This window comes from Hemiscyllium ocellatum, chromosome 25 (assembly GCF_020745735.1).
Source record: "Hemiscyllium ocellatum isolate sHemOce1 chromosome 25, sHemOce1.pat.X.cur, whole genome shotgun sequence".
In the NCBI taxonomy this organism is placed as follows: Eukaryota; Metazoa; Chordata; class Chondrichthyes; order Orectolobiformes; family Hemiscylliidae; genus Hemiscyllium; species Hemiscyllium ocellatum.
In genome coordinates, this window is record NC_083425.1 from 53,203,059 (window position 1) to 53,275,147 (window position 72,089).

Here is a 72,089-nt window from a genome sequence, read left to right on the forward strand (position 1 = left end):
TGCTCACCCAACCTTCTAGCCCCTCCTCCCATTTATAAAAATGACAAACAGCAATAGTCCCAAAACAGATTCTTGTGGAACACCGCTAGAACTGCACTCCAAGATGAACCTTTACCATCAACTACTACCCTCTGTCTTCTTCCAGCCAGCCAATTCCTAATCCAAACCTGGATTAGGAATATGCAGACTAGGTGGGTTGTGCAGGGTTACAGGGATAGATAAGGGTGTGGATCTGGGTGGGATCTCTTTGGAAGGTTGATGAAGACTTGATGGGCTAAATAGCCTCTTTCTGCAATTTAGGGAGTCTATGAATTGCTCGTCCATTGTGGCTGCTGCACCTCAGTGAAGTTGTGAATGTAGATCTTGGTCGTTAGATGTGAACTTCAGCTCTGAGCTCAGACAGATGACGGAAGATTTTTAAGAACTTTTCAAAACTGCTACATTCACTGTCACCTTTTCAACTTAAGCTATCAATTTGCTGTCATCAGCTTCTGCTGCCAATTGTCACCACCCATGATGTGATGTGGTATCCTATATGTTTGCCTATGTACTGCAGAGATTTAGGTTCTTATTGAAATAGATTTCTGAACATTTATTGACAACTATGTACTTTAATATGGCATCCAACACATTCGCATTCAGTCTGGATTATCTACATGTTTATGTCACTAATACATTGTTGACTGGCTCACCACCTAACTCAGGCTGTCCACCTGATTGGCTGCTAATGAGCTAGCTGTCTGTTTGACTAACTGTATAGACAGTAAGGTCATTTCCTAAATATTGTAATGTCAGATAGCTATCTTAAAAGCTTTGTGCTGCTGTGAGACCTGCACAAAGTAGAACTGAAGCAAGAACTTGAATCAGTATCCATTTTGTTCTTAAATTTCAGTGAAAGAGCCTAAGGAGATTTTTCTACTCCAAAGTCACTATATAAATGCAATGTGTTGTTGTTGCTACTTTGAGACTTCTCATCCGCATCAATCAACAAACTATTGGAGGCTAAGTTGTGAGGAGGTAAGAGACTGCAAAGAAATTTGGATAATTAAGAGATCACACAATCAAATGGAGCATATTCTGGAGAAGTGAGAGATCATGCACTCTGGCTGAAAGCAGAACATTTTCTAAAGGGCGAAATGATGGTACCAAAAGAAATTTGGGTGTGCCTATAAATGAATCATAGAAACGAATGAGCAGGTATAGCAAGGAATTAAAGCAAATGTTTTGTTAGCCTGTATTGCTAAAGTGTTGGACTATATGAGTAAGGAAAGCTTCCTTTGTTTAACAGAGAGAGAGAGAGAGGGAGAGCACTGCTTACAGTTTTGGTCTACTTGTCTTAGATTGGATATTCTTGCATTAGGGGGCTGTATCAAAGATTCTTGGGATCACAGAGCTGTTCTAGGATGTGTGATTGGTCTGTATTCTCTGGTGCTTAGAAAAATGAGAAGTGGTCTCTTCGAACACAGAAAAATCATGGAGGGCTTAACAGATTAGAGGCTTTGCCACTGACTGGAGAGTTTAGAACCACAACTGAGTTCACTATTTAGAACTGAGATGAGGAGATTTTGTTTTCATGCAGAAATTCAGGGGAAAGTTAGTGGCCTCATGGTAGGGCTAATATTGTGGGGATCTGGTTTCAAATCCCATCATAGCAGATGGTAGAATTTGAATCCAATAAAGAATCTGGATTAAGGATCTCATGATGTCTATTGTCAGAAAAACCCATCTGGTTCACTAATACCCTTTAGGGAAAGAAATCTGCCATCCTTACCTGGTCTGGCCTACAGACGATTCCAGACCCACAACAACGTAGTTGATTCTCAGCTGCCCTCAGGGCAATGAGGAATGAGCAATAAATACTGGCCCAGTCAGAGACATCCATGTTCCATGAATGAATCAAAAACAATGCCTTCAGTCACCATCCACAAGTATATATTCCAACAATGTGGTGATTCCTATTGGACCATTGACCATCCAACATTAATGTGGAGGGAAACTCCATAGAATAGCCCCTATGGCAGATCTTACTATCCAAACAAATGCCAAGGTAGTCTGACTCTGTCAATCAACTTGGAGTCCCTTCCTGTACAAGACAGATGTAAGAAGGAATATTATATAACATCTTATAACAGCACTGCTGCCTCACAGTGCCAGGGACCTGGGTTTAATTCCAGTCTCCGGTGACTCAATGTGCAGTTTGCACATTCTCCCCATGCCTGTGTGAGTTTCCTCTGGGGTGCTCCGTTTTCCACCCACAGTCCAAAGATGGGCAGGTTGGGTGGATTGGCCATGGGAAATTATCCGTAGTGTCCAGGGATGTGCAGGCAGGTGGGTTAATCATTGGAAATGCAGGGTTACAGGGGTGGGTCTGGGGGGATGTTCTTCAACGGGTTGGAGTGGACTCGATGGGATGAATAGCCTGCTTCCACACTGCAGGGATTCTACAATGTATGTATTACTTGCACCATTAAAGTGTTTTCTTTGTTTTACCACCTTTTAAGATTTGAGGATTTTGAAAAGTGTTTCACAACCAATGCAGCACTTTTGCAGTGCAGGTCTGGAAACGTAGGAGTGAATGTGTACACAACAAGCTCCCAACATTAGCAGTGACAGATAATCTAATTTATTGTTGATTGTCGATGAAATAGTAGAAAGTGAGGACTGCAGATGCTGGAGATCAGAGTTCAGAGTGTGGCGCTGGCAAAGCACAGCAGGTCCGGCAGCATCTGGGGAGCAGGAAAATCGACGTTTTGAGCATAACGATTCCTGATGAAGGGCTTATGCCTTTGATGAAATAGTGGCTGGGATAAAGGGAGAATTCAAATAAAAAATGGAAAATGCTGGAGACACCCACCATCAGAGAAGTTAACATTAAAAGCTACTGTTTTGAGGAGAAAGTGAGGACTGCAGATGCTGGAGATCAGAGCTGAAAATGTGTTGCTGGAAAAGCGCAGCAGGTCAGACAGCATCTAAGGAGCAGGAGAATCGACGTTTCGGGCATGAGCCCTTCTTCAGGAATTCCTGAAGAAGGGCTCATGCCCGAAACGTTGATTCTCCTGCTCCTTGGATGCTGCCTGACCTGCTGCGCTTTTCCAGCAACACATTTTCAGCTAATGTTTTGAGTCTGATATGGCTCTTCTTCAGAACTCAGGGAGAACTGTTCTGGTTTTTGAGAATAGTGTTATTGGATCTTTTAGAACTGGCAGAGAGAACCAATGGGACCTCATTTTAATGTCCCAGCTGAAAAATAGATTATTAATGCTTCAAGTGATGAAAATCCATGTTTACTTTGACAAAAGTGTGTTTTACTGAAGAGGAGTAACTTGACCTATAGTGTTAATTTTGATTTCACTCCACAGATACTGCCAGACTTGCTGAAGTTTTGCAACAATTTCTGCTTCTCTTTCTGTTTTCCAGCACTCACAACTCTTCAGATTCTTTTGTTTACTGAAAAACATGTAGGATTGATTATGTTCCTAGCAGCTACATAACAATCCTTTAATGCCTCAGTTGCGACGTTAGATGTTGGTGCTTTGACTGTGATACAACAAGCTGAGTGAGAGTCATACATCCTCAATTCAATCTTGGGCTCTTGCTTATCTCAGATGATCAGGTTCCAAAGCAAAGGTTGTGTTTGTACAGGGGATGCTGTGCAGTGACGTGAGGATAAAGGTTGACAGCATGAGACAGGAAGGCTCTCGATGTCTCATTGTCAGGATCAGAGCAGTGTTACCTCACCAGTTTAATCAACTCCAAAGACTGGATAATTCTGTCTAGACACTCATTCAACAGAAAAGCTAACATGACAATAAGCTTGATTATCTGCATGTCTGTATTCAACTCCATCAAAACTGCATCAGTGAAAAACATTTCCATCTCTTAATGTGTTCTTTAAATCTCAATACATTCAGCTTCATTCCTATATTTTATATATATCAGATTGTTGATGCCAATGACCTGAGTGCCTCTATAAGTGAATAGAAACAAGGGAAGGCCAAGGCTTCTTCTGGCATTCTGGAAAAGGAAAATTCTTTACCCAAACAATGTTTTTTTTGTTGATATTCATCTCATTTGCTGTTTGAGAAACCTTGCTGCGCATTCCCCACATTACAATAGCGAGGATAGATCAGAAGTAATTTATAGTTTATGATTCACAGAATCCCTTTGGCCCGTCGAGTCTGCACCGACCCACCAAAGCACATCCCACACAGACCCATCCCCCTACCCTATTGCTGCAACCTTGCCACTTCCCGATGGCTAACCCACCTAACCTGCACATCCCTAAACCCTATGGGCAATTTAGCGTGGCCAATCCACCTAACCTGCATATCTTCGGATTGTGGGAGGAAAATGGAGCACCGGGAGGAAACCCATGCAGATGCAGGGAGAATACATAAACTCCATACAGATGTTTTGAGTTTTGAATACCCAAAGAATGTGAAAAGTGTGATGCGAGTGCCATTTCTTTCTCTTTTTTTAAGTGGTTGCTGACAACTTGTTGGTGTCTAGTAGCTATTTCAACCCATGAGTTCTAAATTAACATCGCTCAAAAGTGATCATAGACCTTTAGCTAAATAGAAACTTTCTTTAATGCTTCAACTATTGATAATTTTTTAAAAATCTGCTCATTATTCTTATTGGGCAAAATATAACAAGGACATACCCAAGCCTGGCTATGCTCTCTTTCAGTGCGACCATACAGAATTCCCTACTGTATAGAAGGAGGCTATTTGGCCCATTGATGGGTCTGGGTGGGTCACTCTTCGGAGGGTCAGTGTGGACTTGTTGAGCCAAAGGGCCTGTTTCCACACTGTAAGTAATCTAATCTAATTGAGCTCATCCCCATAATCCTGTATTTCCCAAGGTTAATCCAGTTAACCTGCAAATCTTTAGACTGAGGGAGGAAACATGAGGAACTGGCTGAAAACCACACAGACATGGGGAGAATGTGTAAACTCCACACAGTCACCCAAGACTGGAATCAAACCCAGATCCCTGATACAGTGAGGCAGCAGTGCTAACCACTGAGCCACCGTGCCACCCCACTATAGCACACATAGGAGCAATGTGACCCTTCATCTCGATAGTCTGCTTATCTGTTGACATATAACATAAAAGGAGGAAGGTTCTCTATTCCAATTGTTCATGAATAGTTTTAGCTGTGGCTGTGTTTTCACCGTAGCAGTGTAGTCAAGTCCAAATCTAAGAATTTGAGCATAGTATATAGGCTGACATTCCAGCACAGGAATGAGGGGATTCTGCATTGTTGGAGGTATTCTGGTGAAAAAACTCATCTTCTCTATGTTTGTGGGACACATTTTTGGGCAAACTTATTTCTACTCCACATTAGCACAGTGACTACTACATTTCAAGGAAAAGCACTTCATTGCCTGTAAATACTTTGAGGATGTAAAGGTATGAATAATCAATGACCAGTGAGCTTTGAGAAGATTTGTAGCTCAAGTTGAAGTTCTGGATGTAGGTTTGCTCACTGAGCTGGAAGGTTCGTTTACAGATGTTTCATCACCATATTAGGTAACATCATCAGTGAGCCTCAGAATGAAGCACTGGTGGTATGGTCCGCTTTCTATTTATATCTTTAGGTTTCCTTGGGTTGTTGATATCATTTCCTGTAGTGATGTCATTTTCTGTGGTGACATCATTTCCTGTTATTTTTCTCAAGGGATGGTAAATGGGATCCAAGTCAACGTGTTTGTTGGTAGAGTTCCGGTTGGAATGTCATGCTTCTAGGAATTCTTGAGCATGTCTCTGTTTGGCTTGCCCTTGGATGGATGTGTTGTCCCAATCGAAGTGGTGTCCTTCCTCATCTGTATGTAAGAATACAAGTGAGAGTGGGTCATGTCTTTTTGTGGCTAGTTGGTGTTCATGTATCCTGGTGGCTAGTTTTCTACCTGCTTGCCCAATGTAGTGTTTGTTACAGTCATTGCAAGGTATTTGGTAAATGACATTATTTTTGCTTGTTGTCTATATAGGGTACTTCATGTTCATTAGCAGCTGTTTTAGTGTGTAGTTGGCTTTGTGGTCTACCATGATGCCAAGAGGTCTGGAGTAGTCTGGCAGTCATTTCTGGGATGTCTTTGATGTAGGGAGAGTGGCTAGGGTTTCTGGACGTGCTTTGCATGCTTGTTTGGGTTTATGCTGTGAAATTGGTGGACTGCGTTCATTGGATTCCATTCTTTTTGAATACACAGTGTAAGTGATTTTCCTCAGCTCTGCATAGTTCCTCTGTGCTGCAATGTGTGATGGCTCATTGAAATAATGTTCTCATGCAGCTTCGATTGTGGGATGATTGCTTCTGTAGCTCAGTATTTGGTCCATATGTGTTGTTTTCCTGTAGACTTCCTAGAAGCATGGCATTCTAACCGGAACTCTATCAACATATTGATTTCAATCCCATTTACCACCCCCCGAGAAAAAGAACAGGAAATGATGTCATCACAGGAAATGACATCACCAATCCAAGAAAACCTAAACACATAAAAAAAAGTGGGCCATACCACCAGTGCTTCATCTGGAGGCTCACTGAAGATGTTACTTATTATGGTGACGAAACATCTGAAAACAAACCTTCCAGCTCAGTGAGCAAACCAACATCCATTCAATGACCAGTGAATTGTCAGAAAACTCTTTTAATATTGACACAACTCTTTCCTGAGCATTTGAAATGCCAGCTGATGGATCGGCTAAAGATCATAGAGTCAGAGTCATGAAGATGTACAGCACGGAAACATAACCTTTGGTCCAACTTGTCCATGCTGACCAGATATCCTAGCCTAATCTACTCCTATTTGCCAGCACTTGGCCCATATCCCTCTAAACCCTTCCTATTCAAATACCCATCCAGATGCCTTTTAAATATTGTAATTGTACCAGCCTCTACCACTTCCTCTGGCTGCTCATTCCATACAGGCACCGATCTCTGTGTGCAAAAGTTGTCCCTTTATCTTTCCCCTCTCGCCCTAAACCTATGCCCTCTAGTTCTGGACTCTCCCACACTGGGGAAAAGATCTTGTCTATTTACCCTATCCATGCCCTGGTGATTTTATAAACCTCTGTAAGGTCACCCCTCAGCCTCCGACGGTCCAGGGAAAACAGCCCCAGCCTGTTCAGCCTCCCCCAATGGGTCAAACCCTCCAACCATGGAAACATCCTTGTAAATCTTCTCTGAACCTTTGAAGTTTCACAACATCTTTTGTTTAGGAGGGAGACAAAAATTGCACACAATATTCTCAGAATATCTTTCTCTGGATTGAGAGGATCATTGTCCCTTGTTCCTGGCTAGTTTAGTCAGCTCCAAAGCTAACATGCCTGGATGGCTACCCAACTGGAAAGCCTGAGGTAACACTACAGTAGGTTTGCTTGTCTGTTCGCCTCTGTCTAACTGCATGGAGACTGTACATCAGTACAAAACAATTCCATTTCTTTTAATAGACTCATGACTCACAATATAATTGTTCCCATCTTATTTTACATGTAAAATAACGAGGACTAGTTTCCAGTCAAAAATCAAATGATTAGGTGCAAGTAAAATGAATAGCAAGTGGATGCAGTGGGAGTCAATTCTAATGTGTTTTGGAGGTGATTGTGTGATTTCAATACAGCTATCAACAAATAGTTATAGGCTGAGTGGTAAATGGGCCTGCTTCTCAACTCATCAACAAATTCATGAATGGCATCCTATGTGGTATTAACAAAGATCCTTCTTTGTCAGTCTTTGACAAGAGTGACCACTCCATCCTCCATTTCACTGCCATCCAGTTGGTTAGCAGGACTATCATCTGGCTTATTCTTATTGATCTAATCATAACCAGGGAATCACCTCCAACAGTTTATTTCTCATACTGTTCCTGCATGGTTATCTCTGGTGATCCTTAATGATCATCTTAAAGGTGTTAGTGATATGGGAGCAGAGCAGGAGTATTACACAAACTAGAGTATTGGCCATAATTGTGTCAAATAGCAGAGCAGTTTCGATGGACTCAATGGCCTGCTGTTGTGCCTGTTTTTGTTTCTATGAATGTTGGTTACACCTCCCTACCCTTCGTTTTACATCCTCATGTTGCTGTTCAGCAACAACACCTGAAGGCCCATCGTTGGTTTGTGGAGTACATGATGTGGAGGTGCTGGTGTTGGACTGATGGGGACGAAATCAGAAGTTACACAACAACAGGTTCTAGCCCACCTGGTTTATCCAAAGTCACAACTTCATCAGGTGAAGGTGACCAAATATCTCCTTTCGTCTCTTGATTTCATATTTTGATTTTAAAGCTGTTGACAAGCACCTTGAGGTATTTAATTACATTGTACGTACATATATAAATGTAAATTCTTGTTGTTTGTCACACAACTGAGGATCATCTTGCATTTTGCAAGAAATCCTTTTAGTAGTCTCTGTCTGCCATAGCTCAGTTGGTAGCACTGATTCCCCAGAGGCAGTGAGTTCCAGTCCCACTCCAGTGGAGTCTGGCAGGTAGGCTGCAATGTCAGAGTTGCTCTCTTCTAGATAAGACATCAAACCAATGCCCTGTCTCCCTTATCGGGTGGATATAAAAAGTTGCATGACAATACTTTGAAGAAGAATGTTGCCATGTTTTTTCATGCCCCGAGACCAAGACGTATCTCTCAAACATCATGGTGGGCGGCACAGTGGCACAGTGGTTAGCACTGTAGCCTCACAGCGCCAGTGACCTGGGTTCAATTCCCGCCTCAGGCGACTGACTGTGTGGAGTTTGCACATTCTCCCCGTGTCCGCGTGGGTTTCCTCCGGGTGCTCCGGTTTCCTCCCACAGTCCAAAGATGTGCGGGTCAGGTGAATTGGCCAGGCTAAATTGCCCGTAGTGTTAGGTGAAGGGGTAAATGTAGGGGAATGGGTTTGGGTGGGTTACGCTTTGGCGGGTCGGTATGGACTTGTTGGGCCGAAGGGCCTGTTTCCACACTGTAAGTAATCTAATCTAACCTAATCATCACACATATAGAGGGTGTGATCTTTTATCACATCGCTGATTGTGGGAGCTTATCATGTCCAAATTTGCAGCTGCCTTTCTACATGACAACAGGGACTGCTCTTCAAATGCCCTTCATTGTAAAGCACTTTGGAAGGTCTTGTGAATGTGAAACTGTACTTAAGTAAGAAGCTTTACTTCAGTTCCTCACTAGGGCTTGGGGTGTAGTCAGGTGGACATATTCAGGAAGCACTGGCTTTGATCAGGGGTCACAGACTGCTGCTGCTGTGGTAAATGGATTGTTATCACTACATTAATGAAGTTTGTACTTTACTCCAAAGACTTAGCAGCATGATGCCAGGAATGGTAGGTTTGAACTACAAGGGTAGGCTGGATAAGCTGAGACCTTTTTTTTCTGGAGTGTAGGAGATTGAGAGATGACCTTATAGAGGTTTATAAAATTCTGTGGGGCATAGATAAGGTGAATAACAAAGGTCTTTTTCCTTATGGTTATGGAGGAGTTAAATTATGCCGAGAACATATTTTTAAGGTGAGAGGAGAAAGTTTTAAATAGGACATGAGGGGTAATGTTTTTACACAGGGAGTGGTTCCTGTGTGGAATGAACTGCCAGATGAAGTGGTTTCTGTATTAATAGTCCAGCGACAATACCACTAGGTCTTTGCCTACCCTTGAATTCATCACCTTGCGTTCGTAAAGTGGATTTCATACAAAATTATCATCTCTCTTGGGATATTTTCCAATGAGAAAGTCAGCATGGCTCATCATAGATGGACAATGAGTGTGAGAGGGTTGGAAACATGGTTGAAATAGTCTCCTCTTCAAATCAATTGTGAACAGCAACAATTCATATATCCCTGATTTTAATTCCAAGTGTTTGGAAGATGGGTAGCCAAATAAGTTGCAGGAACATAGGAACATTGGAGCAGGAGTAGGCCATTCAGTCCCTCAAGCTTGCTCTGTCATTCTAGATCATGGCTAATCATCTATCACAGCACCATATTCCCACACAATCCCTGTATCCCTTGATGTTGTTGGTAACTAGAAATCAATTAAACTCTGTGTGGAACTGACAAAAATGACTAAGCTTCCACAGCTGTCTGGGTAGAGAATTCCAAACATTTATCACTCTCTGAGTGATGAAATTCAATCGTAAATGATTTTTGTTCTGAAGTGGTGTCCCATCTTTCTTGACACCGTAGATAGGGGAAGCATTTCCCTGCATCTATCCCTTTAAGCATCTTCTTCCTGCTGATGTATCCAAATTGGCCTTAATGTGGCAGGAAAGCATCAATGATTTCCCTGCCCATGCCTGAATTAAAATTGTTCTTAAGCCTAAATAGGGTATCGGTGTCACTGGCTGGGCACCATTTATTGTCATATCCCTAGCTATCCTTACAGGATGGTAATCTTGAACTGCTGCAGTCTATTTGGAGTAGATGCACCCACAGTGCCCCTTGGCAGGACGTTCAAGGATGTTGACCCAGCGACATTGAAAAAGTGGCAATCCAACTCCAAGTCAAAATGGTGAGTGTCTTGGATGGGAACCTGCAGGTGGAGGTGTTCCCATGTATCTGCTGACCTGTCCTTCTCGCTAGCAGAGGTTATGGGTTTGGAAGGCACTGTCTAAGGAGATTAAGTGAACAGGAGCCTTTCTAGTGTTGGTTTTGGCATCCTCATGAGGAAGCTGCAGCACCACTACATTCTCTACATTATGATGGCATGATGGCTCAGTGCTCAGCACTGCTACCTCACAGTACCATGGACCAGGGCTCGATTTCACCCTCAGTTGGGTGGAATTTGCACATTCTTCTGTGTGGGTCTCCTCGGGTGCTCTGGTTTCGTCCCACAGTCCAAAGATGTGCAGGTTAGACTGAATTGGCCGTGCTAAATTGCCCAGAGTCCAGGGATGTGTATGATAGGTGGGCTAGCCATGGGAAATGTGGGGTTACAGGGATAGGGTGGCTGAGATGTGGGGTGAATGGCCTGCTTCCACATGGTAGGGATTCTGAAGTTGGGTTTACATAAGAATTTTCAACGAGGGATGTAATAATTTGGACAAGAATGGAAGAAGTCAACAGGAGGTGTAGTGAACATTGGATATTTTAACAGGTAAATATGAGCACTGCAGATGCTGGAGATCAAGAAGGCCTTTTGCCCAAAACGTCAATTCTTCTGCTCCTCAGATACTGCCTGACCTGCTGTGCTTTTCCAGCACCACACTCTCGACTGGGATATTTTAATGCAATGCTCCCAATGTTTTGCACAGGGGACGTCAAAGCAGAGTTGCATGTAAGGGGGTTAATTCCTCAGGGCTAGCAGTCCAGGGTTGTTTACTCTGGATGGACGTTCTGCAGGAGGTTTCATTTCATGGCCTCTCACCCTCAAACACCCTGTCCCAAACTCTTTCCCTTTGTGCATCAGTGTCTTGTGACACATAAAGTGTAAAGTTACCAGACAGTTTATCACCTGATTGAATGATTCTGAATCTCAGTTTGAGAAAGGCAGTGATGTAGTGTTAATTCAGAAAGTCTGAAATAGTTAGCTAACATAGCGCTGACCATGTAACTACTTTCAAGTGTTGTAAAAACCCATCTGGTCACTAATGTCTTTTAAAATGGAAATCTGCCATCCTAACCGGGTCTAGCCTACAGCAATGCCTACATTCCATGAACATTTTTTTGTCAAAAATCAAAGTTAAGTTCCCATTCAATCGTTAACTTTCCAACTAATTAGCGGAAGTGGTCAAACAATGAAACAACTGTATTTCTTAATGTTCCCTGTGATTCTTGCCCGTCCCCCCCAAATTTGGTTCTTACAGATTAATAGTTCATTTCTGCTGATCTGGTCAATCCTGGAGAGTTTGTAATCCTCAGTTCCCACTTTAAAGATATATATTTGGCATTTCCTTTGATAAAGCTTACAGAAATTTTGCAAGCGGAATCAAAAAGTTGGCTTCTATGCAGTTGGAGTTGAAAAATTAGAGAAACATTAAGGCGTACCACTGGTAGGAGGGTATAGTTACAACATGAGATGCGTACGTGACTAATTATCATTATAAAAATGGGCACAAGAATTTATCATGGAAAATTACTGACCAAAAGATCAGGCAGATATTGGATTTTTAATCTATTAGCAGTTGTCACGCAATCATTTCTTATGAAACAAACTAGACAGTAGCTCAAGAAACTAGGTCTGACAGAGCAACAGAGTTAACATTGCAAGTTCAGTCTTGGTGCTGAGGAAGAGTCACACCAGACTTGAAATGTTAACTCTGTGTCTCTTTCTCTCTCTCTCCCCACAGATGCTGGAAGACCTAGTTTCTCCAAATTTTCTCTGGTTTATTTAAGATTTCCAGCATCTGCAGCATTTTGCTTTTATTCGAGTCATATCCTGTGAGATTGACATTTATTTCTTGTAACACTTACCCTGTCACAGACATCCCTATTATAAAACAACAAACCGTCCAACTCATTGTGAGCAATCCCATCTGCCAATAGATTATAATTAGTGTGGAAATTATTTGCTGCTGCAGTCCAAATATTCAGCATATTTCAATCAAGTTTGATATCCTTCATTTCATCACATTCTATTTGGTTTCAATTTTTAAAAAAATGTTGAAATACTCAGCATCCCTGGCAGCCAAGTGGAGAGAGAAACCAGACTAACTTCTCAAGTTGATGATCTTCTGAAATATTGCCTCTGCCTTTCCTCAGGAACTACCTACTGGTTACCTCCACCATTTTCTGCTCTTTCAAATTCCCAGTGTTCTGCTTATGTGTTTGTTTATTTTAACTGGGTTAACACACTGTGAAAATAAACAATTCCCAGTGATGGCAGGATAATATGGCGCTGTGTAATATTTGGGATCTTGAACTTTTATGGTTTCCTTCACATGGTTCTTGAGAGTTTCACGTTTTTGTGAATTCATGGCTCCTTCTTTTGCAGCGCTTGTATGATTAACAAGCTTTTCAAAACATTTTATGATTACACACAGTTGGGGCAAAACTGGTTGAAAACATGGCTGACAAGGGTGTGCATGTGCCTCGTGAGACTGAAAAGATGATAAGTTCAGGTGTTATTCAATACAAGCGAGGATATCAACTATACACGTGTGGTACAACGAATTAAAATAGTATTATGTTGTTTGCATTATAAACACAATAATAGATACCAGGGAGTGATTACAAGGCTGTAATTTCACCTCAGGGTTCATTCAAATTATAGGCTTTGCTCTCACAGTCTGCCATCTGCATGCCTTGCCAGTGTGTGATTGCCTCAAAGAATCTAATTGCTTCTGGGTCTGTTCGAAACAGGTAAACAGACCGGGTGGTTTGTTGAGAACACATTGCAATCCTAATTTTAAGTTGCATTGCGAAGGCTGGTGGATGCCACATATTGGGCTGTCCTGATGAAGGGCTTATGCCCGAAACGTCGAATTTCCTATTCCTTGGATGCTGCCTAACCTGCTGTGCTTTAACCAGCAACACATTTTCAGCTGTCCTGTCTACAGACGAGTAGCGTGAAATAATCGCTGTGTGTTTGTTGGGTGCTCTGCAGCTTACACTCTGCCTGCAGTTTGACAGATGAACTGATCTTCCAGTCCAGCCTGAGCGCGAGCAAAGGGCGCAGCTTTCATTGGTGCTTGTGCTGAATCCTGCATTTTCATTGGTCCACCAACTCTTCTCCCAATTGGTCCAACTCAACTGGGACTGTGATTGGTGAACATTATTTGCGTATCTATGTTTTCATTGGCAGCGACTGTAATATCTCCCGTACGATTGGTGGCTGGCACGACCCCTTGCCTTTGATTGGATGTTGAAGGTTGTGGGTGGGACCTGCTGTCAGCCGGCTGATCTCGGTCCCTTTAAATGTCCCTCAACTGAAAGCTGGAGAATGAGAGGGCGATTGCTGTAAGGACAATCTGAGGAGGAGGAGGGAGGGAGGGTGGGAGGGGGGGATGGTGGTCTGAATATATCTAATGAGCAGCAGTTTCATCTGTGGGAGAGGGAGGAAAAAATACACCATCACAAGGTACTGATAAAGACGAGAAGAACAAGCACTTCCAAACAAAGGAGCAAGTCAATGCTAGCATCAGAAGCTGCTGCAGGCACAACTAATTCCATCCTTGTCCTCTATCTGGGCTGCACTGTGGCCAGGTCTCCCAGCACTAAGGTGAGGCAACTGTACAGCAATAGAAATAAAATTGTTTTTGTTTTCTGCATCAAACAATAGAAACGCAAAAAGAGAACACGTGAGCTCTGGAACATATTTATTTGCTATGATTGTTTACCGAATAAGAAGGAATGACATATAATCTATAATAGGAATATTGTGCGTTCTCTTAACATTGTTTATTGTATTTCTGGAACAACGCTGCATGTGCCTATATTGTTATTTACATATGTATGCATACAGTATACACAGACAGTGAGGTGATTACAATGATCAATGAAAGGGTGCTAGCTGGAGGAATGGCAATAGCTTCATGCCCATGTATTGGACGCAGCGCAGAATGAGAGTGCCAGGCTAATGTTGGCATGAATGCAGCTGGCTAGTCAACAGGACAATCCAGCTGATGCCTGTCTGCCCTCACCCAGTGCATTGTGCCACTGCGGTTTGTGGAGAATTCAAAGGCGTATGTCTTTTCTCTAAACACTTGCACAGTAACTTTAAAGCAGTATTTCTTTTTTTGTTGTTTAACGTGTACAGAGTGCCACATTTCAGATTAACCTCCAGAGCTGAAAAAAAATGTATAATTTTCCCCTTTCTCTAAACGCAGCATTTCAAATACATCACAGGGACCAAGTGATGGGAGCGGGTTCAACGGGAAGGCTGTTTTTATTATCTGGAGAAAGAAACAAGGTTGTTGTTATGACTGTGACTCGGGGGAGTCCGAAAGACAGGTGTTGGATACTTGTTTTGCGATCAGAAATAATGCGATCTCGCACAAACAAACCTGCAGTGTTAGAATTTTCTTTGCGTTTGTGATGTTTGTATCAAGTAACCGTGTTTGTATGGATAGTTCAGTTGGTGTCTGCTGAAATAGTAATTAGGGTGGGTGAGAATTACAGGGAGCCTTTAGTCTCAGACACCCACTACAGTGCAGCAATGGTCACTCATTCACTGCTGTCTGCGAAAGTTTGAAAATATACACAAAGCTGGTTTCCACCACCACTAGCTTTTTTTTAAATTAAGGTTACCTGGCACTGGTATCCGACGTTATGTTTTGTGCAAAGCCTAAGAGAGAATCTCCCGAATAGTCCAGTTTAGTTGCTGCTACATGTTGTCTTTGATGTGTCTGTTTTTGTTTGTTTTATTATCGACCTGCTCCCAGTCTCTGTGACCATTTTCAGCTGATCCTGTCTATTCGCTCTCATTGCAATCTCGCTAGCTCTGGCAAGTTAATGAATATTAAACGGCCTCAGTTCTAATCAGTGATCAGCAAGGGACTTGAACCTTCCAGATCTGTTTTATTTGCATAATGAGCAAAAGAAAAAGCCAGAGAAACTAGATGGGCAAAATTCCCCCTTTCAGGGTGAATTGTTATGGCTGGAGGAACCGGTTTAAAAATAACTTTGAAGAGAATTAAGAAATATTTGACGGGGTAATTGTGACAGGGCAGTGAGAGGGAACTGATTGGTTAGCTCTCCCCAACAGCTAGCATACCACGATGGGTCGAACAATCTGCGTTGCATCATTCTCTGTACAGTTCCCAGCTTACCTGCACAACGTAGAGATGTCCCAAATTTCGTTAGCCGTTGTATCAATATTGTTTACTTAAACAATACGCCATACATTGTCTGCTTTCATAAATTCCTTCACCCTGTAGTGTCTCTAAAGCTGCCTCCGAATATGTTCTGCACACTGAATTTTGAACAGCAAAAGGCCATTTTGCCTCAACGCAATTTTAATGGGAATTTACAGTGTCGGTGCAATCAGTAGGATTAATATTCAGGGCTGCAAAGCAGGCTGGAGTTACCGCTTTATTTACAAGGAAACGTTTCAATATTCTCAAAAGGTGCTGGTTTAGGGCAATGTGGGGCGTGCCGCATCTCGCAGTCCGGTCACGCAATATTGGCGATGGACAGAAACCGGAGGTGATGGAGATGTCAACCGTCAGAGAAAGCAAGGGGAGTGACGGGGGCTACTGCTGGTAATGGAAAGGTAGAGAGAGAAAAAAAACAAGCAAGTGAGGACGGGTGGCATTAAAGGCAAGAAAAAAAAGTCGAGACAGTAAACAGTTTAAAAAAGCACGAATGGGAACAGATGAAAATAGATTGGGAGAATAGGAAGAGAAGATACTGAAGAGACAATAATGGACAGAGAAAGAGAACAGTCCTTTTTGTTTTCAGATTGGCAATTCCGCGTCTCTCTGTATCCATTTACAACCTTTCACCGTGATTTAAAGAACACAAAGTCCAGTTAAAATCCAGACGATGCTCAGTGAAGATCTCTCTGTAAACTGACAAAATGAGAGATCATTTTTCTCACAACATCATCAGCCAAGGACCATGTCATTTCAGCTCCATACAAGGCTTTCACCCTCTGTATTTGGTAAACAAACTTCACAGAATGGCCACCAAAACAACACAATGGCTTAAACTCAGGGCTCCACATTTTCCGCAATTGTAATTGTTATTACAGCAATGGTGAGTGGGCCTGGTCACTGTGAGGAAATAAAGATGCTTCCCCTTGCCATTGGCACTGCCCCTGGCAACTGGTTAATCTTCACACGGTTTGTTGGGGCATCCTAGCCGAACCGTTCTTTTCTCATTTGGATTGCAATCAGCTGCGGGCTAATTTCAATTTGCACCCTCAGCATGAACCATGTGGCCACTGTGTGTTATTGAGTCTCAGACAAAACAGTGATCTTGATAGCTGAGTTTCAATCACTCAGACCCTGGGTTGACTAGAGTCAAGAGTGAATGTACCCTTGCTACCTTGGAACTGCACTGTCTACTGATCCCGTAGATCATGCCAAGGGAACAACATAGCACTGTGGGAGATGCTCTCTGTTGGATTAACATTAAAATTTCCCATGGCTATATTCAAAGAGCAGGGATCTTTCCATGGTGTCATAGTCAATGTTAACAATAGCACTAAAAACATATCATTTTGTCTTTTGCTATTTGGTAGAATCATTCTGTGCACAGCTGAGTTTATACATTTATCCAGACATGACTACAATTCAAAAATTGCCAAATGTTTATAAATACATTTGGGAACCACCCCTCCCATTATGAAATAATGCATAATGTTATTGTAGTGATTAGAACCAGGTGGATCTTATTGACTATGAGATCCCTGATTAGGGTTAACCTGAGCTAATCAGGGAGCCCTGGCTAACAGGGGCCCAGCGATCCAGAGTCGTCTCACTTCAGGGGACTAACATGAGGGTGATGTGGACAGGCTGGCTGAGTGGGCAAATGTAATATAATGGGTGGCACGTTGGCTCAGTGATTAGCATTGCTTCCTCACAGCACCAGGGAGCCAGGTTCAATTCCAGCCTTGGACAACTGTCTATGTGGAGTTTGCACATTCTCCCCATGTCTGTGTGGGTTTCCTCCAGCTGCTCCGGTTTCCTCCCACAATCCAAAGATGTGCAGGTCAGATGAATTGGCCATGCTAAATTGCCCATTGTGTCAGGTGCATTAGTCGATGATAAATATAGGGTAGGGAATGGGTCTGGGTGGGTTACTCTTCAGATGGTCTGTGTGGACTTGTAGGGCTGAATGGCCTGTCTCCATACTGTAGGGAATCTAACCTAATCTAATCGACTCTGAGCTGGTTGGTCACTGCAAGTGTACTGTGCGTATATAAATAACTGGTGACTTGGTGATGGGATACCAGCCTCTGTGCAGTTATTTTAATTATTTAAATGAAAATTCTTTCCCTTTACACATTTGAAGCATTCCAGGTTGCATGCAAAAAGAGTATAATGGTAATCATGGCTAAACCATGTCTTAGAAAATAAATTAGGGATAGTATTAGATCCAAGTAGGAAATATATAAAATTGCTAATAAAATCAGCAAGTCTGAAATTTCCAAGCAACATGGAAACTGACTGTAAAAGCTTCTATAAATATGTGCAAAGGCACTTGGTACTCCATGTAGGAGTGAAACAAGAAAGAAAATTCACTCAAAGGGTAGTGAACCTGTGGAAGCTTCCACCACAGAGGATGTGCAGGTCAAGTCACTGAATCTATTCAAGAAAGAGGTAATGGAAATAGCAGTGTTAAAGAGAGAAAATCACCTCGTGCAGTCCAATGAATGACTGTCCTCACAGGGAGCCCAGTGATGAATAAGCAGCCCAGGTAGGATCATTGTTTAGGGTGTTTTAGATCGACAATTATGGCTTTGAATGGAGTGATGGGAGTGTTGGTTTTAGATGTGTTGACAATGCTTTTTGTTTCCCTGTAGAGGGTAAGATTGGAATTCAGAACTGGAGTTGACTTCGATCCAGTTTGGATCTGATAACAGCCATGAATTCTTCACTGATGACCCGAGGAGCCAATGATGTTCTGGAGGAACTCCAGCTGCTCACAGCTCAGAACCTAGAGAGGTTGGAGGTGAATAAATACTACGAGGTGATTAGAGAGCTGGGGAAAGGCACCTATGGCAAGGTTGACCTGGTTATCCATAAGGTCAGAGGTAAGTAGCAATTGCCACTACACACTTTCTTAATGAGTACTCAGACACTTGGGACTGCATTGAAACATTCTCTTCCTTTATGCTAATCCTGGCATCCAACATGGGCGAAGCAACCTATGCCACCTTTTGCCTGTTATTGATGATCTCCGATAGCTCCTCACTCTATCTAGCTACCTCTTTACATAAGGATTCTCATGCCCCCATGTTTAAAATCTTTCTTGATCTCAATTTTGTTCTGTTTCTGAACCGTCCCCAAGCTCCAAGGGCCTCTGAGGGCAAAGTAATCTGACCTTCCAGACACTTCCCCCCCCCCCAATATTAGCCAAATTGGTCATGCCACAGCTATCCCAGTACTGAGGTTTCCTCTCTACCTCCTTCGTGTCCTTAAAGAGAAAATACTTGGATTTGCACCACACCTTTCATAATATCCCAAAGCAACTAACAGCCAATGAAGCTTTTGGAAATAGCGTCATTGTTGTCCCTACAGGAAGCGCAGGAGTCAGTTTGCATACACAATAACAAAGCGACAATGACCATAAAACTCTGACTTTCTAACACTGGTTGAGGTTTGACCCATTTAATTCTGATTCCACTTCTTAGAAATAGTACTGAAATGTTTTACATCCACCTTGGGGGGCATGGTTTCATCGCTTAAGGAGAGGCCAACATCACTGACACTACAGCATCCCCTCAATGCTGCAACAGACTAACAAACTACCTTGTAGTTTGTTAATCTCTGGAGTGAGGCTTGAACCCACAGACTTCCAGGTAAGAGTGCTTCCAACTGAGCCACATTGACATTTATGACCCATTTCAGATCCCACCTCCTTGACCAAGCTTTGGTCACTTCTCCTACTCTCTCCTTCATTGGCTTGGTCTCCATTTCTGTCTGATTATGTTTTTGTGAATCGCCTTGGGAGCCATTTATTGCATTACAATGGAATATAAATATAAGATATTATTGTTATCAGTTGTAATACAAAGCTTCTTCCACAAAATCCTGACTAATGTTTGACTTTACTTCATATCCAATTAAATAATGGCATACTTCAAGCTAGGCATAGCAGTCTATTGCAAAACAGAAGCCTCTCTGTGTTGCCCTGGCAACATGCAATGTAAAAGCCTAAAGCTGAGAAACAAGCCCTACTACTGGAGCGACGTTCACATTATCCTTGTGGCTGCTTTGATTCAGATTGTTGAGTTCATGGAGAGCAGCACTCAGCACTGACTCATTTGTGTTGCTAACATTAGCTACATTTACTTCAGTGGCTACCAGAGAACTTTTTCGTAGTTTGTGGGGAGCACTGACAAGTTTATTACCCTAATAGCCATTGAAGTCCAACTTGAATGGCTTGTATTAGAGGACAGTCAAGCATAAATCACATGACAGTACATCTGAATTCAAGCATAGGCCAGACCGGATAAGGACAGCAAATTTCCTTCCCAAAAGAACATTAATGATCCAAATAGGTTTTTGCAACAATTTGCTAGTTTCATGATCACCACTGTCTCTTCCAGGTTAATTTAGTTAACTGAATTTAAATTGCACAATTGCAGTGGTGTCATTCAGACTCATATTTCCAGATCATTAATCTAGACATCTGGGTCACGATAATAGCAACGTGACCAATATGCGATCATATGCCCATAGAGAGGAGATCTTCATTGGTTACTGTTTCACTGGGAGCCAGTTCCTTGAGGTGACTAGACTGCATTTTAACTACACCATCCACACTCTCTCAATAAGTTACACCTGACTAGTTTGGATCAGGACTTCTGATTGAGAGGTGTTTATATATCGAAGGAAATTGCTGAACCTACAACGCTACTGTTTGAAAAAAAACGTTGTTTGCCTTCAGGAAGCCCTAAAATGCTTTACAGTCAATAAAGTACTTTTGAAGTGTAGTTATTATCGGGAAAATGACAATCAATTTGGGCACAAGTCACTGCCACTGGGGGAAAAAATCCTGAAATTCCCTTCCGAACAGTACTGCAGGTGTCCCTATTTTCCAAGGACTGTAGCAGTTCAAAACAACAGATCACTACCATCCTCTCAAGGACAATTATGAACAATAAATGCTGGCTTAGGCAGGAATTCCCACAGCTCATGAAATTCCAACTTGAATAAGTCAAAGGAATTGATAATGTATTAGTGATGTTGATTCAGAGATTATATTGGCCATAACTCACTGCTCTTAACTGCATATCCTTTATATCCACTCAAGAGGGTTGGCTGAGGAGGGACAGGGACAGTGTTGCTCTCTTCAGTACTGCCTTGGCATCTCAGTCCACAGCTTGAATTCAAGTCATTGGAATAGGACTTGAACCCAAAAACTCTTGACTCAGCAGTAAATGTGCTGTTAGCTGAGTCAAGGCCGTACCTACTGAGAGAGAATGCTGGTCCCCATGAGATGTTGAAACAGAGACATTACCTATTGAAGGAGCAAATTACTGCAGATGCTGGAGATGACAATGGGTCAGGTAGCATCCACAGAGAGAAAACAATCTAATGACTCTTCATTGGCCGTTGAAACTGTGGCATAGATTGTCATCCAGCACTGGTCAAGATTATGGGTTCCAGTTGGCTCGGATATTTGAAGGTTGAAATACCGCTACACCACAATTTCTGATGAAGCACCTTCTCTGCACACTGACAGTTCAAAGTAAATCTTAAAAACCTGTTAATACAAACTGAAGATCAGAGCATTCTTACATTCTGGACACCAACTATTCCTCTATCAATATAATGAAATCTCAGAACGATTGACTGATGTTTATGGAATCTTGCTTTGTGCAAGGTGGCTGCCATATTGGTTAATATATCACTGCACTTGAAAGTACGTTGTTGTTTGAAGCACCCTTGGTATGGCATGGGGTGCTATCTGTTTTATTTATTTAGAGCAGTGTACTTTCTCTTCTGATGTTGGGTGTGACCTTGTCTGGGTGTGGTGGCGTAATTTTCAGTCCTTTCCATAAGAACACAAACTAAACATCAATGTGACAGCTGACGTGCTCAAACATAGCTGGCAGTTTTGGAATTAGAAGCCACGCCTTGGGTGGAGAGAGATTCAGCTATTCTGGGCAATTTGTTGTTCAGTAGGAATTTAATTAATTAGCATTCTATAAGGACCTGACAATGGGGCTATTGATTGTTTGGATGTGCCTGCATGCATGGGTGTTTGTGCATGCCCAAGTTGTTGCCTTTTACTGACATTTATAGTTCGTGTGTATGCAAGCTTTTGTTTCAGCTCAGAGTTTTCTTGACACTTAAAGCCAGTGGGGAATGCACATGGAGTCCTCCCTGTCCAATTTGGAAACAAAATAGCTTGCATTTATGTTGCACCTTTTCTTGATCCCAAAACTAATGGAATGCTTTCTTGTACTGTAGTGGTGTTGGAAACTTGGCATTAATTGCACAGCAAGTCCCCACAAACAGGCCATGATAATAACCAAATTTGTTTGAAGTGACACCAGGGAGACTGCTACTGCTCTTGTTTGTAAAAGGAGCAGGGGATCTTTTACATCCTTCCGAGAGGATAGTTGGGGCTTCAATTTAACATCCCCAGCCAAAAAGCAGAGCAACCCCAACTCACTCAGCGCAACAGGGAAGTATCAACCTTGGCTTTATGCTCAAGTCTTTATCATTGCAACTTGAATTCACAACGTTATGCTTCAGAGGCAATGATGTGCTCCAGCGTATTCCCTCACTGTTGGCACATCCTCCATTTGCTCAAATTCTTTGATCCTTGGATGCAGGGAGCCAGTCATAAAAATGTGCAAAGTGCACACTGATACACATGTTCAAAACAAAGCATTTTATCATGTACAGGATAGATTAATGTATTTACAATATTTCTGGATTAGCTCTCTAGAGATCTCCAGTAATGATACCTACTCTGAAACATCGTTATATGTAACTAGCTTTGCTGAGCTGTCCAGCATATTGATATCTAATGATGCCCAGTGTTTTAAGATCAATCCTCACCACTGCTCGTCATATTGTATGAGGTCTCCAGTTGAGTTACTGTCCCTATCCCCTTCCCTGGTAGGGATGTGCAGCTCCTGCTCAATCTAGAGAATTAAAGAAATGATAGAGTTTATTATCTGATAGCAACTAGGTATAAGTTACTTTAATATCAAACACATTGTTACAGAGACTATGGGTCATCATCATCATCATTGGCAATCCCTTGGAGATGAGGATGACTCTCCTCCACTCTCAGGGTGATACAGCTACCACAGGCTGTATTATACATGGGTCAGGAAGGCACGGGTGGGGCGTTGGTATGGCAGCACACTCCTTCCACTGTTTTCACCTGGCATCTGCTTTTTCCCCTGATGACTAGTCTCAAGGTGCTCAACGCCTTCCCGGATGCAACTCCTCCATGTTGGACAGATTTGGGCCAGTGATTCCCAGCTGTTGGTCTTATTTATGCAAGATCCTGCGATGTTCTCCCCCGAGGTTTTATAACACCATCATAACAGATGGCGCCGATGGCTTCTGCAGTTTTAACTATTGCTGACCTTTACATCCTTTTACAAAACCCAGTCTGCTTTTTGTAGCAATCTCTGTCTTATGAGAGCTTAACTGGTCCAGTCAATGTGAAATCAAATCCTACCAAACCATTTTGAAAAGAAATTAAAAATGGCGTCAAAGTTAGCTTTTACGAAGAATCTAATTGGTTAGCTAATGCCGTTTTGGGAAGGAAGCCCACAATCCTTCTCCATGCATTTTCAATCAAAGCGATTGATTCAGAACTACTGTCTGAAAGACCCAGCAAACCATTCAGCCTTATTTTGGCTGATAATTCAGTTTGGAAAAAGTGAGGACTGCAGCTGCTGGAGATCAAAGTCGAAAAGTGTGTTGCTGGAAAAGCACAGCAGGTCAGGCAGCATCCAATAATTAAGTTTCGCGAGTCATGTCCATTTTCTGACAACAAGCATCCCTTTGTAAAAAATGAAATGGCCAGCACCTCAGCAATCCAGATTAGTCAAGAAAACTCCAGCAAGGCAATAGAGAGAAATCATTTTCATACAACAAAATCTGGAAAACAGTCTGAAAGCGTGATGGACGTAAACTCAACAGAAACTTTCAGGAGAGAATTGAAGGAAAAAAATGCAGTGTTGGAGGCAAGAGTGGGTGGAGTGGGACTGAATGGACAGCACTTTGAAAGAGTCTGCACATCCTTGATTGGTTTTTTATTGTGCAGTGTGATTCTAAATTCTAATGGACTAAAGCTCTGCAGCCTACAATAGGACCTAGATTATAGTACTCCGTTAGCATACAGTGCTGACAAAAGTTCATTTTCAGGCAAATCCCATTGTCAAACAAAGAGATTTTGATAGGGTGCCTTAATTTGAAAGTAAGATAACTAGAATGATTCAACAGTGAGAGTTCAATTTACATCAAAAACTGAAGGGAGGACTTAGCATCAGTGAGTCTATAAATGAATGAGGAGGCATGGAATGAATAAGTCAACACCAACCACTTCTCTCAGTGTAAATCCCGTGTTGTTCCTTTCAGTTCACGCCAAGACTATGTCATCTGTGGAGAGAGAAACGGTTGATGTCTCAAGTCTGAAATGACTGCTTCAGGATTTCCAACTCAGCCTGCATTTTCTGTTTCTATTCCTGAAGTATTTGGTTGCCAACTCTGGTTGTGATGCATTCCTGGAGATTACATCACTTGCCTTCTCACTAATCCACCCAGTGGCTTTTCTGTCATCTTTAATAGTGTTAGAATCAATTACAAAATAGGTGTTCAATCAAAATTGAGAAAGCCACATACTCTTCTGGAGTTTTATGATGATCTTTTTTCTTGAGGTTGTCATGGAGATTGATCATTGATTCCTGGAAGCTTGGACACCAAATACCAGCTTTAATAACAGTCCTGAAACTATTTAGCAATTTTGGTAACCTTCTTCAGATTCCTAGAATCCCTACAGTGTGGAAACAGGCCCTTCAGCCCAACAACTCCACACTGACCCTACAAAGAATAGCCCATACCAATATCCAATATTTACCCTGATTAATGCACCTAACACATCCCTGAACATTATGGGCAGTTTAGCATGGCCACTTCACCTAACCTGCACATCTTTGGATTGTGGGAGGAAACCCACACAGACATGTGCAAACTCTACACAGCCCGAGGTTAGAATTGAACCCAGGTCCCTGGTAATGGGAGGCAGCAGTGCTAACCACTGAGCCACTGTGCCACTCCAACAAGCTATCTGCACAAGTGGCAGTGGTGGGATTAAATACTTGAATCCATCCAGTAGTGGATGTCTTTGCATGTGATACTGTTCCAGGGTTACAGATTATATCCAACCCTTTCAATTCAACGCTGGATGGTTCAGACATTGCACTGGAACTGTGCAATCGCATCTTGTACCCAGCAAGGTCCTATTGGATAGTGAGCTCCCTCAAATGGCAGTAAGAGGTACCACAGCTTTTCAGTGCCTAGCACTCCTTGATCCAATGATGTGTACTCCACACATTGAGACCGACGCAAGTTGGGAGCACAGCTCAGGTCTCCCATCCAGTGAGACTTGGGCTTGAGAGAAAGCTCGCATTGTTAACCCAACCCATCCCATAATCAAATGTCTATGTGGTCTCTCCAGCCATGTTTGGAACTTCACCCAGCTCTACAACAGTCTAAGACCTTTGACTTCCTGTAAATCTGGCCTCTGGCAGATCTTCACTTGCATTACCCCATTAGCAGCTGTATCTTTCTTGTGTAGACTTTGAACTTTAGAATCCTGTCCTACCTCTACATAAGTCTCTCTTCCTTTAAGACACCATTAAAATTTCTCTCTCTGGCCAAGCTTCTGTTCATGTATCTCAATTTCTTTTTTGGTTTAATGTCAACATTTGTTTGATTATGTTTTTCTATACCCTTACGGGTAGTTTTGGGTACATGTTTCTTGTTATTTGTGGTGTGATTGCTAAGCCTATAAACAAATGATAGGCAGAGAAAATCAACTAGTCCATCAAGTCTATTGCACAGCCAATAAAGACTATTGGCACTGACAACATTAAGAGACATACTGCAGAACCAGCTGTATCACTTGCAAGCTGTTGAGGTATGCTACAGTACTGATATTAACCCCACAATATCAAAAAGAACCCAAGGATGCCCTTTCCACAAAGAGCAGGACAAATCCAACCCAGCCAATTACTCCGCAGCCCCTCGGTCTACTCCCCATGCCTGGAGCCATTGACAGTGCTATCAAGCAGCACTGACTCAGCAATAACCTGCTCAGTGATGCCTAGTTTGGGTTTGATATAGAACACGATGTTGTGCTGAGAATTAATCTTAAGATAAGATCAGTCTAACCTACATGCCCCCAAATTTACAGCTGTCCATGTGCTTGTTCAGCAGTTGCTTCAATGTCCCTAATATCTCTAACTCAACTACCACCATTGACAGTACACTCCAAGCACCCACCTCTCTCTGCATACAGAACCTACCTTTGACATCTCTCCAATACCTTCATCCAATCATGAAGTGTAAAATCATGACCCCTTTTGACAGCCATTTCTGCCCTGGGGAAAAGTCTCTGGCTATCTACTCTAGCTCTGCCTCTCATTACCTTGTACACCTCTGTCAAGTCACCTGTCTTCTTGGTCACCAGTGTGAAAAGCCCAAACTCACTCAACCCATCTTCATAAGACATGTCCTCCAATCCAGGCAGCATCCTGGTAAATCTCCTCTGCACCCACTCTAAAGCATCTACATACTGCCTATAATGAGGCGACCAGAACTGGATACAATATTCCAAGTGTGGTCTAACCAGGGTTTTATATAGCTGCAGTAAAACCTCAGGGCTCTTAAACTCAGACCCTCTGCTAATGAAAGCCAAAACACCATACACCTTCTTAACAATCCTATCCTATGGGGCGGCACGGTGACTCAGTGGTTAGCACTGCTATCTCACAGCACCAGGGTCTCAGGTATGATGCCAGCCTCGGGCGACTGTTTGTGTGGAGTTTGCACATTCTCTCCGTGTCTGCGTGGGTTTCCTCCGGGTGCTCTGGTTTCCTCCCACAGTCCAAAGATGTGCAGGTCAGGTAAATTGGCAATGCTAAATTGCCCATAGTGTTAGGTGCATTAGTCAGAGGGAAATGGGTCTGGCTGGGTTACTCTTTGGAGGGTCGGTGTGGACCGGTTGGGCCAACAGGCCTGCTTCCACAATGTAGGGTATCTAATCTAATCAACTTGGGTGGCATCTTTGAGGGATCCATGTAAGTAGACCCCAAGATCCACTGTTCCTCCACACTGCCAAGTATCCTGTCTTTAACCCTGTATTCAGCATTCAAATTTGTCCTTCCAAAATGAATCACTTCAGATTTATCCAGGTCTACAACAGTCTAAGACCTTTGACTTCCTGTAAATCTGGCCTCAGAAACGCCATCTGCATTTCTCAGCCCAGTTCTGCGTCCTGTCAATGTCTTGTGTACCCTGTAACAGCCCTCGAACCACCAGCCTTTATGCCATCGGCAAACTTATTAACTCACCCTTTCACTTCTTCATCTAAGCCATTTATGAAAACTACATTGAGTAGAGGCCCAAGAACAGATCCCTGTGGGACACCACTGGTCACCGACCTCCACTACCACTCACGGTCTTCTTGCGGACAGCCCATTCTGTATACAGACAACAAAATTTCCCTGTATCCCATACCTCCTAACTTTCTGAATGAGCCTACCATGGGGAACCTTATCAAATGCCTTGTTGTAATCCATACACACCGCATCCACTGCTTGACCTTCGTCAACCTATCTCATCACATCCTCAAAGAAGTCAATAAGGCTTGTGAGGCATGAACTGCCCCTCACAAAGCCGGGACCTCTCAATTTCTGACCTTGGTGCAAATGTGGACAAAAGAGTTGAATTCCAGAGGTGAGATGAGAGTGACTGCCTTTGACATCAATGGCTTCTGACTGAATAAGGCATCAAGGAGACCCAAGTAAAGCTGGAATTATTGGGAATCGGGGGGAAATTGTCTGCTGGTTGGGGTTACATCTTTCTCAAAGGAAGATGGTCTTGGTTGTTGGAGATTAACCAGATCAGCACCTGGACATCTCTGCTAGAATTTCTCAGAATAGTGTCCTGGGCCCAACTATTTTCAATCGGTTCATCAGCGATCTTCCCTCCATCATAAAAGTCAGAAGTGTGCATCTTTGCTGATGATTGAACAAGGTTAGATACTGTTTGTGACTTGTCAAATACTGAAGCAGTCTGTGCAGTAAAATTCAGAGAACATTCAGACTTGGCTGGTAGGTGTCAATGAACATCTCCCCACAGTCAATGGACCCTCTCTGACAAGAGAAAATCTAACTCTGGTCCCTTGTCATTCAACCTAAAAGCTCCACTCTCAACCTCCTGGGAGTTACAATTAACCAGAAACTGAATTGGGTCAGCCATGTAAGCACCATGTCTACAACAGCAGATCAGAGGCTGGGAACCTTTTTTGGAAACTAAATTTGCAAATCTCAAAGCCTGTTGACAAGGCCCAACTCAAGAGTGTGATGGAATGTTCTCCACTTTCCTTGATGAGCTCAGCTCCAATATCACAGTGAAAACTCAACAGCATCCAGGAGAGAGCAGCCCCACTTCACTTGCACTCAATTCACCATTCCAAATATTCACTCTCTGCATCACTATTGCACACTGCCTGCAGGTGTGATGTCTACAAGATCCACCAGAGTTCCTTTTTAACTAATTCTCAGCTAGCGTCTAGAAGGAGCAGATACACAAACACCGACAAGATTCCCTCTGAGCCACATACCATCTTGACTTGGAACCTTGTTCCATTCCTTCCCTTTTGTCAAAGTCAAGGAAGTCCCTTCTCAACAGCACGGTGGCTGTCCCAACACACACGCATTGTAACTGTTCAGGAAGGCAGTTCACCACCGTGTTTTCCTGGGCACTTAGGGGTGGGTAATAAATGCAGGCCCAGCCATTGATGTTCAGAGAAATGAGCACAAGAAATTGGCCCACTAATAGATACGCAGGAAGATAAATAGACTGGCTTCTCAACTGGCTCAGGCCTTAAGGTAGAGTATCTGAGCTGGTCAGTAATGTTCCAGAATTGATCCTTGATATGTACAAATTGACTTCAGTTAAGTTGTTCAATAGTTGGCTTTGGAGTGCTTGAATTGTAGAGGGGGAACTGGAGTAGCTCTTTGTTACTATCTCCTGAGGACAGCCCAGGACTGTGCCATTTACCTACTTTTGAATGCCCTTCTCAGGAATGTCACCTGAAGTCACCATAAGAGAATATACGACTGAGCTCCCAGAGGATGGATGACACCAGTGCTGTGGTGTGATTTGATTACCTCTTAATCAGAGTGCCAGCCCTCTGCTATAGGAGACAGTAAGCCGTACTGGGCATAGTGGGATGGAGCTAATGGGGGTCTAATGATGGTGCAACTCTAAAAGCACTGTTTTATCATGTTTACTTATTCCTCTCCCCCCACCCTTTAGGGGGTTTGTTGTTTCTTTAGCATGCCACTTTGAGCAGGGAAGGAGAATATAATAGTGGATGTGAGAGTAGATAAGTGGTGAACATTATGACCAGTATTCAGTATTATGTGCCCTGCCCTAGTTTCGTGAGAAAAGTTCTAAAATATAAATGGAATGATGCTTGACACTATCTCTGAGCACCTGTCTATCAGGTGGATCAAGCAGATATAATCTGACTGTCACATTGGTTATTTGAATTAAACAGGAGGTAACAACTTGGCAAACTGAAACAAGAAAAGAGACTTGCATTTATTCAATGCTCACATGCTGGACATCTTAGATTCCCATTTCCCACCCCTCCCTCCCATCTCCCCAGCAAATATTCATCAAAATATGTACAAAACCAACATAACTTGAAACGTGAGGCCAAGGTTCCTCAGATTGAATAGCCATCAGTCAGTCAGGGAATAAAATAATTCATTTTATTTCCTTCTCACTTCAGGTACCAAAATGGCCTTGAAATTCCTGAGGAAGAAGACCACCAAACTGAAGAGCTTCCTCAGAGAGTACAGCATCTCCCTGTACCTCTCAGCCTCACCTTTCATCATTGATATGTTTGGGATCGCTTTTGAAACAGATGAATATTATGTGTTTGCCCAGGAATACGCAACTGCGGGAGACCTGTTTGATATCATTCCACCACAGGTACACAATATCTTAAAGAGCAAAAAGGTGTCAAATACTATTGTCCTTGAGTCTATGCTCTCTAAGTTTCTCTTCTTCTGACCATTAGTTTGTTTTCCTTTGCTCAAGGTGCAATCCTTTATCAAATCAAAAACGAACTTTAGTGCCTGAGGGTTGTCTTGAGAAAGAGGTTTTCTTTAGAATAGGATAAAATGGATAGCCATTTCATGAAAGCAGTTATTTTGTTCACTTAAGTTTAAAGATATATTATGTTATCCTGAGGTCTTCAGTCATATATCCCTCTCATCCCGTCTTCTGAAGTCCTCTTACTCTTGAAATCAATCATTTATTGTCACGTGTATTCACGATAAAGACCAGGGCACAGCACCATTCGCACAAACAGAAAATAAAATCAAAACTAAAGAAAGGTAACTTAATGACAGTCCAACTTCTCCTACTCACCTTCTACAGTCGCACACTGGGCCACACCATGTCACTACTACAGTCCCACTCTGGGCCACACCAGCACACACCATGTCACTGCTACAGTCCCCCTCTGGGCCACACCAGCACATACCATCACTGCTACAGTCCCACTCTGGGTCACATCATGTCACTGCTACAGTCCCCCTCTGGGCCACACCAGGCCACACCCTGTCAGTGCTACAGTCCGACCCTGGGCCACACCAGGCCACACCATGTCACTGCTACAGTCCCACTCTGAGCCACACCAGGCCACACCATGTCACTGCTACAGTCCCCGTCTGGGCCACACCAGGCCACACCATGTCACTGCTACAGTCCACATCTGGGCCACACCAGGCCACACCATGTCACTGCTACAGTCCAACTCTAGACCACACCAGGCCACCCCATGTCACTGCTACAGTCCAACTCTAGACCACACCAGGCCACACCATGTCATTGCTACAGTCCCCCTCTGGATCATACCAGCACACAACATGTCACTGCTACAATCCCACACCAGGCCACACCATGTCACTGCTACAGTCTGACTCTGGGCCACACCAGGCCACACCATGTCACTGCTACAGTCCCACTCCGGGCCACACCAGGCCACACCATGTCACTGCTACAGTCCCCCTCTGGGCCACACCAGGCCACACCATGTCACTGCTACAGTCCCCCTCTGGGCCACACCAGGCCACACCATGTCACTGCTACAGTCCCCCTCTGGGCCACACCAGGCCACACCATGTCACTGCTACAGTCCCCCTCTGGGCCACACCAGGCCACACCATGTCACTGTTACAGTCCTACTCTGGGTCACACCAGCACACACCATGTCACTGCTACAGTCCCTCTCTGTGTCACACCAGCCACGCTATGTCACTGCTACAGTCCCACGCAGAGCTATACCATGCCACACCCTGTCAGTGCTACAGTCTGACTCTGGGCCACACCATGTCACTTGCACTGTCCCACTCTGGGCCACAGCACGTCAGTTCTACTGTCCATCTCTGGCCCACACCAGGCTACGCCATGTCACTGCTACAGTCCCGCTCTGGGCCACACCCGACCACACCCCATGTCACTGCTACAGTCCCACTCTGGGCCACACCAGGCTACACCATGTCACTGCTACAGTTCCACTCTGGGTCACACCATGTCACTGCGACAGTCCCAGTATGGGCCACAACAGCCCACATCATGACACTGTTGCTGTCCTACTCTGGTTCACACCAGGCCACACCATGTCACTGCTACAGTCCCCCTCTGGGCCACACCAGGCCACACCATGTCACTGCTACAGTCCGACCCTGGGCCACACCAGGCCACACCATGTCACTGCTACAGTCCCCCTCTGGGCCACACCAGGCCACACCCTGTCAGTGCTACAGTCCGACCCTGGGCCACACCAGGCCACACCATGTCACTGCTACAGTCCCACTCTGAGCCACACCAGGCCACACCATGTCACTGCTACAGTCCCCGTCTGGGCCACACCAGGCCACACCATGTCACTGCTACAGTCCACATCTGGGACACACCAGGACACACCATGTCATTGCTACAGTCCCACACCAGGCCACACCATGTCACTGCTACAGTCCAACTCTAGGCCCCACCAGGCCACACCATGTCACTGCTACAGGCCACCTCTGGGCCAAACCAGCCCACACCGTGTCACTGCTACAGGCCACATCTGGGCCACACCAGGCCACACCAAGCCACTGTGACAGTCCCACTCAAGGCCACACCAGGCCACACCCTGTCAGTGCTATAGTCCAACTCTGGGCCACACCAGGCAACACCATGTCCCTGCTACAGTCCCCCTCTGGGCCACACCAGGTCACTGCTACAGTCCACTCTGGGCCACACTAGCACACACCATGTCACAGCTACAGTCCTACTCTGCGCCACACCAGCATACACCATGTCATAGCTACAGTCCCTTTCTGGGCCACACAGGCACACACAATGTCACTGCTACAGTCCAACTCTGGGTCACATCATGTCACTGCTACAGTCCCCCTCTGGGCCACACCAGGCCACACCCTGTCAGTGCTACAGTCCGACCCTGGGCCACACCAGGCCACACCATGTCACTGCTACAGTCCCACTCTGAGCCACACCAGGCCACACCATGTCACTGCTACAGTCCGACCCTGGGCCACACCAGGCCACACCATGTCACTGCTACAGTCCCCCTCTGGGCCACACCAGGCCACACCCTGTCAGTGCTACAGTCCGACCCTGGGCCACACCAGGCCACACCATGTCACTGCTACAGTCCCACTCTGAGCCACACCAGGCCACACCATGTCACTGCTACAGTCCCCGTCTGGGCCACACCAGGCCACACCATGTCACTGCTACAGTCCACATCTGGGACACACCAGGACACACCATGTCATTGCTACAGTCCCACACCAGGCCACACCATGTCACTGCTACAGTCCAACTCTAGGCCCCACCAGGCCACACCATGTCACTGCTACAGGCCACCTCTGGGCCAAACCAGCCCACACCGTGTCACTGCTACAGGCCACATCTGGGCCACACCAGGCCACACCAAGCCACTGTGACAGTCCCACTCAAGGCCACACCAGGCCACACCCTGTCAGTGCTATAGTCCAACTCTGGGCCACACCAGGCAACACCATGTCCCTGCTACAGTCCCCCTCTGGGCCACACCAGGTCACTGCTACAGTCCACTCTGGGCCACACTAGCACACACCATGTCACAGCTACAGTCCTACTCTGCGCCACACCAGCATACACCATGTCATAGCTACAGTCCCTTTCTGGGCCACACAGGCACACACAATGTCACTGCTACAGTCCCACTCTGGGCCACACCATGTCACTGCTACAGTCCCACTCTGGGCCACACCTGGCTACACCATGTCACTGCTACAGTCCCACTCTGGGCCACACCAGGCAACACCATGTCACTGCTACAGTCCCACTCTGGGCCACACCATGTCACTGCTACAGTCCCACTCTGGGCCACACCATGTCACTGCTACAGTCCCACTCTGGGCCACACCAGCACACACCATGTCCCTGTTACAGTCCCACTCCGGGCCACACCAGGCCACACCATGTCACTGCTACAGTCCCCCTCTGGGCCACACCATGTCACTGCTACAGTCCCACTCTGGGCCACACCAGCCCACACCATGCCGCTGCCTGTTACCCCCCCAGGGTACACCAGCCCACGCCATCCTGCCACCAGGGGCCCACTCCATGTGCAAGGGAGGGCCCTGCTCCAGGCTTTCAAGGCCAGCTGTCTCTGTAGCCACGCAGCCTCTGAAGACATCCTGTGGTGTTGAAAAGTGCTGTATAGTTGCAAGATTTCTCATTCTGACAGATACATGTGCAACTCAGGTAATCCTTCTTCATCTTGAAGCCAAGAATCCACTTCCATCCTCCTATTCAGCTCGGAGTACCTGATGTTGTCGCCAAACTCAGTCACTAAGTCCCAGAGTCCATCCTGTCAGCCTCTCAGCAGGCACTATGTCTCTTGTAGCCTACCCAAAGGTTGGCAGATTCACTGGCCTGTCCCTATTACTGAACTTTACGTCATCTGTCTCATTTTCCTTTAGTTTGCAGGCCTCCATCCCATTATGATTGAGGCTTCAAGTTTCCAATCTATTACCCTGACTTTTGGAATGGATCATTTGAATTTTCTTAATTTGAGGTCTTCTTCCATTATCCCTTGTTTGAAAATCCTCTGTTCTACCAATATGAAGGTTCAAGTCTGTCCTTCCCAAAAATAACCCAGTTTTCAGAAATTCCCATTCCACCATCTCTGCATTCAAGGACCTCAATCTCAATATCTTTTGGGTCGGGGGATTGAAGTTAGGATTGAAGTATTTAATCTTATTGTGTCTGAAGTTATATGTGGTTACCAAAGAGCTTAATATTGGAAACTTGTGTTTCTGTTCTCTCTAAGGTTGGCCTTCCTGAACAGATTGCCAAGCGCTGTGTGCACCAAGTTGCCTTAGCACTGGACTATCTGCACAGCAGGAAGCTGGTACACCGCGATATCAAACCAGAGAACATCCTCATCTTTGATAAGGAGTGCCGCAAAGTTAAACTGTCTGACTTTGGGATGACTCGTCGGGCTGGCACTCCTGTCAAACGGGTGAGTGGCACCATCCCTTACACCGCCCCGGAGCTCTGTGATGCCTCCAAACATGAGGGCTTCTCAGTGGAATACAGCATTGATGTCTGGGCTTTTGGGGTCCTACTCTTCTGCATGCTGACAGGAAACTTCCCCTGGGAGAAAGCCCTCCTCTCAGACTCTTTCTATGACGAGTTTGTGAGATGGCAGAAGCGTCGAGGTGCCAATGTGCCATCCCAATGGAGGCGATTCACTGACGACGCTCTCCGCATGTTCCGGAAACTACTGCCTGTTGAACCGGAGAGGAGGTGCTCTGTCAAGGAGATCTTCAGATACCTGAGCTACCGATGGATGCTGGACACAGATTGTAGCAATAACATTGCTGATGTGAGCTCTTCCTCTGAAGAAGATCTGGTGGCCAGGATGAAGCAACAGAGCTTATCCCCTGTCTGCACCGTTGCCAAGAGCGGCGTTTCCATGGAAACACCATCCTCACGTTTCTCCTCCATGACAACATCAAGCTCCCTCTCATCCAACAGCAGCTATGAGCGAGCAACAAGGGAGAGCAGCAACACCAGAATTCTGGTTGCCACGCCAATTGAAATCTGCGTTTAGATTACACAGTCTGTGTCCCAGGATGTGGATGGCTTGAACCGTGATAGGAAAGCACATGTTAAAGAGTAACAATTAATATGGAGGGAATGCTACTTCAGAAGTCAACACGATCCTCCAGCTGGGCTCAAACTCAGGCTTCCAATGGGGCTTTGTGTCAAACACAGCTCTTCAGAGCTTTCACCCTAAGCTGATTCTTATCCAGTTGTGACTGAGTTGCTTTGTGTCTTTGGGTCAGTCAAGCTGAGAGATGTCAAGAGAAGCCCTTGGCCCAACCCTAACACTTTTCAAGCAATATGCTCAATTTGTGTTGATTCCGTGGGTGACAACAAGAGAGGTGGCAGACCAACTGCCCAAATCTCAAATGGACATGACTGCAGCAAGGATCTTTACCGCTTAGGCTCAGCTCCTACGCAATGATCCTTCTTTACATTCTGCAAGAGGCAAGGATGTTGCCCAGTGATCAAATCTGAGGCAGCTCCTACTGTTCAAGTGACTTTCTTCTTAAGGGCTGGTCAGTGTTCACCAGGAGGATGGCTCAGTCAGCACAAGTCTTCACTATTTACACTGACCTTTCACTAATGTGACTGTCACTTCCTGTAAGAGATCATGCTAATCCATTCTTGGTTTTTTTAAAATAAAAACGTTAACACGAGCAATTTTCTCACTTCACAGTCTTCACCCTCCACCCTCCTTGGCACAGCCAGCATGTTAAGCTGCTAAATTTCCTAATATCTCATTTAATAAGACTGAATTTACAAAACCATGAGGTTAACATGTATTAAGCAAAAAAAGAATAACATTTTGAGGTAATTGCTCGAACTTAAGGAGGCAAGAGATCAATTAATTCAGTCGAACAATCTCGAGCAAAGGCTCTTGTGGCAAGTTAAATATAATTATTATGCTAATTTAATTAAGTGATGAGACTTGAAGGCATCTAAGCCACTTAAACCTCCCTAAATGTCTGTCTGTTTCCTTTGTTGCAGTGTAGTCCAGATGAGCCAAAGGGTCTGTTTCTGTGTTGTAGATTCTATGTTTCTCTCCTGCACCACTGCAAACTTGAGAAGACTCATTACTGCATTTTCTGTCCTTCTGTGTTTCACTGTGATCCTGACAGTGATGCCTGAACAGGACTGGTACTGCAGTGTAGCTGCCTACCATACCATTTATTGATTTATCACTTACAGTACGGTGGGCTCATTTACAATTGGTCAGTCAGCTCACAGATCGCTGAGGAGCGAATGTTGGAGACAGGCAAAGCTTGAGGAGAATGAGAGAGAAAGAAAACTGGTGGGTTGTAAGTAAAAGGGTCAGAGATGGAGACTGCAATGAAACCCATTCACCTATCCCACACAATGTGCAAAAAGTATTGAGTTAGGCCTTTATGTGGTGAGGATCAGAGAGTGGGAGCCCCGTGCGGTGTGCCTTTTAAAATCCAGGCACTTGCAAATGTAATGTTATTCTCATGACATTTTCCTGATTGGGTTTCTCATTTTCCTTTTTCTCTCTGACTAAATCAGATTTTGGTGCATGGACTTTGGATGAGGATCATTGAGCTCAGACAGTTTTCAGTGATACCTGCAGTGGAGATATTTTCATTCATTTTGAATTGGGAGTCAGGAAGATCTGGCTTGATATATCACTGAAAGTATGTAAGAGCAGTCGGTGGCATTTAGGTAATTTTACAGTGCAAGAATAAAGATGAGTTGTCTCTGATGTTAAGAGATTAGATGTTTAAAACACACAGCAAGAAGAACCTTGACTATATCACATGACTGTGATTATGGACACTGGGGCAGTTTTTAACTTAACCTGTCTAGTGGGAAATTGTCAGGATTCCCTTAAGTCAAGTAAAATATATCAAGCAGGGAATATAAAGTAGATGGATGTGGCAATCCTATTAGCAGATTTGGTGAAAGTGACCGTGCACCGCTGTAATTAGGGTGACGTTCATTCTGTCATCCCATGGGCTGTTGACATCGTGCCCTTATGGATAGTCGGCATAGCCAGCCAGTATGTTCCTGTCACCCAGTTCTCTTGCCTCCTGCCAAGCGAGCTGACTGGCATCGAATGCTTTTGCAACAAAAGCCTTTCCGGTCAATTGGATCATTAAACGTTACCTTTGGCTTTTGGGAAGAAACCCAGTTAACAATGCAAAAAAATAACAGAACATGAAAAGGTAATTGGGGCTAATTGTATCTCAGGACACTAGAGCAAGAATTAGTGAGCAGTGGAGAAATAGACATGACCAAATCTGTAGCAACTGTTTGACAGGGCATTTGGTCAACTTAGGCCAATAAACCTTCAGGCATGGTAACACATCACCATCCTTACCATTGCTCAGCAGTTGTGTTTTTGAATCCTGTTGCCTGTCAAAATCTCTCACCTTTTACCCTAGTGAACCCCCATCCTTTAAATAATATATATTTGAGTTTGTGTATCAAATAGATCACAATCCTATGTATCTTCACTGTGCTTACTAGAAGTGTTTCTAATGTTAATATGTGTGCAATATGTATGATACGGTACCACATTTAATGTATAATTTTACACTGGATTGTCATATCTATTTTTTTTATTGATCTGAAAAATGAAAACATAGGGCTATGAAACAGATGTCATAAAGAGAGCTTTACACTACCTGATGTGCTCTGCATTTGTATTTATCCTACAAAGACACTCAAGAGTGTCACCCAGCTGTGAAGTGGAGCTGAAGATCAGACCAGTCCAGCAAGGTTTAGTCTATGTGACTGGAGAGAGTGGGACAACATTCCACTCTCTCTCTCTCTATCTCATTACTGCCAAATAACATTTGTGCTTACCCCATCGTCAAGACGGCAGCGGATTTGGTAACGTCAAGCACCAATGGACAGCTGCATAATCGTTAGCATGGAATTTGAAAGGAACAATTCTTGGGAAAAAAACATTCACTGAAGACCGGTGGATGAACATTGCGAGAACGTCTTGACAAAGACTATATTTGAACTGAGAATTGTAGTTGACCAATACCATGCTTTATGCTAATAATTGGCAATCAAACTAGATAGCTAATGTCCATCGGCATTTAGAAATGCACTCAATTGCTTCTTGTAGACAACGCAACATTCCCATAGAGCAGCAAGGACCTCCCCCACGTAGACCCAGTCTCCAAGCTGTAGGCAGGGCCATTGGGCCACCAAACCTGTGTTTGAATTTCAGTGCAGTGGGTGTGTTTCTGTTCAAAACTCCTTGAAGTTTCGTTCCTCAGTGAATAGTATGTGGTTTTAACTGTCTGTGGTTTTGTGACAGCAATGCGTTCTTTTAGTATCCGGAGTTTTAGCTCTTAGCTAAAATGTTTCCCGAGCTCTTTGAGCCATACGATCGATTCAATGGTTGCAATACAATTTGTCTTCCTGTAAGACTTTCTTTATAATTTGATTAAAATGACCTAAAAATAATTCCCCTAGTCGAGTCCCTTTGTTGAAGTGAGGGAACAGAGGTGCACACTCCACGACCAAGTCTGGAGAAAACACGGTACAGGTATGGAGAGAGCAAAGAACGTGATACATGATTGGGGAAGGTTTGGTATATGGCATAAACCTGGTGAGTTCACAGTGCACATTTCAGATCAGGAAAAGCTCGACACGCTTACAGGTAGAAAGCACAAGATAGAGATAAGGAGAGGGAAAAGCAGGTAGTCAGAATAGGGAGAGAGCACTTTATGTGACAGAAACAGGCACAGCATACAACCAAAAATGAACAGATTGTGTACAACATTTATATAATACAGAGACGGTGTGATACTGGTGGAAATGCAGGGAGAACAATACATTGTAGAAATTGGGGGAAAACCTAGTATAAGACATCAACAGAAAAGGAGAAGGGGATATGCTGCTTGAAGGATCAATCTCCACAGGGAATATTGAAGAATGACAATGGTATGATTCTGTGGTTAAAATATGGCATTGTAGGAGAATTACTCTGGTCTTTGTGTACCAACTTTGTAAGCTCAATCAAAAATAAAGTGCTTACAGTGGCTTAAAAATAACCATGTGCAACCCTTTAGTGTCTGTGGAGGCTGCATGCTGGGATAGATGCACACCCAGTCTATAATTCTTTAAAACGGGGTGAAGGGCATAATTATGATTTTCCACAATGTCTAAGAACAGAAGAAAGGCTTAGCAACGTAGCACCATTAGAACAGTAAGAAGAGGAGAAGGCAATTCAGGTCCTCAAGCCTATACTGCACCATTCAATTAGATCATGACTCTTCACAATTAGAAACATAGAAAAATAGGTGCAGGAAAAGGCCATTCGGCCCTTCAAGCTTGCACCACTGTTCAATATGATCATGAAATCTCAGTAGCCCATTCCCACACTCTCCCATTGATCCCTTTAGCTGCCTTTGAATCTATCTAATGAACTGGCTCCAACAGCTTCCTGTGAGAGAGAATTCCACAGGTTCATAACCCTCTCTCCCTCATCTCAGTCCTAAATGGCTCACCCCTTAGTTCTGAACTTCCCGAACCTCGCAAACATTCTTCCCGGATCTAGCCTGTGCAGTCCCATCAGGATTTTATATGTTTCTATGAGTTCCCACCTCATTCTTCCAGTGAGTACGAGCCCTAAACTTCCTTCACATGTCAGTCCTGCCATCCCAGGAATCAGTCTGGTGAACCCTTCGTTGGGCTCCCCCAAATGTAAGAATGTTCTCCCTCAGACTAGGAGACCAAAACTGCACACAATACTCAAGGTGTGGTCTCAGCAAGGCCCCATATAGCAAGACATCCCTAACTCCTCTGCTCAAATCCTCTTGCTGTAAAGGCCAGCATGCCATGAGCTTTCCTCACTGCCTGCTGTACCTGCACGCCAACCTTCACGATGACACCCAGGTCTTGTTGCACTGCACCTTTTCCTAAAATGCCACCATTCAGGTAGTAATCTGCCTCCCTGTTTTTGCCGACAAAGTGGATAACCTCACATCTATCCACATTATTACATAGAATCCCTGGAAACAGGCCATTTGGTCCACACTGACCATCCGAAGAGTATCCCACCCAGATCCATTCCCCTATCCTATTACTCTACAATTACCCCTAAATTATGCACCTAACCTACACATCCCTGAACACTACACACAATTTAGCATGGCCAATTCACCGAACCCGCACACCTTTGGACTGTGAGAGGAAATCGGAACATCTGGAGGAAACCCACGCAGAATGTGCAAACTCCGCACAGACAGTTGCCTGAGGCGGGAATTGAACCTGTGTCCCCAGCGCTGTGAGGCAGCAGTGCTAACCACTGAGCCACCATGCCGCCCATTATATTGCATTTGCCCACTCAGCCAGCCTGTCCACGTCACCCTTTATGTGACGTCTATTTCCCTCCCTTTCTTCCCTATCCCTTGATACACTAACCCAGAAAAAAAGCTGTAAATCCTGTCCTGAAAGCTCCCTTTCTCTACATCATCCGCATTCTAGGGAAGAGAGCTTCAGATTTTCATCACCGTTTGTGCTGACATGTCTCCTATTGGTCTAGCTCTAATTTATATCCCTCATCCTTGATTTCATTTCCAGAGCAAATAATTTCTCTGTATCAACCCTGTTAAATCCTGTTGACATTTTAAGAACATTGATCAGATCACTGAGCAGTCTCCTATACTCAAGGGAATACACACCAATTACATGCAGCCTATTCTCACAGCTCAGCCCTCAGTTCCTCTGGCTCATCTGACCCAATAGGTGATTAACCCAGGAAACTTGCAGCAAGCATCTCACAGTCATCAATAAAGACAAAGTCAAAAATCACACAACACCAGGTCATCGTCCAACCGGTTTATTTGAAACCACAACCTTTCATGTGTCCAATGTCTGACTCGCTAGTTGCCTGAGGAAGGAACAGGGGCTCTGAAAGCTTGTGCTTTCAAATAGACCTGTTGGACTATAACCCACTGTCATGGGATTTTTGACTTTGTCCACCCCAGTCCAACACCAGCACCTCCACATCATCAGTAAAGACATCAAGTAAAATAGACACAGTTTTGTTTCTGAAATGTCTCACTATAGCAACATTCGAACAGTAAGAATAAGAGAAGGCAATTGAGATCCTCAAGCCTACGCACCACCATTCAATTCGATGTTAGTGAAAATGTAGAAACTGCTGAGGTAAAGATAACATTAGTTTTATGTTGAAAAAAATCTTACTGTAACTTTATCTTGCTACAAGACTGCAAGAGAAAGCAAGATCATATGCCCTTGCATCTAAAATGAATGTATACTGTGCCTCATTAGCATATCACAGTCAGACTTAACAGTTGATACTACATCTTTTCCTAAGTCTCTGATTTGGCCCTTTTATTGCATCTCCCTGAGACTCTGAGCAGAATCACCCATTCCCTGATTGATGTGGACAATGGTGCGATCAACAGAAATGGGATTCTCATTATTAAAAAAGAATAGTCAGATTCTGTAATCAAGTATTGAGCAGTGAGATGGGAGTCTCACCAGCGAGTGGCGAGACACCTATTTGCATGCATTTACATGCCATTTGCATTTAATACCATCTCATTAATATGTATTTTTCTATTCCTCCACAAGGCAGATGGTAATGATCCCCAGTGTAATATTGACAGTGGATGTCTGGTGGAAGCCTTGCCACGCGTTCCTCTGAGTCTCCACCTCGGACAGCAGTCTCCAATATCTCCCTGGGCAGAAAGTGCCTACACCACACTGATGGAGGTGATCATTGGACATGTACCACCCTCATTGCATCGTCATGGCGTATCTCTTCGAATACAGTACTGTACTCCAATGCTGCATCTTTCATTATAATGCTGGTGCAAGGTCACTTTGTGCGCTGGGACTGGCATCCAAATCATGATTTTGAGCAAACTGTATCTCAGGACTCCATGCTGTCTTAAGACTCATTCACTTTGCGCCTCCATGGAAGCTTACGGCATCTCCACCTTACCCTGTCCTGCTTTTTTGCACTCTGTCCCTTCAGTCAGAGTTAAAAGGCTAACGGTGCTTCTGTCATATCTTGCTGTTAGCACAAGCCCAAAGACAGGCAGCTAGTCATGGTTGTCAGCAATGATCAGTCAGAGGGAGTTGACATGTTGCTCTCTGGCAGTGAACTACATCAATGCCACACCTGCAGCATGTGGTAAACACATTGTGCTTCAACTAAACGGTCAGGTCTCACATAGTTAGCGAAGCAATCCTGGGTCAAGATAAGGGAGAAAGCCTTCAGTCGGTTCTGACACAATAAGTCAAGGGCAGTGTCCTGTACCAGTCCAGTGGCTTGGTCAGTCTTGGTGTCAGTGGTCCATATCACTACAGTCAGGTTAATAGGACATGGTTTGTCCTGCAGGTCCAGTGCAAACACTTTGGGAATTTGTGATAAGACATCTGCACAGAAGTGGGTTAATGCCCAGTCTCCCTTTTGTTGGGGCTGTCCATCTTGGTTGGTCAGGGACTGGCGCACTGTCAGACCTGAGGGTCAGTTAAGTGAAGAGGGGCCATTACTCTTGAGGAAGTTGAGGAAGTCAATTCTGGGGATTGGAGACAATATGTTGGAATGCAGAGAATACAATCATTGTGCAGAAGGGAAATTCAACACATAAGGGTGAAAAGAGAGTTTTTATGAACCAGTAGTAATGTCCCCACCTCTAAGCCAGAAGGGCTGGGTTCAAGTCCCATCTGTTTCCCAGGTGTGTAATAACATCACGGAGCAAGTTGGTGAGAAAATATCGATATCTCAGACTGAATATATTGGGGGCTGTTGCGGCACAGTGGTAGTGTCCCTGCCTCTGGGCCAGAAGACCTGTGTTCAAGTCCCATTTGCTCCCGTGGTGTCTCATAACACGTCTGAACAGGTTGATTAAAAATACCTGTAGGGATGGGGAGGCAATAGTCATTCCAGGACATGGGTTACTGCAGAAGGGAGTGTCACCAATCCCCATAATCAGCTGGCTTTAACAGGGGAATAGTATTGCATGGTTGGTTGCATGGTGAAGGAGTAGGGCCAGGATTTATGTTGGGAGATGAAGTCGTATTCTGAGGAGATGTGTGGGAGCATGTGGAAGCTCAGTACTGATGAGCTTGACAGGGAGCACCAGAAAGAAACATATGCCAGTCTTTAAGGACCTTGATTGCCAAGCAGAACCAGCCAATCACATGCCAAGCCCAACCTCCTAACCTAATGGAAATAGATAATGACAATGACCACATCCACTGCATGCACTGTCTGACCGTTTGGGATACAAATCCTGGCCACAAATAATCTTCACCGTGTGATTGATTGATTGATCATAGATTGATCACAGTCATTTCTACAAAACAGAAGTAATCAGAGGCTACCATTGAACCAGCAGTGGGCCCTAAGGATCGATGCTGCGTCCACTGCTTTTTATCATTTATATAAATGATTTTGATGTGAACATAGATGATATGATTAGTAAGTTTGCAGATACACCAAAATTGGACAGCTAAGAAGGTTACCTCAGAGTACAACAGGATCTTGGTCAGATGGGCCAATGGGCCGAGGAGGGGCAGATGGAGTTTAATTTAGATAAATGTGAGGAGCTGAAGTTTGGAAAGGCAAATCAAGACAGGGCTTATACACTTAATGGTAAGGTCCTAGGGAGTGTTGCTGAACAAAGAGACCTTGAAGTGCAGGTTCATAGCTCCTTGAAGGTGGAGTCTCAGGTAGATAGGATAGTGAAGAAGGCATTTGGTATGCTTTCCTTTATTGGTTAGAGCATCGAGTCTAGGAGTTGGGAAATCAATTTGCAGCTGTACCAGACATTGGTTAGGCTACTTTTGGAATATTGCATGCAATTCTGGTCTCCCTGCTATAGGAAGGATATTGTGAAACTTGAAAGGGTTCAGAAAAGATTTATAAGGATATTGCTGGGATTGGAGGTTTGAGGTATTGGGAGAGGCTGAACAGGCTGGGGCTGTTTTCCCTGGAGCACTGGAAGCTGAGGGATGACTTTATAGAGGTTTATGAAACCATGAGGGGCATGGACAGGGTGAATAGCCAAGGTCTTTTCCCTGGAGTGGGGGAGTCCAGAACTAGAGGGCATAGATTTAGGATGAGAGGGAAAAGACTTAAAAGGGAACTAAGGGGCAACTTTTTCACACAGAGGGTGGTGCGTGCCTGAACTGAGCTGCCAGAGGAAGTGGTGGAGGCTAGTATAATTGCAACATTTAAAAGGCATCTGGGTGGGTACATGAATAAAAAGAGTTAAGAGGGATATGGGCCAAGTGCTGGCAAATGGGACTGGATTAATATAGAATATCTGGTCGGCATGGACAAGTTGGACCAAAAGGTCTGTTTGTGCTGTACAGCTCTCTGACTCTATGATCAAGTGGCATCAACAGGGCATAATATACAAAGAAATCCAAGAACCCAGAGGCTGGGCAAGGGCAAGGAACTAATTTCCTCTGAGCTTGAGTTGTAATTATTTGACAACATGCTGTTATATGTAATGCTGCCTTTCTTAGAAGATGTTGGTGTTTGGGAAGAAGAGATCAGTAATTCCTTCTGCACTCACAACCTTGATTCGATTTGTGCAGTATTTGTTCTCAGAAGAAGTCTCCTTGTCAAAGATCTACATAGAGGTATTCCATGGCCCTCCTTGTTGGAGTATGAACAACTGTGCTAAACCTGCGTCTGTGTATGATAGGAATGCTGACTGCTTACATTATTAAGGACCTGGTCTGTTTCTGATACTCCCCTCTAACTCATTGGATAGGTGACCAATTAATCCAGTTACATCAGGAGTTATTATTGCTCGAATGCGCCACACTTTTTGACTCTGAATTGTAATTGTATTCTTTCCAGCCAACTGAAAGAGCATTCCATATAAATACATCTAGACAATGATAGTAGGCAACTCTGGATCATAGTGAGTAAAAATATCAGGTGATATCAATACCTCTTTGGTTTTCTCAAAAAATCTCTTTGTGTTTCGTTCTGACATCATTTATAATCTTGTCACAAATAAAAATAAAATTTGCTGGAAAGGCTCAGCAGGAGAGACAGCACCTGTGAACAGAATTCAGAGTTAACCTTTCTGGTGACCCTTCATCGCAACTGGGACTCAAAACATTAACCCTGATTTCTCTTCACGATGCTGCCAGACCTGCTGAACTTTAGGGAAGCTAAGCTAATCTAAAACTTTTCCAGCAACTTCCGTTCTTGTTTCTGATTTCTAGCTTACGCAGTTCTTTTGGTTTTTGTGAGGTATAGTCTTGTACCCGCTGATGCGGCTATGTGTTGACAACTAAGTTGGACAGTAACTTTGTGACTTGATTTGCCCTATCCCTGAATCTCTGGACAACTCTGGCAATTGATCCAACTACAATATACCAAGGAACTTGGCAGTTGGCTGTGAAAATTGGAGGGAATGCTTTGCATCACGTGGTAGAGCTCACATTCCAGTGTCATATTCTGTTTGAGTGGATCCATGCATCAGGACATCAACATATAATTCCATCTATGCCATTATTTTCCGGATGATTTCTAGTGCTTTTGTGATGCCATAATAATAATCTCATGAGTCATGAAGATTGATGAGCAATGAGGTCTTTACATCGCTAGGTCATTTCTAAACCCCAATTTTTCCAGTAGATTCATTATTTTTGCTAAGTTCTTGTCCACCCACAACACAGGATGAAATACACATCCAGCTCCTTTATTCAGCTATGCAAGATCTATCCATATTCTGATCGATTGATTGGGTTTTGGCCCTAGGACCACATCAGAGCTCCAGCTTTTTGATTTATCATAGAACATAGAGCATAGAACAGTACAGCACATTACAGGCCCTTCAGCCCTCAACATTGTGCCAATCTTCTACCCTACTCTAAGATCAGACTAACCTACATACCGTTTGTTGTATTATCATCCATGTGCCTATCCAAAAGTCACTTAATAGTCCCTAATGTATCTGACTCTACTACCACCATTGGCAGTGCATTCCACACACCCACCACTCTCTATGTGAAGAGCCTATCTCTGACACTTCCCCATAACCTTCTTCCAATCACCTTAAAGTCATGACCCTTTCTGATAGCCATTTCTGCCCTGAAGAAAAGTCTCTGACTATCCACTTTATCTATGGTTCTCATTATTTTGTACACCACAATCAACTCACCTCTCATCCTTCTTCACTCCAATGAGAAAAGCCCTAGCTCCCTCAACATCTCTTCATAAGACATGCCTTCCATTTCAGGCAGCATCCTGGTAAATCTCCTCTGCACCCTCTCTAAAGCTTCCACATCCTTCCTATAATGAGGCGACCAGGGCTTAATACAATATTCTAAGTGTGGTCTAACCAGGGCTCTATAGAGCTGCAGCATAACTTTGCAGCTCTTAAACTCAATCCTCCGCTATTAAAAGCCAACACACCATAGGCCTTCTTAACAACCAGATCAACTTGGGTGTCAACTTTGAGGGATCTCTGGGTGTGAACCCCAAGATCCCTCTGTTCCTCCAAGAATCCTGCCTTTAAACCTGAAATCTACATTCAAATTCAACCGTCCAAAATGAATCATGAATGAGATAATCAATTACTTCAACATAGAGTTAATTCCCTTCTTTACCTTTGGCGCGACTGAATGAGGAATGTTTCTTGGGTTAAATACTGGCTTTGTTTCAGGACGTAGTCAGTTGTAGTATGCTGCATTCAGCTTTCCTAGAGCCAACATTGGTTGTGGAAATTCAGCTCTGAGGGCTTCAGGTAAATCCTGTTGCCTCTCCATTTCCTCTACTCTGTGAAACATATGCACATTGGTACAAACTTTCCTGCTTAAGAGTGAGCAGCTCTGGTTTAGGATCATATATAAAGATTTTTTTAATATATAGATACATTGAAAGGATGCATTCAATCCTCCAATGGCATTGAGTTCAATAACTGCTGGGCATGTAATCTTTTTTGTGTGATGTCTGAACAGAGTCCTTTTCCCATTGGTGCTGAAACAATGGAAACTCCTGCACCTGTGTCTAAGTTAATGTGTGTCTTGTTTCCCTCCAATGGGACAAAATTAAAAATCACACAACACCAAGTTAAAGTCCATCAGGCTTATTCAGAATCACAAGCTTTTGAGGTGGTGATGAAGGAGCAGCACTCTGAAAGCTAATGCTTTATCCTCCCACCTTGGTAATACGCTCTTCCAAACACTTCCACCAGAACAGCTCCCTCCCTGCTCTTATTAGATTGCTGAATGGACGTCTCTAATTCAAACCTATTGTTTATCTTGCTTTACACACCTCCTGTGTAGCTGTAACCCTGTACACCTCGCTCTGTCAAGGCACCCTATGATCTGTATGTCCTTGTTTGCTGTGGTCTGCCTGTACTGATGGCAAAACTAAAGTTTTCATTGTACCTAGGTACATGTGACAAAACAATAAGGCAATCTCTTTAAATATTACATCAGGAGCTTTGATCCCATAATGTAACAGCGAGGGGTCAGCTCCCTGCTTCCCTCACAGCAACATCAAGCATGCTCCTCGCACATGGATGTATAACTGGCTGACAGCAATAAAACTGTATGGGACGCATCAATACACCACCAAATGATGCCCAGTTCTAAGCCTCCATTGAACACATACTCCATAACAGAAGCTTCTGCCCACTGAATGAGGCTAAGAAATAGCAAAATGCAGGAAAAAAATAACAAAATGGTGAGATAGTTTATTGGCATGCTAACAGTAATGACAGTGTTGGACAGAGCATAGATTGGGAAATTAAAGGAGCATGCAATGAGGGTAATTCACTAATCATGGGCTATTTAATTCTCATATCAACTGGCACACCGATTGCGCAAATGTAGCTTTGTGGATGAATTGATGCAATGCATACAGTTTTGCAGGCAAATGGATCAAGAAATTAATGAGCAAATGTGCAATTAAAGATCACGTTTTGTGCAGTGATCCAGGGTAATCACCTGATGTAAAAGAGTGAAGGGTGATCAGAGCATGATAGAATTTAATAATGGATTTAAGAGTGATGTAGGTCAGGTTAAAAAGAGGACTTCTAAATTGAATAAAATTGCAAATGGTCAACTTCAATGGGATAGCATGGAATCTAACCAGAGTAAAGTGAAACCAAAGGCTGACATGAAATGGAATAATGGAGCGTTGGTATGGAGGGCAGCAGCAGATCCTCTTGCGGAAGTGGACCATGATGCCAGCAGAGTTCTTCCAAGGGCAGGGGGATGCCCAATTGGGGTCCACATTCCGAACAGCATACAGCTTACCTGGCAACCATCTCACATATTGCAGAAAGCCCTTGCCATTTAGAGGCTTCAATTGACTTCGAGTCAACCTTGGTCTCCCTAGTCCCTGACTTAATTCAGGAATGTGTAGGTTAAGTGCATTAGTCAGGGGTAAATGTAGATTCATAGGGTAGGGGAATGGGCCTAGGTGGATTACTCTTCGGAGGGTCAACGTGGACTTGTTGGGCCAAATGGCCTGTTTGGATACTGCAGGAATTCTAATTGAGACAGGAAGGAGACAGGCTGTCCATCACATGAACTTTCACCTGATTTGAACAGTATCTCCCATCTCTTAGCTCTGTCTGGGGCTAAATTCAATCCGTCCTATGACTCTATAAAGTATTTATGCTGGCATATGATGGCAAGTCAGTTCAGATTGGGAAATTCAAAGGTATGATGATAAATAATCAATAGCAAGCATCCTAATTTTTTTAAAAAATTCTCAACAAGCATCCTTGAGGAATCAAAACATCACAGGAAAAGTAGTGGGACTGTGGCTAATCAAGACAACTAAGGACTGTAATTGATTTAGATTAGATTAGATTAGATTACTTACAGTGTGGAAACAGGCCCTTCGGCCCAACAAGTCCACACCGACCCGCCGAAGTGCAACCCACCCATACCCCTACATATACCCCTTACCTAACACTACGGGCAATTTAGCATGGCCAATTCACCTGACCCACATATCTTTGGACTGTGGGAGGAAATTAAAGGATACTTCTGAGAAATAATAGCAAGCCTGATGATTGGAAATCAGTACAGAATAACATAAAAAGGGGACGAAGCAACACGGAAACAAACCCTTTTGTCCAACCAGTCCATGCCAACTATAATCCCTAACTAAACTAGTCCCGCATGCCTGTGTTTGGCCCACATCCCTCCAAACCTTTCTTATTCACGTACTTATCCAAATGTCTTTTAAACGTTATAACATCACTTCCTCTCAAAGTTCATTCCACTTGCAAGCCACTCCATTTTAAAAAAAATTCCCCCATGTCTTTGTTAAATTTTTCTCCTCTCAGCTTAAAACTATGCCTCCTCGTCTTGAAATGCCCCACTCTAGGGAAAAACACCTGCCATTCACGTTATGTATACTGCTCATGATTTTGTAAACCTGTATAAAGTCGCCCCTCAACCTCTGATGTTAGTCATCTGTTTCACCATTGACAGAGGCTGAGCTTCTATCTGACTTCAAAAGCTGTAATATATTCAGCCCTGGATGGTTTATTGACACACTCGTTTCCTAAAATCCGATTATGAATATCTGGCTGCATTCCAACCCCACTAAGGATTCAGCTCAGCAGGCATTATTGGAATAGCTGTCCAGGGTACCGTGAGTTTGGTTATACTAACAGAATTATGAACAATTAAGAGGATTTTTAAAAATAGATTTTGAAGTAGTTTGATTATTATCTCAAATTTATGAGCAGATAGCACTTTTAAAGGTGATTTTGATGTAGAATCCTATCCTTTTGATAGACGTGTAAGTTTCTCAAAGACTTCTTCATGTTGCCATAGAATCCCTACAGTGTAGGGACAGGCCCTTCGGTCCAGCAAGTCTACACAGACCCTCTGAAGGGTATCCCACCGAGACCTATTCCCCTATCATATAACCATGCGTTTCCCATGTCTAATGCACCTAACTTCCACATCCCCGAACACTATCTGCGTCTGCAGACCCACTTTCTCCCAAAGTTTCGAGTACAGGAGCAGGGATGTGTTGCTGCAGTGATAGAGGGCCTTGGTGAGGCCACACAAGAATATTGTGTGCAGTTTTGGTCTCCATCCTAAGGAAGGATACTCTTGCTCTCAAGGGAGTACAGCGAGGGTTTACCAAGCTGATTCCGGGGTTAGTGGGACTGACGTACGAGGAGAGATTGACTAGATTAGGATTATTTTCACTGGAGTACAGACAAGTGAAGGAGTAATCTCATAGAGACTTATAAAATTCTAACAGAACTATACAGAGTAGATGCAGGGAGGATGTTCCCAACGGTGGGTGTGTCCAGAACCAGGGGTCACAGTCTGAGGATTCGGGTGGACCAGTTAGGATGGAGATGAGGAGACATTTCTTCACCCAAAGAGTGGTGAGCCTGTGGAATTCATTATCACAGTGAGTAGTTGATGCCAAAACATTGGAAGTGCTCAAGAGACGGATAGATATAGCACTTGGGGCAAATGGGGTCAAAGGTTATGGGGAGAAAGCAGGACTAGGCTATTGAGTTGGATGATCAGCCATGATGGTGAAAATGGTGGAGCAGCTTAAAGGGCCGAACGGTGTCCTCCTTCCCTGATCTTCTAAGTTTATCATACAAGGGATATGCCGTGGAGGAGGGGAGAGTCATGAAAGCTCATGAGGTTGCATCCTGAGATGAGAAATCCTGTCCTATGAAGAGAGATTGAGTTGAATGAGCCAATACCTTCTGGGATTTATAAGAACGGGAAGTGATATCAATGAAACATGTAAAATTCTCAGAGAATTTGGCATAGTAGATGATGAGAGGATGTTTTGCCTGGCTGCAGAGTTTGCAGTCTTGGGAAAATACATTAATCATTTATGACTGAGATGTGAACAAATTTCTTCACTCAGAGTGTGCTAACATTTAGAATTCCCCACCCCTAATATTCATTCATTGAATACATTTGCGAATAAGCTCAACAGACTTTTGGTTATTTAAAGATCAGGAATACGAAGGTTGAGAGGAAAAGTGAAGTTGAGGTCAAAGGTCAGCCACAGTCACTTGTAAATTAGAGCAGACTCGAAGGCTGTATGACTCTTGCTCATTTCTCTTCTATCTCAGCTCCAACAATACAGCAGTCAATCAATATTATGCTGAAGCCAGTCTAGGTTATGTGTCTTATAAGTGGGACTTGTACTGATAAACGTCCAACTGTGTTATATCAGAAGTCTATGGTTTTAGACACTCAAAGAGCTTAGTGGAGTATCATAGAATCACTACAGTGTGGAAGTAGACAATTTGGGCCATTGTGTCCTCTCCAATGTTCCAAAGAGCATCCTATCCAGATCAAACCTCACCCTTTCCCAGTAACCATCCATTTCAGATAGCTAACCCATCCAGCCTGCAGATTCCTAAATACTATGGGCAATTTAGTACGGCCAATCCACTTAATCTGTACATCTTTGGATTGTGGGAAGAAGCTCATGCAGACACAGGGAGAATGTGCAAACTCCACACAGACAGTCACCTGAGGCTGGAATCGAACCCAGGTCCCTGGTGCTGTGAGGCAGCAGTGCTAATCACTGAGCCACCGTGCTGAGTTGCTTGCTTTCCTGGAGAGTGTTCCTTTTCATTGCTGTTTGTGATAACCTCAGTCATGGGTAAGATTTTGGAGTCCAATGTGAAGGATGAGATTTCTGATTACTTGGAAGTATATGGTAAAATAGAGCAAAGTCATCATGGTTTCATCAAGGGGAGATCAGATTTAACAAATTTTCCAGAATTCTTTAAGGAAGTAACGAGCAGGTTCGACCGAGAGGCAATGAATATTATCTACCTGGACTTCAAGAAAGCCTTTGACAAGGTGCCACACAGGAAGCTATTGAGTAAGATAAGGACCCATGGTGTTAGAGGCAAGATGCTAGCATGGATAGAAGCTTGGCTGTCTGGCAGAAAGCAGAGAGTGGGGATAAAAGGATCCGTCTCAGGATGGCTGCCAGTGACAAGTGTTGTTCCCCAAGGCTCAGTAATGGTACAACAACTTATTACTTTATACATTAATAATGTAGATGAGGGAATTGAGGGCATCCTGGCTAAGTTTGCAGATGATACAAAGATCAGTAGAGGGATAGGTAGCATTGAGGAGGTGGGAAGGCTGCAGAAAGATTTGGACAGGTTAGGGGAGTGGGCAATGAGGTGGCGGATGAAGTACAACTTGGGAAAATGTCAGGTCATGCACTTTGAGAGGAAGAATAGAAGCATGGATTATTTTCAAAATAGGAAGAAAATTCAGAAGTCTGAAGTGCAAAGAGACTTGGGAGTTCTAATCCAGGATTCTCTCACGGGAAACTTACAGGCTGAGTCTGTAGTTAGGAAGGCAAATGAAGTGTTAGCAGCTATCTTGAGAGATCTTGAAGAGAAAGCAGGAATATACTTCTGAGGGCCTATCAGGCTCTGGACAGGCCACATTTGGAGGATTGTGAGTAGTTTTGGGACCCATATCTCAGGAAGGATTACTGCTCCTGGAGCAGACTCAGAGGAGGTTCACGAGAATGATCCTAGGAATGAAAAGCTTCACATATGAGGAATGTTTGAGGACTCTGGGTTTATACTTGATGGAGTTTAGAAGGATGAGGGGGGGATCTAATTGAAACTTACAGAATATTGAATGGCCTGGACAGAGTGGATGTTGGGAAGATGTTTCCATTAGTAGGAGAGATTATGACCCGAGGACACAGCCTTAGAGTAAAGGGAAGACCTGTCAGAACAAAAATAAGGAGAAACTTCAACAACCAGAGAGTGGGGAAGGTACAGAATTCACTGCCACAGAAGGCTCTGGAGGCCAGGTCATTGAGATAGATAGATTCTTGATTGTCAAGGGGAATCAATGGTTATGGTGAGAAAGCAGGAGAATGGGGTTGAGAAAATTATCAACCATGATTGAATGGCAGAGCTAACTCAATGGGCTGACTGGCTGGATTTCTACTCCTATGTCTTATGATCTTATCATGTATGAAAATGACTACTGAAAACATCATGGCTTACATAAACTTCAATACACTTGCACTGCATTTGAAAAAGTTTGAGTCTTTTCTGGAAGGGGTAATGAGATATGGTGGCTCAGTGGTTAGCACTGCTGCCTCACAGCGCCAGGGTCCAGAATTTGATTCCAGCCTCGAGCGACTGTCTGTGTGGAGTTTTCACATTCTCCCCATGTCTGCATGGGTTTCCTTCGGGTGCTCCAGTTTCCTCCCACAGTCCATAGTGTCCAGGGATGTGTAGGCTAGGTGCATTAGTTAGGGGTAAACATAGGATATTAGGATAGGGGTATGGGTGTGGGTGGGTTACTCTTCAGTGGGTCAGTGTGGAATGGTTGGGTCGAAGGGCTTGTTACCACACTGTAAGGATTTGCTACAAAGTTGTCTTTCTTTTCAGAGGCTGTACCAAGTAGGCAGTATTGCCTGTTTTCCACATAAACGGAAGAACTGCAGATGTTGGAAATCTGAAGCAAAAACAGAAATTGCTGGAAACTCTCAGCAGGTCTGGCAGCACCTTTAGAGATGCTGCTGTCGTGATTATAATGTGGTCAGTCAGGTGGATCTCATAGAATATGAGAACTCTGACTGGGGCTCTTAATCCGGTCCAATCAGGGAGCCCTGACTGACAGATATAAACAGGAGTGTCAGAGGTTCTGTTCACTCCGAGAGCTGGCTCTGAGGGAGCTGGATCCATGACAAGGACTCTCCATATATATTTAACAAGTGACTTAGTGAGGGGATACTGGGCCTTCGAGGAGTTTTTTCATTGGTGACAAGAGATTAGCACGCTCCTGAAGAAATTCACCCAAAACTGCTGTCTTTGTGTTGGTGTAAGCACTTCTGGCATCATGCTGTTATTTGGGAAGCTTGATTCGTTCAAGCCAGTGTGTGGATAGAATGCGATATTTGTTCTGGGCAAATGACATTGGGGCAGGTGAAAAGCGGTGAGGAACTCTCCTGACAGCTTAGGAACCCACAGCTTTTTCAGTTAATAGCAGCCTAACATTCCCTGAGACATCAAATACTAAAACCTTTGCTGATGGCCTTAGTTTAGCAATATTATGGCCCTAAGCCTCCTCCAAATCTGAGATGCTATCGGTGTTACTCAGCAATCCGATAACCAGGCGAATCCACATCGGGATTTTTAACTAGGTTAAGACGAGGGACAGAGGCATATAATTTTGGTTTAACCCTTAATGAGACACTGAGCGACAGTTTGATATATGGGATTAATGATGGAACCATGTGAAAGCATCTACCAGCTGAAGGCCAATTGGACCAGGGGAAAGTGAAGACTGCAGATGCTGGAGATCAGAGTCAAAAACTGTGGTGCTGGAAAAGCACAGCCGGTCAGGCAGCATCCGAGGAGAAGGAGTGTTGACATTTCGGTGAAGCGCTTCCTGATGAAGGCCTAATGCACTAAATGTCGACTCTCCAGTGCTCCACTTTTTGAAGCCCAGTTGGACTTCAAAGAAGCACTACAAGTGACTTTATCATTGGAAAATGCAGCAAGTGGAGTGTATGAGTTGCAGAGTATTCCAAGGAAGTGGACAGGTTGATTGAGCATGGGGAAGACAATTTGAGTGAAAGCAATACCGCATTCAGTTCTGGTCTCCCTGCTACGGGAAGGCTGTTGTGAAACTTGAACGGGTTCAGAAAAGATTTAGAAGGATGTTGCCAGGGTTGGAGGATTTGAGCTATAGGGAGAAGCTGAACAGGCTGGGGCTGTTTTCCCTGGAGCGTCGGAGACTGAGGGGTGACCTTATAGAGGCTTATAAAATTATGAGGGGCATGGATAAGGAAAGAAGAGAATTAGTTTCTTTCGAGACACTCCAGGTGCAAAAGTCTTTTCCCCAGGGTAAGGGAATCCAAAACTAGAGGGCATAGGTTTTAGGTGAGAGTGGAAAGATGTAAAAGGGACCTTAGGGGCAAAATTTTCTCACAGAGGTGATGCATCTTTTGCAATACACAGATCCCAAAAGTGTTGGTCACAGATAACTGGCTATTGTTTACCAGCAGGAAATTTGAGTATTTCTTAAAGTTGAATGGTATTCAATATATATGGACAGCTCAATACCATCTGTCATCCAATGGTCTAGCGGAAAGAGCAGTCCAAACTCTGAGGGCAGGCTTAAAGAAACAGCCTACAGCTTCAGTAGATGCCAAACTGTCCCGGTTCCTATTTGATTAAAGGATCATCCTTCATGCAATTACAGGGACAGCTCCAGCAGAGTTTCTAACGGGGAGTAGAATCCACACCAGGTTAAACCTGATCAGTCTGGACCTGGGGGTGGGAGGGGATGGGGGGGTGTGGGGGTGGGGAGGGGGAGGAGGGAAACAGCATCAGGAACCCCACTGCTTGATACAAGACTCCGCTAATTGAGAGTGACAATTTACTTCAGGGGATAAAGTTTGGTGTAGGAACCATGGCAATGGCCCTGTGTTGGTAAGAGGTCGACATGAGGTCAGATCCAGTGACGTATAAGTTTCGGGTAGGAAGCGATGGCCCTGAAAAAGCACATGGACTGTATGAAAGCTGCAAATTCACAACTAGTGAGGAAGCAACATGTACCCAGCTCCTTGGGGCAGTTGGAAAGGTTATTGGAACTCATGGGTTCTCCATCTCTGTCAAGCATTGAAGATACCTCAGAATCTGAGATGGACACAGTGGCTGTTGTCACCTTGATGCCTTTGCCATCTGAAGAAGAGAATTCGTTTCTTTCGAGACACTCCAGGTGCAATAGTCAAGTCACTGTGCATTACACACCACCTGTATCAGAGGCAGAGTTTGGAAACCTGACCCAGTGCTAAAAGGCCCAGGAAGAGGCACAAAACAAAGAACTGGCCTCTGTCCTCAGACTTAGGGGAGGAGGGATGTGGTGATGATAATGAGGTCAACTAGATAGACCCTGTAGAATATAAGTTTTCTTATTGGGACTGTTAATCTGGTCCAATCAGGGAGCTCTGGCTGACAGATATAGACAGGAGTGTTAGAGGTTCTGTTACTCTGAGAGCTGGCTCTGAGGGAGCTGGGGCAGTGTCAAGGATTGTCTACTTGTGAATAAACAGTGACTTGGTGACTGGATATTGGGCTCTACAGGGTTACTTCACCACCAGATCTGCTGAGACTTTCCAGCAATTTCTTTTTTTTGTTGCTGTAAACATATATCCAGGTCTTCGTTGAACATGCACAAATTTATCGAGAGCTGGAAAAGCACTGTTCATGTTATCACATAAAGAACTAAATATCAAACAGAAGGCTTTAAAGCAGGTGTTATGCCTTTTGCATTTATAAGTCAGCAAAACCCATGCAAAACTGGTTCACTGTTTATTTTCAGATTCATCCAGGGTGATTGTGGCCAAGTTAATGTTTCGTCAAAGGAGCACTGTAAGTTTATAGAAATGTTTACCTGAATATCGATGCTGGGTATGAAGACCTGCTTCCCCCAGCTGCTCAGACCCATCACCATTGCTACATCCTGATCATCACCTCCTCATTCATTCTTTGAATCAGTGCCCTTTGTCCTTGAAGTGCTTGCCTAAATGCTGCTGCCATAGCCAATAGTCCAAACCTCTTCTGGCTAATTTTGATGATGCCCACACCCATGACCAGATGGGTTAGCAGCCTAACCAGTCAGGAGTGGGCACTGTTCCCTTTCACGCAGCAGCTGGTGCAATCGTGTTGATGGAAACATTGTCTTTGCTTCCCTGGTGTTAGTTGTATGAGTCCATAGCTTGCTCGTTTTTAACAATGAAATGGAAACAAATGATGAAAAGCATTATCATTTCAAGAAACCACCATTTTATTAATTTCTGAATGTTGTTACATAAATAAATCAGGCAGTCTTCATGTTAAAGCACAAAAGCATGGCTGTTGACTTTAGCCTGAAGACATCTGACTGGTGATGATGATTTAGGTTCATAGATTTTGCTATATTTAGTGAAAATATACCTTAATGGGCTACCACAGATTCCTGATGAAGGGCTTATGCCCAAAATGTCGAATTTCCTGTTCCTTGGATGCTGCCTGATCTGCTGCGCTTTTCCAGCAACAGATTTTCAGCTACCACATAGATGTGTTCATCACCATGAATGCCTTGACAAATTAAAGCATGAGAAACTATTTCCTGGGGCAGGTTTTGGTGGGTTGGGGGTGCTAGGACTAGACAGCAGGTTTTGCAGAAAAGCTTTGAACAGCAGGGGGCTAAATTGAAAAGCAGAACATCCGAAGTAATCATCTCTATGAGTCATGGGCAGCCTGGCACCGGGTAAATACAGTCAAGAAGTTTAATGTTTGGTTGAAAAGCTGGAAAGGGTTACTGTTCATGGGGCACTGGCATCAGCGCTGGGCTAGAAGGAAGTGGGCCTCGTGCGATGGGCTGCACTTGAGTTGTGCTGGGACCACTGTCCTGGTAGGTTCAATATCTCAGATTTGACAGTCAGCTTTAAATTAATTCCAGGGCAGGGGGAGAGTTTGGGAGATGGGAAATGTAGGCTTACAAGGCAAGAAGATATTAATTGATTGTGTGACATATTGTTGTCCCATGTCCTGAGGTACAGTGAAAGGTTTCTTTTGTATGTTCTACAGGCAGATTGTATCATACAAAGTGCACCAGGGTGGCAGAATAGAGTTTAGATTAGATTATGGAAACAGGCCCTTTGGCCCAACTTGTCCACATTGACCCTCAGAAGACCCATTTCCCTCTGTCTAATGCACCTAACATGATGGGCAATTTAGCATGGCCAATTCACCTGACCTGCACATCTTTGGACTGTGGGAGGAAACCGGAGCACCCGGAGGAAACCCACGCAGACACAGGGAGAATATACAAACTCCACCCAGACAGTCGCCCAAGGCTGGAATCGAACGCAGGTCCCTGGCATTGTGAGGCAGCAGTGCTAACCATTGAGCCACCGTGCTACCCATTTTATTGCCACAAAGAAGGTACACAGAGAGCGATCCAGATTAACATTTGAGAGGTCTGCTCAAAAGTCTGATTACAGCAGGGACGAAGCTGCTCTTGAACCTGTTTGTATGTTTATTCAAACTTTTATACCTTCTGCCCGATGGAAGAGGGTGGAAGAGCTTATAACCAGATGGGAGGTGTGAGTGATTATGTTAATTGTTTTCCTGGAGCTGGAGGAAATCTTGATGGAGTCAATGGATGGGAAGTTGGTTTGCTTAATGGACTGGGCTGTGTTCATGACTCTCTGCAGTTTCTTGCAGTCTTGGGAAGAGAAGTTGCCTTACCACATCCAGGTAGGATCCTTTCTCTGGTGCACTTATAAACATTGGTAAGAGTCCTTATGGACATGCTGAATTCCCTTAGCTTCCTGAGGATATAAAGATGTTGTTGTGTTTTCTTGACCACAGCATTGATTTGAGTGGACTGGGCAGATTGTTGCTGATCATCATTCCCTGGAACTTGACGTTCTCAAACATCTCCACCTCAGCACCATTGACGTAGGCAGGGCAACCCCACCTCCTGAAGTCAATGACCAGCTCCTTCATTTCGCTGACATTTACTGGAGAGATTGTTCTCTTCACACCATGCTACTAAGCACTCAATCTCTTTCGTCTATTCTGGGGCTGAGTATACAACCGTGTGAGGCACCAGTGTTGAGGATTATGGTCGAGGAGGTGTTGTCACCTATTCTTACTGATTGCACTCTATGGGTCAGGAACTCGAGGATTCAGTTACAGAGTGGGAAGGCAGAACCTAGTCTTGGAGTTTGGGGATGAGTATGTTTGGAATTAGGGTTGAAGGTGGAGCTGTAGTCAATAAGGTGTCCTTGATATCCAAATATTTCAGGGATGAGTGTAGGGACGTGGTACATGTGCCTGATGTGGACCTGTATATGAATTACGAAGAATCAAGGCAATCTAGGAGGCTGGGGTTGATGACTAAGCTCTCGAAGCACTTCATAATGATGGAGGTCAGAGGTGGTAGTCATTGAGGCAAGCTGCATACTTTCTCTTTAGCACCAGGATGATGATGATTTTCTTGAAATGGATGAGGACTTCAGATCATAGCAAGGAGGAGTTAAAGATGTCAGTGAGTACTCTCACCAGCTGGTCCTCCCAGGATTTGAGTGTATGGCCGGGTACTCCATCCTGGCCAGTGAGTTAAGGGGAGCATTTTCAGCATGACAACCTGTCACTAATTCCAGGCCACAGGAATCAGTGCTGAGGCCACAATTATTTACAATATACATTAATGACTTGGATGAGGAAAGTGAATATACTATAACCAAGTTTGAAGGTGATACAAAAGGAGGTGGGAAGGTAAGTGGTGAGGATGACACTGTCTGCAGAGGGATATAGTCAGGTTAAGCAAGTGAGGAAAAATCTGGCAGATAGAATACAGTATGTGGAAATGTGAGGTTATGCACTGTGACAGGAACGATGGAGGAGCAGAATATTACTTAAAGTGAGAAAGACAGCAGAAAGCGACAGAAGGGAGTGATTTAGGATCTGCATGCATAGATCACAAAAACAAACTAGCATCTAATTCCCGCAGGTAATAGGGAAAGCAAATGGAGACTTGGACTTCTTTCAAAAGAAATGGAGGATAAATTTAGGGAGGTTTTGCTAAAATTATACAAAGCACCATCAGACGCCAGCGGGAAAACTGTGACCAGTTTTGAGTTTTCTTACACTGATGTTGGAGGCAAAGAGCAGGTACAACAGGATGATACCAGACAAGGAGGGACTGTCTTAAGAGGAGGTTGTGCCTGCACGCATTGACATTTAGAAGAACAAGAGGAATCTATATTGAAATATACAAGACAAGGTTTTAATCAGCGAGAGAATCCAGGATGATGGAGAAATAGCAGCAGAGTGGAATTGGCAAGTGATTCTCGTTGAATAAGGTTTGAGTTATGAGCAGAGACTAGATAGGTTGGGATTGTTTTCACTGGAGTGCAGAAGCTTGAAGGGTGACCTTATAAAGGTTTATAAAATCATGAGAGGCATAGATAAGGTGTCTTTTTCCTAGTAGGGGGCTTCAAGAGTGGGGGGCATATTTTTAAAATGAGAGGAGAAAGATTTAAAAGACATGAGTGGCAATTGTTTTACGCAGAATGATTCGCGTGTGGAATGAACTTCAAGAGGAAGTGGTGGATGCAGGTACCGTTGCAAGGTTTAAAAGATATTCAGATAAGTACATGAATTAGAAATGTTTGGAGGGATATGGACCAAACATAGAAAGGTGGGGCTAGTTTAGTTTGGGATTATGATTGGCATGGACTGGTTGGACCAAAGGGTCTGTTTTGGTGCTACATGAGTCTACGACTCCTATATCTTATGGTTTTATGGGAGGTTAGTAACCATGAGACACAGACTAAATCTATTGGCAAAAGGGCACAGGTTTAAGGTGAGAGGGGAAAGATTTAAAATGGACCCGAGGGCAATTCTTTCATACAGAGGGAGAAATGAGCTGCCAGAGGAAGTGGTGGAGGCTGGTACAATTACAACATTTAAAAGGCATCTGGATGGGTGTATGAATAGGAAGGGTTTGGAGGGATATGGGCCAAATGCTGGCAAATAGCCCATCAGTGCTGGCAGATTAATTTAAGATATCTGGTTAGCATGGATGAGTTGGACCCAAAGGGTCTGTTTCTGTGCTGTACATCTCTACGACTCTATAAGCAGAGGGGTAGTAAGGATTTTTTAAAAATTCAGTGAGATTTTACTTTCTGGAATGCAATTCACAAAAAGGGTTTGTAAAGCAGATTTAGTGGTAGATGGATAGCCCGATAGTCCAAATGACATCCTTCTGTGTTATATCACCTTTAGATTCTCTGATTTTTTTTGCTCTGGTAACACACTACCCTTGTAATTCAATCCATTTTTAATTCATTTATTCTGAAGTCATATTATTAAGATTCAAATGAATTGACTCAGTCACTCCAAAGAGAGATTCATTTTTAAAAGCAAATGTTTCTGACTGTTCTCCTCTGGTCATTTGGTTTATGCTGCTTGTCAAAAATGATATCACCTGGAGCCATTGCTATGGCAACGGATCATTGCGACATGGATGTTTGGCCAAGCAGTAATTCATCAACTTGTCAACAAAACCCATTTCCCCCTGCCGTTAAGGCTGGAAGAGAACGCGGTGCCTTTCATGTCCCTCAGGAGCTCTGGTGAATTAACAAACAGAGCAAAGGGATTCTTGATTGACTATAGGCAGATAGAGAAGGCCAGAGGCACACATATTCAGCACCGAGGGGTTGTGCAAATCACTCTAATCATACAATATACATATCACACTCATTAGACAGACCAATATACAATTATTCAGATACCACATTTTTTTAAGGGAGAAATAAACAGACAATTCTGTAGGTGGAGTATTTTCTTGGAATCAGCTGTACCCTCTGGTTAGACTTTGGAGTTTATCGTTCTTTTCAGCTCTTATGTTTCATTGCCTACAAAAGCTGGGAGGGCAGACCACCTCTGGGCTACAATGAGCCCAGTCTTCACACTTAAATTCGGAAGTTCAGGTCAAAAGCCAGGCCTTCAAAGTTCTGGGGCTGGGTGTTTTGTTATGTTGTTCACCCTTACCACAGTAGACACACTGCAGCCTTCTAAGTGATGGAATTCTGAATGTTGTCTCAACGTAGGTGTTGATGAGATGAAGGGAAGGCGATGTGACCCAGGAAGGTGAGAGAACGCAGCAGCTGATGCGTGGGCACCATCTGGCAGTTTTATGTCCATCCGCTTAGTCTAACTACAGGGCACTTCAGAAAGGGTTTGAACACATTGGATAATGTGTAGATTAGGTTCACAAGATTGGTTCCAGAGGTATGGAATTTCAATTATGAAGATAGGTTGGAGAAGTTGGGACTGTTTTAGTGTTGATGTTATTTGCAAACTCTATGTGTGATAATGTGGAAAAACAAAATACTTGCAGTTTAATAATGTCTTTTACACACTCGGGACGTATGTGTTTTCAGAAGGGAGCATGGCAACAATTTGTGCATGGCAAGTTCCTCCAAAAAAAAATGATTACATCATCTATGTTTATGACGTTGGTTGAGGAATAGATATTGGCCAAGGCACGATGGTTGCCAAATTTTACAAACCACAGAATTGTTACAGTGTAGAAGGTGGCCATACAGCCCGTCATGTGTGTGCCAGCTCTCCGAATGAGTGCCATTCTGCTGCTTTCCTCAGTAACATTACACAGCCTTCCTATTCAATGAGATATCTAACTCACTTAATTGAGCATGCCTCTGACACACTGTGCTTTCAAAACCCCATTCAAAATACTTTTCCCACATCAATTTTCCTTCTTTAACAAATTATTTTAAATCTAAGCTCTGTCATTCCAATCCTTTGAGTGGGAGCATTTTCTCTGCATTTACTCTGTCCAGACATCTCATTATTCTGACCATTCTAATCAGATCTTCTTTTAGTCTTCTCTTCTTGAGGAAAGAAATACAATCCCAACTTCTCCAACCCATCTTCATCATTGAAATTCCGCACCTCTGGAACCAATCTTGCAAACCTAATCTACACGTTATCCAATGCCTTCACAGCCTTTCTGAAGTGCAGTGCAGATAGACTAAGTGAATGGGCAAAAAATTGGCAGATGGTGTATAACGTCAACTTGCCAGCTCTGACAATAAGAATAAAGAAAAAGATTTTAATTAAATAAAGGGGTATTGACAGAACTCTGAAGGAGGGAGGAATTTGGGAATCTTTGCATATAAATTACAAAATGTTAGCAAGTAGGTACTGCAAGTAATTAAGAAGGCAATTGAAATATTCCACTTGCAAAAAATGTAGGAATGGTTCACTACAGTTGTACAGGGTGTTGGTAACGACCACATTTTGCATACTGTGCACAGTTTTCACCTCCTTATTTGACATGGGACATAATTGCATTTTAAGCAGTTCTTCGACTGCTACCTGGGCTGAGGGAGGGGATTGGCTAATAAAGAAAGACTGGATAGGGTTGGGCTTGGATCCATTGAGAGGTTTAGAAGAATGAGAAGTGATCTTATTGAAAAATCAAGGATCTTGAGGAGAATGGACAGGGTGAGGGTGGCTGCTTCACGTTGTGGGACAGATTGGAATTATCTTCCATTGAATCCCTACAGTTTGGAAACAGGCCGTTAGGCCCAACTGGTCCACACTGACCCTCCGAAAAGTATTCTACCCAACCCGTTCCCCTACGTTTACCCCTGACTAATGCACCTAACACTATTGGCCAATTCACCTGACCTGCACATCTTTGGACTGTGGGAGGAAACCAGAGCAACCAGAGGAAACCCACACAGTCATGGGGAAAAAATGGGGAGAATGTGCAAACTCCACACAGACAGTCGCCCGAGGTTGGAATCAAACCCGGGTCCCTGGCGCTGTGAGGCAGCAGTGTTAACCACTGAGCTACCATGCCGCACCCACTTTCCCAGAGTACACTGGATATTGGCTTATTGAATATTTCTGCAGCAGAGGTAGATAAACGTTTGATATATTAGGGAGTCAAAGGATTATTTTACATATTCATCTGTGGGATGTGAGCATCACTAGCTGGCCAGCATTTATTGCTCATCCCTAGCTGCCGTTGAGATTGCCTTCTTGAACCGCTGCAGTCCACCTGCTGTGGGTAGACCCTCAATGCCATTTGGCAGGGACTTCCAGGATTTTGACCCAGTGACAGTGAAGGAACGGCAATATATTTCTAAGTCAGGATGGTGAGTGGCTTGGTGGGGATCTTGAAGGTGGTGGTGTTCCTACATATCTGCTGCCTTTGTACTTCTGGGTGGAAGTGGTCGTTGGTTTGGAAGGTGCTGTCTGAGGATCTTTGGTGAATTTGGTGATTTGGGGATACGCAGGCAAGTGAAGTACAGACTACCATCAGATCAGTTTCATCACATGAAGGAACAGAGTCAAAGAGCCAATCCTGATGAAGGGCTTTTGCCCGAAATGTCGATTTTTCCTGCTCCTCGGATGCTGCCTGACCTGCTGTGCTTTTCCAGCACCACTCTAATTTTGACTCTGATCTCCAACATCTGCAGGACCCACTGCTACTTCAAAGACCCAAATGGTCTACTCCTGCTGTTAACTTGGAATTTTGTATAACATCGGGGAGAGTGTCTCTATTCTTCCTTGCATGTGTCACTGGATCTTTCATGTCCACTGATGACATGGTGAGGCCAGGGTCCAACACTCATCTTAATGGCGGCATTTCTATCAGTGAGTAATGCCTTCAGTACTGCATACGAGTGCAAACTTGGATTCTACACTTAAATCCACATATGAACCTATGACCTTTTGGCTTAGAGACAAGAGTGCTATGAGTGAGTCAAACTGACAACTATAGGAAAGTTTTTAATTGGATATTTGGCTCTTCCACTAACAGGTCTCTGAATGGTGGGCAGGAAGTGCACACTCATGTGCAGGGAGTGTGCCACCCACCAAATTGACCTGCGCAAAAACAACTGAGGGTAGTCCAAAATAGGCATTAGACCCTTTGCATATTCAAATAGAAGGTGAAACACCAGCTGTACACAGAAAATAAACAGGTCTATATGAGGCTTAATGGGGTTAACTGGGAGGGTAGATGTCTATGATGGAACCAAACATCCACCAGGCCTCAACTGGCAAGTGCATTTTTAAAATATACTTTCCAGAAGGGGCAGAAGTAATATTCCCTCCTCAGTCTCACAGACAGTTGTCAAGCTGCCATTGCCCACCAGCCTTACCTCATTGTAACCACGACTGCCCTCACCTCTCTCCAACATGAGTGATTCCTTTCTTTCACAGAGTCACAGAGCCACGCAGCACAGAAGCACCCTTTCAGACCAACTAGTCCACTCTGATCATGTTCCCAGACTAAACCAGTCCCAGTTGCCTGCTCCTGGCCCATATCCCTCCAAACCTTTCCTATTCATGTACTTATCCAAATGTCTTTCAAACATTGTAATTATACCCAGATCCATCACTTCCTCAGCAAGTACATCCCCCACACACAAACCACCCTCTGTGTAAAAGAATTGCCCCCATGTGTTTTCTAAAATCTCTCTCCTCTCACTTTAAAAATGTACCCCCTAATCTTGAAATCCCCCATCCTAGGGAAAATACACCCACCGTTAATCCTATCTATACCCCTCATGATTTTATACATCTCACTAAGGCTACCTCTCAACCTCCTACATTCCAATGAAAGAAGTCCCAGCCTATCCAGCCTTTCTTGATCATTCAAACCTTGGCAACATCCTGATGAATCTCTTCCGAACCCTCTCCAGCTTTGATAACATCCTTCCTATAACTGGGTGGTTAGAACCGGACACAGCTCTCCTGAGGTAATCTTGGTCATTGTACTTTACAGTAATATGTTTTTCTCTACTCCTCACTGCGTTGGTGGTGCGCTCAGATATGAGGTTATTTTCCAATTTTGAAATGTATTTGGAAACAAGCTGATTGGACAGGAAGGTTAATCTGCAGGACATTTCATAGTAGGGGCTGGACAGATGGCTCAGGAGTGTTCGAAGCCATTTGTACTTGGCTGCAATGGTTATTAATCACACATAATGAAATGGAATTGGGAATCAGTATGATTTATAGTTCACTCTCAGGCTAGTACCAACCAGATAAATCACAGTCGTCAGTTGTGATCTTAATGTCTTCTGTATGTGCCATGAAAGTATTTATTCTGCAAATTTTGCAGGATGAATTTGTCCAGAATTAACCTCCGTTTATTTGTATGAGGGGGAATGTGGCTACATATTTCTCAATGAAATCCTCAAGAGTTTGATTCGGGTGGGTGTAAAACCTGACAAGAAGGGATCATACAGGAAGCTGCTTGAATTGAGAATGAACCGAGTGTCAAATGCATTCACCTGCACAAGTATCTCCCTCCTGATTTAATTATTTTTAATGTACAAATTCTCATTGATTTCACCAATTAATTTTAATTATGACTGGTGCCATGAAATAACGAGACCATTTGTTCAAGACTGAGGAGCGGTAGTTTTGGTTGGAAATTTGGCATGTCCCCAGTCTTTGGCAGTATCAACAGGTTACCGATCTTTGGCAGTTTTGATAGGTCCCAGCCCTTGGCAATTTCTGCAGGCCACTGATCCTTGGCAGTTTCAATAGACACCAGTCCTCGGCAGTTTCAACAAGCCACTAATCCTCGGCAGTTTCGATCAGCCCCAGTCTTCGGCAGTTTCAACAGGCCTCTGGATCTCAACAGTGTTGAGTGGTTCCCAGTCTTCAGCAGTTGGACTGGACTCAGTCCTCGGCAATTGTGCTAGGCCTCACTCTTTGGCAGTGGATGGTTTGTGAAACCAAGAGGCCGTGGAAAGAACAAAATATGATACTTACATTAACATTATCTTCTTGTATACATAGATTATGTAACTAAATGGCACTGTTTTTGTGGTGACCTTTATATGTTTTACTGTATTTTTACAAATACAAGTAACAATAAATGTCTTTCTATCCATCTGTCTATCTATGCATCTATCTCTCAAGAGTTATTGTAAACCTTTCCAGCAATTAGAACATAGAACATAAACAGTGCATCACCGTACAGGCCCTTCAGCCCTCAATGTTATGCTGACCTTTTATCCGACTCTAAAATCAAACAAGGAAAAAGTGAGGACTGCAGACGCTGGAGATCAGAGTCGAGAGTGAGGTGCTGGAAAAGCTCAACAGGTCAGGCAGCATCCAAGGAGCAGGAAAATTGACATTTCAGACATAGGCCCTTCATCAGGAATGAGGCTTGTGGGCCAAGGGGACTGAAAGATAAATGGGGGAGGGGTGGGGCTGGGGGGAAGGTAGTTGAGAGTGCAATAGGTAGACGAAGTGGGAGAAGGTGACAGGTCAAAGAAGAGTATGGAGCGAACAGATGGGAAGGACAGGTCAAGGAGGTGGTGTTGAGTTGGAGGCTTGGGACTGGGATAAGGTGGGGGGAGGGAGAAATGAGGAAATTGATGAAATCCACCTTGACCCCGTATGGTTGCTGTGTCCCAAGGCAGAAGATGCAGCGTTCTTCCTCCAGCCTCGGGTGGTTAGAGTTTGGTGATGGAGGAGGCCCAGGACCTGCATGACCTTGGGGAGGGGGAGATAAAGTGTTCAGCTATGGGGCAGTGGCATTAGTTGGTGTGGGTGTCCCACAGACATTCTCTGAAACAATCCGCAAGCTGGTATCCTGTCTTCCCGATGTAGGGGAGACCACATCAGTTACAACAGATACAGTAGATAATGTGACATCCTGTCTCCCCATAACCTTCTTTGTACTATATTCCATGTGCCTATCTAAGAGTCACTTAAATGTCCCGAATGTATCTGACTCTACTTCCACACACCCACCACTCTGTGTAAAAAAACTATCTCTGACACCTTCCCTAAGTCTTCCTGCAATTACTTTAAAATTACGCCCACTCATAATAGCCATTTCCGCCCTGGGAAAAAGTCTCTGACTATTCCCTTTACCCATGCCTCTCATTATCTTGTACACCTCTATCAAGTCCCCTCTCATCCTCCTTCGCTCCAATGAGAAAAGCCTTAACTCACTCAACCTTTTTTCATAAGAAATACCCTCCAGTTCAGACAGCATTTTGGTAAATCTCCTCTGCACCCTCTCTAAAGTTTCCACATCCTTCCTATAATGAGACAACCAGAACTAAAAACAATGTTCCAAGTGTAGTCTAACTAGGGCTCTATAGAGCTGCAGCATCAACTCGTGGCTCTGAAACTCAATCCCCCTGCTAATGAAAGTCAACACATCACATGCCTTCTTAACAACCCTATTAACGTGGGTGGTAACTTGAGGGATCCAAGGACATGGACATCTCTGTTCCTCAACGCTGTCACGAATTTTGCCTTTGACTCTATACTTTGCATTAAAATTTGACCATCCCAATTGAATCACTTCACATCTTTCCAGCTGGAACTCCATGTGCCAATTCTCAGCCAAGTTCTGCATCCTGTCAATGTCCCGTAGCAACCGACAACAGCCCTCCACACTATCCACAACTCCACCAACCTTTGTGCCATCAGCAAACGTACTAACCCACCCTTCTACCTCCTCATCAAAGTCATTAATAAAAATCAGAAAGAGCAGAGGTTCCAGGATAGAACCCTGTCAAACACACTGGCCACCGAGCTCTAGACTGAATACTTTCCATCTCCTACCGTTCTCTGTCTTCTATTCTGCCTGCCAATTCTGTATCCAGACAGCCAAATTTCCCTGTATCCTATGCCTCCTTTCTGAATGAGCCTACCATGGATAACCTTATCAAACACCTTGCTAAAATCCAGATACATCACATCCACTGCTTTACCTTTATCAATGTGTTTTGTTACATCCTGACAGAATTCAATAAGGCTTGTGAGGCATGATCTGCCCCTCATTAAGCCATACTGACTATCTCTAATCAAACAATGCTTTTCCAAGTAATCATAAATCCCGTCTGTCAGAATCCTCCCCAATAATTGAGGGGCTGGAGTCTGGAAGGGTTTGTACAGGGTTCATACCTAAACACCAGTGAGGGAGCAGCTGTATTCTCAAGGAAGAGGCCATTTTCAGTCATTTCCATTGATTTGTGTTCAGATTGTTCTATGCTCTCACTCTTCTCGATCTCTTTAACCATCACAACAATGGAACCTCGGGAACCTTGACGTTCATCCATCTGCAGTTACTTTCATCCCACCATTTGCAGTTGCGCCTCCATCTGTCTGGGCCTCAAATTCTGGAAATCCATCCCTCAATCTTTATTTGTTCCAACTGTTCTCTTCCCTTAAGGTCATCCTTAAAACAAATTCTTTTGGAGAAGCTTTAGATCTAGTGATGTTTGAAAAGAGTTGTTGCTCAGGTTGATGATAGGTATGTAAGATAGCTCACTGAGCTTGAAGTTTTGTTTTCAGATGTTGCGTCACCATGCTGTCACTGATGATGTTACCTAGTAAGGTGACGAAACGTCTGAAAACAAACCTTCAAGCTCAGTGAGCTAACTTACATATTGAAGCTTTAGATCTCTTGTACTAATATTTCCTTATGTAGCTCAGTGTCAACCTTTCACCAATTACACTTCTCTGAAATGCTTTGGGATATTCTACCATGTTAAAATTCCAAATACATAACAGTATCTTGTCACTTTCCACTCTCTTTTTGGCTGTCTCTAACTACATGGTGGCTCAGTGGTCAGCACTGCTGCCTCACAGCGCCAGGGAACTGGACTCAATTCCAGCCTCAGGTGACTGTCTGAGTGGAGTTTGTACATTCCCCCCGTGTCTGCATGGGTTTCCTCCCACAGTCCAAAGATGTACAGGTTAAGTGGATTGGCCATGCTAAATTGCCCATAGCGTCTAGAGTTGTTTAGGTTAGATGAATGGGCCATTGAATTACAGCGTTCGGGTTGGGTCTGGGAGATATGCTTTTCAGTGTGGACTTGATGGGCTGAATGGCCTGCTTCCACACTGTAGGGATTCTATGATAAAGTTGAATTCCTTGTATAGTTCTATTGCCTGCAAAGATATTTAGGTCGAAAGTCACGTGACACCAGGTTATTGTCCAACGCATTTATTTGAAGTCCTTCACCTGACAAAGGAGCAGTGCTCCAAAAGCTCCAAAACCATGACTCAAATAATTAGTGCTACATCATTCCATCATTTTATTTGAATTTGTTGGTTTGATCCTGAACCATCTGTCCTGCTTGTAAAATGGTGTGGTGTACGATAGAAATGCTGAAGAAATGAATATCGGCATTGAGAGGTTATTGATGAGCAATGATTGTTCAGTATTTTCTTCATGAACTTAATTCTATGATGAAATACAAACAGCCAGAAAGTGATAAAAAAAGAGAGAAGGGTGCTATTTATGTGTCTGAAAGTGTTAATATTGAGGAATACTTTAAGCATCACCTACTATGATGATCTTACATGGACCTGTGGACAGATCTCAGAGAAGTGGGCACAGTGGTTAGCACTGCTGCCTCACAGCACCAGAGACCCAGGTTCAATTCCCGCCAGATGACTGACTGTGTGGAGTTTGCACATTCTCCCCGTGTCTGCATGGGTTTCCTCCGGGTGCTCCGGTTTCCTCCCACAGTCCAAACATGTGCAGGTTAAGTGAATTGGCCATGCTAAATTGCCCGTAGTGTTAGGTGAAGGGGTAAATATAGGGGAATTGTTCTGGGTGGTTGCGCTTCGAGGGTTCAGTGTGAACTTGTTGGGCCGAAGGGCCTGTTTCCACACTGTAAGTAATCTAATCATCGAGATCTTTCTTGGAGTTTCTGCAATGATATTTATACAGTAACCCAAGCAGGCCCTGAGACCCCCACACTTAAATACAATGTATGCAGCACATCTACTACGCATTGAGCTGTGGCTGTGTTCAGCTGCACATACAACAAAGGACATGAATAATATAGAGAGTGGCTTTCACAAGCTCTGTTGAGAATTTGTGGGGTATGTGAACCCTGGATATCAAACGTCAGCATCAGGAAAACAGACTATCAAGTTGTTACAAAAATCCATTTGTTCATGAAGACCCTTGAGGCAGATCCTGAGAGAGGGCAGGGTAGGCAGCACTGACCACTCAGGTCACATGACTCTGAGGGTGCCTCAGCTCATCAACCAAGCAATATGTCAATCAGGATGTTCAAAGTCCAAAGTAACTGACCTGATGAGTGAACCATCTCAATCGATTGCTACTTGGTAAATGTTGCTGATATTCTGAACAACTGCATTCATGGGCTGAGCAGGGGGCACCAGATTCTCTTGTCTCTTCTTCCTTCCTGGCCTCATGAATTGTCCTGTTTGTCAGATGCTGCTTTCTTCACTCCTCAAACTTGACTGGAGACTAATTGGTGACATGATGATGTAAAATCCCTAGTGCTCCTGTGCCTTTAGTTTGACATATAATTTTTTGTCTCCCTGACTTCCCTTGCCCTCCCTCAGTCAATGGTGCCAATGGCCCCTGGCCTTTACATTCCTTATCATCCTTAGTTCTGTAATACTGAAGGCTAGGAAGTGCCGGATGTCTTGAAGCATGCAAAGGTGGATAAATCCCCAGAACCTGATCGGGTGTACTCTACAACTCTGTGGGAAGCTTGGGTTGTGATTGCTGGGCCTCTTACTGAGATATTTGTGTCATTGATAGTCACAGTGAAGTGCCAAAAGACTGGAGATGGCTAACGTGGTGCCACTATTTAAGAAAGGTGTTAAAGACAAGCCAGGGAATTATAGACCAGTGAGCCTGACATCAGTGCTGGGCAAGTTGTTGGAGGGAATCCTGGGGAACAGGATATACATATATTTGGAAAGGCAAGGACTGATTAGGAATAGTCAACATGGCTTTGTGCATGGGAAATCACGTCTCACAAACTTGATTGAGTTTTTTGCCGCAGTAACAAAGAGGATGGATGAGGGCAGAGCAGTGGATGTGATCTATATGGACTTCAGTAAGGCATTCGACAAGGTTCCCTATGGGAGACTGATGAGCAAGGTTAGATCTCATGGAATACAGGGAGAACTATCCATTTGGATATGGAACTGACGCAAAGGTAGAAGACAGAGGATGGTGGTGGAGGGTTGTTTTTCAGACTGGAGGCCTGTGCCCAGTGGAGTGCCACAAGGATCAGTGTTTGGCCCTCTACTTTTTGTCATTTCTATCAATGATTTGGATGTGAGGTATAATTAGTAAGTTTACAGATGTCACCAAAATTGGAGGTGTAGTGGACAGTGAAGAAGGTTATCTTGGATTACAATGGGATCTTGATCAGATTGGCCAATGGGCTAAGAAGTGGCAGATGGAGTTTAGTCTAGATAAATGCAAGGTGCTGCATTTTGGGAAAGCAAATCTTAGCAGGACTTATACGCTTAATGGTTTGGTCCTGAGGAGACCTCGGAGTGCAGGTTCATAGCTCCTTGAAAGTGGAGTCGCAGGTAGATAGGATAGTGAAGGCGGCGTTTGCTATGCTTTCAATTATTGGTCAAAGAATATTGAGTACAGGAGTTGGAAGGTCATGTTGCATCTGTACAGGATATTGGTTCAGCCACTTTTGGAATATTGCGTGCAATTCTGGTCTCCTTCCTATTGGAAGGATGCTGTGAAACTTGAAAGGGTTCAGAAAAGATTTACTAGG

At 43.9% G+C, this 72,089-nt stretch overlaps 1 protein-coding gene across 1 annotated transcript; it reads left to right on the forward strand.

Moving 5' to 3' along the window:
- Nucleotides 1-13,990: 13,990 nt before the first annotated feature.
- LOC132827864 (serine/threonine-protein kinase SBK1-like) lies at nt 13,991-37,511 on the forward strand. Its single transcript, XM_060844617.1, has 4 exons — nt 13,991-14,157; nt 18,406-18,636; nt 29,610-29,812; nt 34,215-37,511. Exons 2-4 carry the CDS (start codon nt 18,468-18,470, stop codon nt 34,998-35,000), a joined length of 1,158 nt encoding a protein of 385 aa, XP_060700600.1. The 5' UTR covers nt 13,991-14,157; nt 18,406-18,467; the 3' UTR covers nt 35,001-37,511.
- The last annotated feature ends 34,578 nt before the right edge of the window (nt 37,512-72,089 follow it).

Bases quoted from the DNA above. Each gene is read 5' to 3' on its own strand.
- LOC132827864 (XM_060844617.1), top strand. From the start codon at position 18,468: ATGAATTCTTCACTGATGACCCGAGGAGCCAATGATGTTCTGGAGGAA. The intron at 18,637-29,609 runs GTAAGTAGCAAT...TTCTCACTTCAG, and splicing joins GGTTATCCATAAGGTCAGAG to GTACCAAAATGGCCTTGAAA. The intron at 29,813-34,214 runs GTACACAATATC...GTTCTCTCTAAG, and splicing joins TTGATATCATTCCACCACAG to GTTGGCCTTCCTGAACAGAT.